The 63,411-nt window shown below is 51.1% G+C and overlaps 2 protein-coding genes across 4 annotated transcripts; both read left to right on the top strand.

Moving 5' to 3' along the window:
- The first annotated feature begins 19,102 nt into the window (after positions 1 to 19,102).
- ZDHHC18 (zinc finger DHHC-type palmitoyltransferase 18) lies at positions 19,103 to 51,566 on the top strand. Of its 3 annotated transcripts, XM_055261195.2 has the most exons (10): positions 19,107 to 19,545; positions 24,732 to 24,892; positions 42,608 to 42,757; positions 44,301 to 44,438; positions 44,558 to 44,606; positions 45,104 to 45,206; positions 46,720 to 46,832; positions 47,691 to 47,790; positions 50,150 to 50,227; positions 50,813 to 50,907. In XM_055261195.2, exons 1-9 carry the CDS (start codon positions 19,223 to 19,225, stop codon positions 50,189 to 50,191), a joined length of 1,179 nt encoding a protein of 392 aa, XP_055117170.1. In that variant the 5' UTR covers positions 19,107 to 19,222; the 3' UTR covers positions 50,192 to 50,227; positions 50,813 to 50,907. The 3 variants fall into 3 exon arrangements, with proteins under 3 accessions (XP_055117171.1, XP_055117170.1, XP_055117167.1); XM_055261192.2 differs by lacking the exon at positions 50,150 to 50,227 and having other exon boundaries at positions 50,813 to 51,566; XM_055261196.2 differs by lacking the exons at positions 50,150 to 50,227; positions 50,813 to 50,907 and having other exon boundaries at positions 19,103 to 19,545; positions 47,691 to 49,685.
- A 4,082-nt stretch (positions 51,567 to 55,648) lies between these two features.
- SFN (stratifin) lies at positions 55,649 to 58,450 on the top strand. The gene has a single exon (XM_055261214.2). It carries the CDS (start codon positions 57,202 to 57,204, stop codon positions 57,946 to 57,948), a length of 747 nt encoding a protein of 248 aa, XP_055117189.1. The 5' UTR covers positions 55,649 to 57,201; the 3' UTR covers positions 57,949 to 58,450.
- The last annotated feature ends 4,961 nt before the right edge of the window (positions 58,451 to 63,411 follow it).

Raw genomic sequence — 63,411 nt, 5'->3', positions numbered from 1 at the left:
TATGTGCACTAAAATGTATCTAACAACATCACCATCTTAACTTTTTAAGTGTTAGTTCTGTAGCATTAAGTACATTCACATTGTTGTGCAACCAACACCACTACCTATCTCCATAACTTTTTTTTTTTTGAGATGGAGTCCTGCTCTGTCACCCAGGCTGCAGTGGAGTGACACGATCTTGGCTCACTGCAACCTCTGCTTCCCGGGTTCAAGCGATTCTCCTGCCTCTGCCTCCTGAGTAGCTGGGACTACAGGTGCCCGCCACCACACTCAGCTAATTTTTTGTATTTTTAGTAAAGACAGGGTTTTGCCATGTTGGCCAGGCTGGTCTTGAACTCCTGACCTCAAGTGATCCACCCACCTTGGCTTCACAAAGTGCTGGGATTACAGACGTCAGCCACCACGCCCGGCCCAGAACTTTTTTATCTTCCCAAACTGAAACTGTACCCATTAAACAATAACTTCACATTCCCCCTGCTCTCCAACCCCTGGCAACCACCATTCTATTTTCTGTCTCTATAAACTTGACTACTCTTGGTACCTCATATAAGTGGCATCATAAAATATTTGTCCTTTTGTGTCTGGCTTATTTCAGTTAGCATAAGGTCTTCAGGGTTCATCCATATTGTAGCTTGCATCAGAATTTCTTTTTTTTTTTTTTTTTTTGAGATGGAGTCTCGCTCTGTCACCCAGGCTGGAGTGCAGTGGTGCGATCTCGGCTCACTGCAAGCTCCACCTCCCGGGTTCACGCCATTCTTCTGCCTCAGCCTCCTGAGTAGCTGGGACTACAGGCGCCCGCCACCACGCCTGGCTAATTTTTTTTTTTTTTGTATTTTTAGTAGAGACAGGGTTTCACTGTGTTCGCCAGGATGGTCTCGATCTCCTGACCTCGTGATCCGCCCGCCTCGGCCTCCCAAAGTGCTGGGATTGTAGGCGTGAGCCACCGCGCCCGGCCACCAGAATTTCTTTCTAAGGCTGCATATATTCCGTTGTAGTACATCTTGTTTATCCATTCATCTGTCAATGGTCATTTGGGTAGCTTCTGCCTTGTGGCTATAATGAATAGTGCTGTTATGAACATTTTATATAACAGATATAAAAATATCTGTTCAGATCTCTGCTTTCAGTTCTTTTGTGTATACAGCCAGAAGTAGAATTGCTGGATTATATGGTAGTTCCATGTTTGCTTTTTTGAAGAATGGCCATACTGTTTTCTACAGCAGTTGCGCATTTTACATTCCCACCAGCAAGGCAAAAGGGTTCCAATTTCTGTATATCCTCGCCAACATTTGTTATTTTCTGTTTTTTAATTCTAGCCACCTTGGTGAGTGTAAAGTGGTATTTTGATTTAAATTTTCCTGATGATTAGTGGTATTGAGTATCATTTCATGTGCTTATTGGCTACTTGTATGTCTTTGGAGAAATATCTATTCCTAACCTTACCTGTTTTGGAGTTTTTTTTTTTTTTATTGTTGTTGAGTTGTTGGAGTTCTTTATATATTTTAGGTATTAATCCCTTATCTGATACATGATTTGCAAAATTTTCTCCTATTCTGTGAGTTGCCTTTTCAAAATCATTGCCAAATCTGATGTCATGAAGTTTTCTCCTTATGTTTTGTTCTAAGAGTTTTATAGTTTTTGCTCTTTTTTTTTTTTTGAGACAGGGTCTCATGCTGTCACCCAGGTTGGAGTGCAGTGGTGTGATCACAGCTCACTGCAGCCTCAACCTCCCAGGCTCAAGCAATCCTTCTACTTCAGCCCCCTAAGTAGCTGGAACTACAGGCACATGCCACCACTGCACCTGGCCATGCAGGCCACACTCTTTTTTTTTTTTTTTTTTGAGACGGAGTCTTTCTCTGTCCCCCAGGCTGGAGTGCGGTGGCGCAATCTCGGCTCACTGCAACCTCCACCTCCTGGGTTCACGCCATTCTCCTGCCTCAGCCTCCCGAGTAGCTGGGACCACAGGCGCCCGCCAGCACGCCCGGCTAATTTTTTTGTATTTTTTTAGTAGAGACGGGGTTTTCACCGTGTTAGCCAGGATGGTCTCGATCTCCTGACCTCGTGATCCACCCGCCTCGGCCTCCCAAAGTGCTGGGATTACAGGCTTGAGCCACCGCGCCCGGCCTGCAGGCCACACTCTTAACCTGATATTTACCTTAGAAAGATTGCATCCTTAGGCCAGGCACAGTGGCTCATGCCTGTAATCCCAGCATTTTGGGAGGTCAATGCAGGCTGATCACTTGAGTCCAGGAATTTGAGACCAGCCTAGGCCACATGGCAAAACCCCATTTCTACTAAAAACACAAAAATTAGCTGGGTGTGATGGCACATGCCTGTAATCCCAGTTATTTGGGAGGCTGAGGCATGAAAATCACTTGAACCCAGGAGGCAGAGGTTGCAGTGAACTGAGATCACGCCACTGCACTCCAGCCTGGGCAACAGAGCCAGACAATGTTTAAAAAAAAAGATTGCATCTTTAAATTCATGTTGTTCAAGACCTTTTCTATTTATTTATTTTTATTTTTATTTTTTTTTGAGCCAGGGTCTCACTCTGTTGCCCAGACTGGAGTGCAGTGGTACAGTCACGACTCACTGCAGCCTCCACCTCCCTGGGCTCAGCTGATCTTCTTGCCTCAGCCTCCCAAGTAGCTGGGAGTGTAGGTACGCTCCAACATGCCTGGCTAATTTTTATTTTTTATTTTTTGTAGAGACAGGGCTTTGCTATGTTGCCCAGGCCGGTCTCGAACTCCTGGGCTCAAGTGATCTTCTGCCTCGGCTTCCTAAAGTGCTGGGATTACAGGCATGAGCCACCGCGCCCTGCCCTAAAACCATTTCTTTTTTTTTTTTTTTTTTTTTTTTTGAGACGGAGTCGCCCTCTGTCGCTGAGGCTGGAGTGCAATGGCACGATCCCAGTTCACTGCAAGCTCTGCCTCCCGGGTTCATGCCATTCTCCTGCCTCAGCTTCCCCAGTAGCTGTGACTAGGCGCCCGCCAGCACTCCTGGTCAATTTTTTTTTTTTTTTTTTTGTATTTTTAGTAGAGACGGAGTCTCACCGTGGTAGCCAGGATGGTCTCCATCTCCTGACCTCGTGATCTGCCCTCCTCAGCCTCCCAAAGTGCTGGGATTAGAGGCGTGAGCCACCGTGCCCAGCCAACCATTTCTATCTTACTTTGTACTATTGGTTGTCCAGAAGCAGTCAGCTTTTTCAACCCTGAAAGACCCATGATCTTTGTTCTTTCTCTATTTTCTTCTATTTCTGTTGAAATCCAGCATATTCTCACCTAAACTCACCTCTTTCTTAGAATACTTTACAAAGACAACAGTGCTAGTTATTATGTTATTGTCTCTCAGCTCCAAACCCACCCACCTATTCGCTACAATGAGATACTGGAGCGGGGGCTCTGAAAATCACGTTTTTGCTTCGGCAGGCTCTGTGTTTGGCTTTCCCAATAAGGGCCACCAGAGGGAGATAGTGAGGCCAGAGGAAGAAGAAGGGACACTTTTTTTTTTTTTTGAGATGGAGTTTCCCTCCTGTCGCCCAGGCTGGAATGCAGTGGCACGATCTCGGCTCACTGCAACCCTCTGCCTCCCGGATTCAAGTGATTCTCCTGCCTCAGCCTCCCGAGTAGATGGGACTACAGGCGCCCGCCACCACGCCAGCTAATTTTTGTATTTTTGGTAGAGACAGGGTTTCGCCATGTTGGCCGGGCTGGTCTCGAACTTCTGATCTCATGTGGTCCACCTGCCTCGGCCTCCCAAAGTGCTGGGATTACAGGCGTGAGCCACTGCACCCAGCTGGGACTCTTCTTTTTGCTTCCTATTCCTGTAAGGGTCACTCTGGCAACACTCCTTCACCCAGGCAGCAGCAGGTCCTTCCTGTAGCAGCTGCTGAATCCACTTCGTAGTTTTTCCCAACAATTGCCAAACCAGTTCCATTGTGTTCCACTCAGAGACACCAGCACCAGCTGGGTAGTATCCTGTCTTCAGAGGTCGGAGTTCTTCAAGCTCAAAGACTAGATGGAGCATCAGACAGAGGTCCAAGTTTCAGCTCTGCAGAGGCCCTCCTCTAAGGTTTTAACTTTGAGTAATTCCAAACTCTTGCCTTTGTACTCTTAGCCCGAGGAGTTATAGATGCTTCTTGCTGTCTATTGCTGCCTCCATGATATCTTAGTTTTCTTTTTACCCTTACAGTTATCTAGTTAACAGTTTATTCCTAGTTAACTATTCTAACCATTCTTTATATTAAATTCTCTCTGTCAGTGACTGATGCGGTTTCTCTCTCATTGCCTGGACCCTGACTGATACAGAAATTGGTACTAGGAGTGGCCCCAGGAAAAAGACCCCAAAAGGCGGGATTAGGAAATCAGCTTGGCTGTGTCATTGGGTTTGAATGTGCTGATCTCCTTGCCAATGAGAATGTGATCCATAGCATGCTGTGGCATCGTAATTAATGAAATCATTGCCTGTGGTTATTTGTGATGAAGTGCCAACCAAAGCAAGTGTCTTGGGGGCCCAAGTGGTGGTTGCACTAACTGTTATGGCAGTGATAATGACTATAGGGACTATGATATGGGACCGATTCTTCCAGTTGCATCATAGGCCTTGCAGGAAAAAAAAAAAAATTACCAGCTCAGGTCTTTAAACTCTCAGCTGAACTCATGGTCAGAGAACTGTAGGGCTTCTCTGATAGCCATAAAATAATCTCTTATTTCCTGTAGCCACCAGACTGATTTGCTACAAATAAAACATGAAAATTGTGCATATTGCAGAATTCCATCCGCTGAATTCAGTTTAACTAGGTCTTTCCTGTGATTCAGAAGGAGTAGGACCCTGAAACTTGGAATGAGGACATCTGATTTGACTCAGACAAATGTGAAAATCTTAGATTTATCTTTCTCTTTGAGCTTCTCTTGCTGGTAGAAGCATCTTGTTGACTTGTGTCTCAGGAAACCAGGCTTCCCTTGCTTGAAAATCTTGTAATAACTTCTGGGGCAGGATATATACCTCGCAAAGATATGCCATTCTCCCCAAGATCCACCCAAGCTACCCCTTGTTGCCACCAGACCCACAACTAGGATGCAATCTCAGCATTCTCCAAGGAGGCAAGTACAAAATCTGACTCAGAAGGAAATAACTTACACATCACAATCATTTCAAGATTTTGCTGACATATAGACAGAAATCTGGGGAATACACATGGGAGTGCATTCTTAGCATGTTAGACCTATGAGGATGAAATATAACACAGGACTGAGCCAAATGTATTGACATGTATGCACTTGTTAGAGATTCTGAATTTAAAGTGTTACCTCACATAGCTACAAGTGGCTCTAATGGCTTACTTGGTTGGTTGACTGAAAATCTGACTTAATGTTACTTCTGTTATTTTATTTTATTTATTTATTTATTTTTGAGATAGGGTCTTGCTCTGATGCCCAGGCTGGTACAACTTCAGCTCACTGCAGCCTCAACTTCCCAGGCTCAAGCAAGCCTCCTGCCTCAGCCTTCTGAGTAGTTGGGACTACAGGTGTGTGCCACCACGCCCAGCTAATTTTTTTTTTTTTTGGATGGAGTTTCGCTCTTGTCGCCCAGGCTGGACTGCAGTGGTGCAATCTCAGCTCACTGCAACCTCCGCCTCCCAGGTTTAAGCAATTCTCCTGCCTCAGCCTCCCAAGTAGCTAGGCATGCACCATCACACCTGGCTAATTTTTGTATTATTAGTAGAAGCGGGGTTTCACCATGTTGGTCAGGCTGGTCTCGAACTCCTGACCTCAGGTGATCCACCCGCCTCGGCCTCTCAAAGTGCTGGATTATAGGCGTGAGCCACCGCGCCCGGCCACGCCCAGCTAATTTTTGTATTTTCTGTAGAGACGGGATTTTGCCATGTTGCCTGGGCTGGTCTCGAACTCCTGGGCTCAGGCGATCCACCTGCCTCAGCCTCTCAAAGTTCTGGGATTACAGGTGTGAGCCACTGTGTCCAGCTGGTACCTATGTTTAATGAGGCTAAGATGGGAAGAATTCACTGGAGAGGACAAAATTCAAAGGACCAGAGAGAAAAGAATGTTGTAATAAATTTATCATATGTAAACTTTGTGTCCTCTCTGTCTCCCAAGAGGGCCCAGAGGACACTCTGTTCACCACAGCGTTGAGAAATGTATTGGTAAGGGGAGCATCTGCATTCTCAGAAAGCTCTGTGGGGACTCCCCTCTGTGATTCAAGAATGATAGTTGGAAATTCTGCCATTGAGATGGGCTCCCTAGTTTCAGTGGAGATGAGAGGATCTCAGAGTATCAGAGGCCAAGTAGTAGTGCTTAACTGACAAATACAAGGTAGATGCATTTGCCATCAAGAGCAGTAGAGTCTTTTTGAGAATCTAGTGGCCAGAAATACGATTTGAATCACCAACAATGGGGAGGCATGGCCTCTTATCCAGTTTTTAGACCTAAGTCAGTTAACAGACCTAGGGCCCCTTGATTGAAAGGGAGGCCAAGTCCCGTTAAGAAAGGACCCAGCAACACTGCCGAAATATATATGGTAAATTTTCCCTCAAATTTTCTTCATAACATCTATAAACCTTTACTAGAGCAACTGTGCAGTGGGGAAAAGGAAATATCCAGACCTTTAGGGGATTACTAAATATTGGCTCTGAACTGATGCTAATTCCTAGGGACCCAAAATGCCACTGTGGCCTACCAGTTAAAGTAGGGGCTCTTGGTGGCCTCTTTGGACATACCTTGGAGTTATCTCCCAAGTTCCTGAATTTATAATTGGAATTGACATATTTAACAACTAACATGGGTTCAGTTGGCTCTCTGACCCACAGAGAAAGGGCCCTTATGGTGGGAAAGGCCAAGTAGATGCCTCTGGGCCTTCCCCCTCTCTATGAAGACAGCAAACTAGAAGTAAACTGCATACCTGGCTGTTGTGAATTGAACTGTGACCGCCCCCACACCCCCCAAAAATCCATATGTTAAAGCCCTAAACCTCCAATGTGACTGTATCTAGAGATAGGGCCTACCCTAATCTGATAGGGCTTGGGTCTTTATAAAGAGAGAAAGAGGCCGGGTGTGGTGCCTCACCCCTGTAATCACAGCCCTTTGGGAGGCCGAGGTGGGTGGATCACTTGAGGTCAGGAGTTCAAGACCAGCCTGACCAACATGGTGAAATCCCGTCTCTACTAAAAAAATATAAAATTAAGGCCAGGCGCGGTGGCTCACGCCTGTAATCCCAGCACTTTGGGAGGCCGAGGTGGACAGATCACAAGGTCAGGAGATCAAGACCATCCTGGCTAACAGGGTGAAACCCCGCCTCTATTAAAAATACAAAAAAATAGCCAGGCGTGGTGGCACGCACCTGTAGTCCCAACTACTCGGGAGGCTAAGGCAGGAGAATCGCTTGAACCCAGGAGGCAGAGGTTGCAGTGAACCAAGATCGCGCCACTGCACTCCAGCCTGGGCGACAGAGCAAGTCTCCGTCTCAAAAAAAAATAAAAATTATATATATATAAATAGCCGGGCATGGTGGCACATGTGTGTAATCCCAGCTACTTGGGAGGCTGAGGCAGGAGAATCACTTGAACCCAGGAGGCAAAGGTTGCGGTGAGCTGAGATTGCACCATTGCATTCCAGCTTGGGCAACAAGAGCGAAACTCTGTCTCAAAAAAAAAAAAAAAAAAAAAAGAAAAACAAGAAGAGGAGGAAACACTTGCAGTATTTGTGCACAGAAAAAAGGCCATGTGAAAAAAGAGTAAGAAGGCTGTCATCTGCAAGCCATAGAGAGGACTCACCATAATCCAACCCTGCTGGCACCTTGATCTTGGAATTCCAGCCTCTAGAACTGTGACAAAATAAATTTCTGTTCTTCACACCACCCAGCCTGTGGCATTCTGTTCTGGCAGTCCTAGCTGACTAATACGTTGGAGGAGTTGCAGATATTAGTGTCACCATCAAAGACTTGAAAGATGCTAAGGTGATGCATTCTGTCATTTTCCTGTTTAACACACATGTTTGGCCAGTAAATAAGGCAACTGGATCTTGGAGAATGAAAGTAGTCCCAGGTACTGAGGAGGCTGAGGCAGGAGGATTGCTTGAGTTCAGGGGTTCTGAGCTATACTGCACTATTCTGATTGGGTGTCTGCACTAAGTTTGGCATCAATATGGTGATCTCCTGGGAGCGAGGGGCCGCCAGTTTGCCTAAGGAGGGGTGAGCCAGCCCAAGTCAGAAATGGAGCAGGTCAAAACTCCTGTGATGATCAATACTGAGATAGCACCTGTGAATAGCCACTGCATTTGAGCCTGGGCAACATAGTAAGACCCTGGTGCTTGTCATAAAAAAAAAAAGTGGCCAGGCACAGTGACTCACACCTGTAATCCAGCACTTTGGGAGGCTGAGGCAGGAGGATCACTTTAGCCTAGGAGTTCAAGACCACCCTGGGCAACACAGGGAGATCCTGTCTCTACAAAAAATTTAAAAAGTAGTCAGGTATGGTGATACACACCTGTAGTCCCAGCTACTTGGGAGGCTAAGGTAGGAAGATTGTTTGAGCCCAGGAGGTCGAGGCTACATTGATCCATGTTCACACCACTGCACTCCAGCCTGGGCAACAGAGTAAGACCCTGTCTCCAAAAAAAAAGTATAATAAATGTTATCAAATAATAACTCCAATTACAGCTGCTGTTCCAGTTGTAGCAGTGCACCTGGCATTTGGTGTTCAGCTGTTGACCTGGCACATGATTTTTTTTCCTCCATATAGTTTGTAAGAAAAACCAGGAGCCACCGGGCATGGTGGCTCATGCCTGTAATCCCAACACTTTGGAGGCCAAGGCGGGTGGATCACCTGAGGTCAGGAGTTCGAGACCAGCCTGACCAACGTGGAGAAACCCCGTCTCTACTAAAAATACAAAATTAGCCAGGAGAGGTGGCTCAGGCCTATAATCCCAGCTTCTTAGGAGGCTGAGACAGGAGAATCATTTGAACCTGGGAGGCAGAGGTTGCGGTGAGCTGAGATTGCACCATTGCACTCCAGCCTGGGCGACAAGAGTGAAACTCCATCTCAAAAAAAAAAAAAAGAAAGAAGGCTGGGCGCGGTGGCTCACACCTGTAATCCCAGCACTTTGGGAGGCTGAGGCGGGCGAATCACAAGGTCAGGAGTTCGAGACCAGTCTGGCCAACATGGTGAAATGCCGTGTCTACTAAAAATACAAAAAAATTAGCTGGGCATGGTGGCAGGTGCCTGTAATCCTAGCTACTCGGGAGGCTGAGGCAGGAGAATCACTTGAACCCGGGAGGTGGAGGTTGCAGTGAGCCGAGATCATGCCACTGCACTCCAGCCTGGGTGACAGTGCGACGAGACTCCATCTCAAAAAAAGGAAGAAAGAGAGAGAGGGAGGGAGGGAAGGAAGGAAGGAAGGGAGGGAGGGAGGGAGGGAGGGAAGAAAGAGAAAAGGAGGGAGGGAGGGAGAGAGAGAGAGAGGAAAGAAAGGAAAGAAAGGAAGGAAGGGAAGGAGAGGGAAGTGGAGGGAAGGAGAGGGAAGGGAAGACCAGAGGCCATTTGCTTTTACATTTTAGAGCCCAAAGTACACTTGCACAGTCTTGCCTCAAGTTTGTGTCAACTTCTTGGTTCTCTGTCATGATGTAGTCCACAGAGACCTTGATTATCTTGACCTGGCACGTAACAAAGAAGTAGAAAGTACTTTTAGATGCCTTAGTAAAACGTGAAATAAAGGATGGGAGGGAAATACCACAAAAACTCATGGGCCTGGTACTTCAGAGAACTATCTGGTGGTCCAAAATTCTGTAAATCGGCTGGGCACGGTGGCTCAAACCTGTAATCCCAGCACTTTGGGAGCCCAAGGCAGGCGGATCACTTGAGGTCAGGAGTGAGAGACCAGCCTGGCCAACATGGTGAAACTCCGTCTCTACTAAAAATACAAAAATTAGCTGGGCGTGGTGGCGCACGCCTGTAGTCCTAGCTACTTGGAAGGCTGAGGCTCTTGCTTGAACCTGGGAGGCAGAGGTTGCAGTGAGCCGAGATCATGCCACTGCCCTCCAGCCTGGCAACAGAGCAAGACTCTGCCTCCAAAAAAAAAAAAAAAAGTAATAATTATAGGCCAGGCATGGTGGTTCACGCCTGTAATCCCAGCACTTTGGGAGGCCAAGGTGGGTGAGTTGCTTGAGCCCAGGAGTTCAAGACCAGCCTGGACAACATGGTGAAACCCCATCTCTACCAAAAAAAAATTTTTTTAATTATAAAATAAAGACAAATATATTTATAAATAATTTGTAGTTATACATATACATATATAAATATATAAATACATGTATATAATTTTCCCTTCTCCTTCCTTTTATTATTTTATACAAATTTTGTTTAACTTTACAATTCAGTTTTAAGTAATAGCATTTCCAGACAGGAATGCGACTGATTTTGAGGAGTTATTAACATATCCCAGAGATAGATAGAATGACTGTTGAGAGTCCGCATTTCTGGCCAGGCACAGTGGCTCATGCCTGTAGTCCTAGCACTTTGGGAGGCTGAGGTGGGCAGATTGCCTGAGCTCAAGAGTTCATGACCAGCCTGGGCAACATGGCAAAACCCCGTCTCTACTAAATATACAAAAAATTGGCTGGGCAAGGTGGCTCACGCCTGTAATCCTAGCACTTTGGAAGGCTGAGGTGGGCAGATCAGTTGAGATCAGGAGTTCTAGACCTGACCAACATGCTGAAACCCCGTCTCTACTAAAAATACAAAAATTAGCTGGGTGTGGTGGTGGACGCCTGTAATCCCAGCTGCTCGGGAGGCTAAGGGAAGAGAATTGCTTGAGCCCAGGAGGTGGAAGTTGCAGTGAGCCAAGATCGCGCCACTGCACTCCAGCCTGGGCAACAGAGCGAGACTCATCTCAAAAAAAAAAAAAAAAAAAAAGGCTGGATGGTGGCTCATGCCTGTAATCCCAGCACTTGGAGGCCGAGGCAGGCAGATCATGAGGTCAGGAGTTTGAGACCAGCGTGGCCAACATGGAGAAACCCCGTCTCTACTAATAATACAAAAATTAGCTGGGTGTGGTGGCACACGCCTGTAGTCCCAGCTACTCAGGAGGCTGAGGCAGAAGAATCGCTTGAACCCGGAAGGTGGAGGTTGCAGTGAGTCAAGATCGGGCCACTGCACTCCAGCCTGGGTGACAGTGCAAGACTGTCTAAAAAAAAAAAAAGTCAGCCAGGCATGATGGCATGTGCATGTAGTCCCAGCTTTTTGGGAGGCTGAGGCAGGAGAATCGCTTCAACCTGGGTTGCAGAGGTTGCAGTGAGCCGAGATCACGCCACTGCACTCCAGCCTGAGTGACAGAGCGAGACTCTCTCCAAAAAACAAAAAAAAAAGATTCCACGTTTCTTCATTTTGGTGGAGTAGGTGAGAATGTACTTATACAAAAGACAGTTGTATAGTTGCACTTTGTTAGGTGGAAGACTAGAGTTGCCTTGTTATACGGAGGTTCAAAAATGTAGAGGCAGGCGAGCGCCTCTGCCCGGCCGTCCCATCTGGGAGGTGAGGAGCGCCTCTGCCCGGCCACCCATCGTCTGGGAAGTGAGGAGCGCCTCTGCCCGGCCACCCACCGTCTGGGAAGTGAGGAGAGCCTCCGCCCGGCCGCCCCGTCCGGGAAGAAGTGAGGAGCACCTCTGCCCGGCCGCCCCGTCCGGGAAGAAGTGAGGAGCGCCTCTGCCCGGCCGCCCCGTCGGGAAGAAGTGAGGAGCGCCTATGCCCGGCCGCCCCGTCCGGGAAGAAGTGAGGAGCGCCTCTGCCCGGCCACCCCGTCTGGGAGGTGAGGAGCGCCTCTGCCCGGCTACCCATCGTCTGGGAGGTGAGGAGCGCCTCTGCCCGGCCACCCATCGTCTGGGAGGTGAGGAGCGCCTCTGCCCGGCCACCCATCGTCTGGAAAGTGAGGAGAGCCTCTGCCCGGCTGCCCCATCTGGGAAGTGAGGAGCGCCTCTGCCCGGCCACCCATCGTCTGGGAAGTGAGGAGCGCCTCTGCCCGGCCGCCCCGCCCCGTCTGGGAAGTGAGGAGCGCCTCTGCCCGGCCGCCCCGTCCGGGAAGAAGTGAGGAGCGCCTCTGCCCGGCCACTCATCGTCTGGGAAGTGAGGAGCGCCTCTGCCCGGCCACCTATCGTCTGGGAAGAAGTGAGGAGCGTCTCTGCTTGGCCGCCCCGTCTGGGAAGTGAGGAGCTCCTCTGCCTGGCCGCCCTGTGTCTGGGTAGAAGTGAGGAGCTCCTCTGCCTGGCCGCTCCGTCTGGGAGGTCTACCACGGAGGCCAGAAGCAATGTGGGGGCTGGACGTGGTGGCTCACTCTGGGGGGCGAGGCGGGTTGATCACTTCGGGCTAGGAGTTCAAGACCAGTCTGGCCAACTTGGCGAAACATGAAGAATACAACAGACCAACCAACCAACTCAGTGACAACAAAACAGGTCTACCCTGGAGTCATACTCTAATTTTTTCTATTTTCCTCCCTTTCTGATCCTTTATCCCACTTTCTTTTTCTTCCTCTTCCTTCTCCCTCTTCTTTGTCAAATAGAGGATTGAGTTATTATCACTGATCCATATAAAGTCCCTCTCTCATTTATTTTAACTCCCACCCCCCATTTCTATTCCCCAACTTCCCATGTGCAACCTTCCTAATATGTTTGATACGCATCTTTTTGTTTGTATGTATTTTTAGAAAATGTTTATTGTTTTTGTATGCAAAAAAAATTAATAAAAAAAAAAGAAAAAAAAAAAATGTAGAGGCAGGCTAAGAGCGGTGGCTCACTCCTGTAGTCCCAGTACTTTGGGAGACCAAGATGGGTGGATCATGAAGTTAGGAGTTCGAGACCAGCCTGGCCAACATGGTGAAACCCCATCTCTACTAAAAATACAAAAATTAGCCGGGCTTGGTGGTGTGCACCAGCTGCTTGGGAGGCTGAGGCAGGAGAATCGATTGAGCCCAGGAGGCAGAGGTTGCAGTGAGCCAAGATCACGCCATTGCACTCCAGCCTGGGAGATACGTCAAGACTCAGTCTCAAAAAAAAAAAAAAAAAATGTAGAGGCAAGTGCATGTGGATACTGAGTAGCCAAAGAGGTGGACTGTGCCCAGTATTATTACCTGAGCTCCAAACCAGCCTGTCTATACTCAGCTTTGAGTTACTGAGGCTGGGGCTCTGCAAGACACGCTTCTGCTTTACCAGCTAGATCTATGTTTGGCTCTGCTAATAGGGGGCACTAGAGGGAGACCGCAGAGCTGGAAGGGAAGAAGAGATTGGCTCCTTCTATTACTTTCAGTTCCTATGAGTGAACCTAACAGTGCTCCTTCACCCCTGACAGAAGTAGTACTTTTCTGCAGTAGAGCCGATTTTAGTTTGCAGGTATTTCTGATTACAGAACCAAGTTTATCATGCCTCACCTCAAAGACACCAGCATTGCTGTATGCGGTGGTGTGCACCTATAGAACCAGCCACTCAGGAAGCTGAGGGGGAAGGATAGCTTGAGCCCAGGAGTTCAAAGCTGGTAGTGTGCTAAGGTCATGCCTATAAATAGCCACTGCCCTCTGGGTTGGGCAACATAGCAAGACCCCACCTCTTTAAAAAATAAACAAAAACCATAATCTGGTTGGCACTCTTCCTCTTCCTTGGTTTCTGCTCTAAGCTTCTAATTTGTAATAATTCCAACCTATTTTCTTTGTTCCCTCAGCCAAGGAGTTCATAGCTGCTTCCTGTTGTTAGTGCCTGTGTGATATTGTAACCTTTCAGTTACGCTGGGCTCAAGTGATCTTCCCACATCAGCCTCCTGAACAGCTGCGACTACAGATGCACACCACCATGCCTGGATAATTTTTTTTTTTTTTTTTTTTGAGATGGAGTCTTGCTCTGTTGCCGAGGCTGGAGTGCAGTGGTGCCATCTTGGCTCACTGCAAGCTCCACCTCCCGGGTTCACGCCATTCTCCTGCCTCAGCCTCCCGAGTAGCTGGGACTACAGGTGCCTGCCACCACGCCCGACTATTTTTTTGTATTTTTAGTAGAGACGGGGTTTCACTATGTTAGCCAGGATGGTCTTGATCTCCTGACCTCGTGATCTGCCTGTCTCGGCCTCCCAAAGCGCTGGGATTACAGGTGTGAGCCACCGCACCCAGCCCAGGTCTGGATAATTTTTAAATTTTTTTGTAGAGACATAGTATCCCTATGTTGCCCAGGCTAGTCTTGAACCCCTGGATTGAAGCAATACTCCCACCTTGGCCTTCCAAAGTGGTAGGGTGGGATTACAGGCTTGAGCCACCGCGCCCAGCCCTAGCTTTTTATATAAATTGACAATTATTTATTTATAATTTTATTTTGCTCAAAGAACTCAGTTCAAGTATTTCTTCTCTTTTCTTTTTTTTCTTTTTTTTGAGACAAGTTCTCACTCTGTCGCCAAGGCTAGAGTGCAGTGGTGTGATCATGGCTCGCTGCAACATCTAACCCCCTGGGCTCAAGCCATCCCTCTGCCTCAGCCTCCTGAGTAACTGAGACCACAGGTACATACCACAATGTTCAGCTAATTTTTTTTTTTTGTATTTTTTTTAATAGAGATAGGATTTCACCATGTTGTCCAGGCTGCAAATAATTCTTTTTTTTTTTTTTTTGAGACAGAGTCTTACTCTGTTGCCCAGGCTGGAGTGCAGTGGCGCGATCTCTGCTCACCACAACCTCTGCCTCCAGGGTTCAAGCAATTCTCCTTCCTCAGCCTCCCGAGTAGCTGGGACTACAGGCGTGTGCCACCATGCCCGGCTAATTTTTGTATTTTTAGTAGAGACAGGGTTTGACTACATTGGCCAGGCTGGTCTCGAACTCCTGACCTTGTGATCCTCCCGCCTTGGCCTCCTAAAAATGTTGGGATTACAGGCATGAGCCACTGTGCCTGGCCAATTCTTTTTTTTTTGAGACTGAGTCTCGCTCTGTCGTCCAGGCTGGAGTGCAGTGGCGCAATCTCGGCTCACTGCAAGCTCCGCCTCCCGGGTTCACGCCATTCTCCTGCCTCAGCCTCTCCGAGTAGCTGGGACTGCAGGCGCCCGCCACCACGCCCGGCTAATTTTTTGTATTTTTAGTAGAGACGGGGTTTCACCGTGGTCTCGATCTCCTGACCTCGTGATCCGCCCGCCTTGGCCTCCCAAAGTGCTGGGATTACAAGCGTGAGCCACCGCGCCCGGCCCTTCCACATTATTGAAGATGACAATTTCACCAAATATTTTGCTACAGCATAATAGACATCTCCAGCCATCCAGCCTGGTTTACCTAATCCAGTATATGGCACTGAATTAAAGATCAGGCAGTAATCCACTGCCTGGCCATTAATTCAGTGCCATATATTTTTGTATTTATTATATCATCCCACTCCTGATACAACTTTCTGTATTAATAAGGATCAGTTAATTGCTGTAGTAAACAACCTCTCAAACTCATTGGCTTATACAACAAAACTGTATTTCTTGCTCACTTCAGTGTTTAATATGTTAGTCATAGTAGTGGAAAGTTCTGCTCTGCACAATTATGCAGGGACCCAAGTTCCTTCCATCTTGTGGTTCCTCCCTCTTCTAGGTTCTCAGAATCTCCTCTGCTCTGCTAGCAGACAGGAAGGAGAGCAAGGATCAGCACCTGGGAGTTTCGTGGGCCATCCTGGGAGTAGTACCTGTCACTTCCACTAGCTAGAATTCATTCGCATGGCCACATCTGTCTGTTAAAGAAGCCGGGAACTATAGGTATTGGTGAGAATGAGAAGTTTATACTACATTAAATGGCTCATTGGTGACATTTAAGATAAGTTTTAGGGGAATGATGTAGACAGGGGCCAAATTGTAAAAAGTTAGGAAATCATAGGGGATAAGGGGTTTTGCCATGATGCCCAGGCTGATCTCGAACTCCTGAGCTGAAGCCATCTGCCTGTCTCAGCTTCCCAAAGTGCTGGGATGGCAGGCATGTGCCACCATGCCCGGCCTGGTAGCAACTCTTTAATATGATCCTAATGATAATGAGAAAGATAAACCTGAACTAAGGTGAGAAGGTAGCCAACCATGGGAAGCTCCATTGGGTTTTTTAGGGTTTTCTTTTCTTCTTTTCTTGAGACAAAGTCTTGCTCTGTCTCCCAGTCTGGAGTGCAATGGCGTGATCTTGGCACTGCAACCTCCGCCTCCCATGTTCAAGCAATTCTCCTGCCTCAGCCTCCCGAGTAGCTGGGATTATAGGTGCATGCCACCACGCCCAGCTAATTTTTTGTATTTTTTTAGTAGAGATGAGGTTTCACCATGTTGGCCAGGCTGGTCTCGAACTTCTGACCTTGCGATCCACCTGCCTTGGCTTCCCACAGTGCTGGGATGTGAGCCACCACGCCCGGCCTTTTTTTTTTTTCTATCACCAGGCTGGAGTGCAGTGGCGTAATCACAGCTCACTGCAGCCTTGACTTCCTGGACTCGGGCAAACCTCCCACCTCAGCCTTCCAAGTAGCTGGAACTACAGGTGCCTGCCACCATGTCCAGCTAACTTTTAATTATTTTTGTAGAGATGGCATCTCGCAATGTTGCTGAGGCTGGTCTTGAACTTCTGAGTTCAAGCAATCTTCCCACCTTGGCCTCCCAAAATGCTGACATTATAGATGTGAGCACTGCACCCAGCCTTGCTTTTTAATTGATACAGAATTGAGCATGTGTTTGCAGTATCAATGAACAGGAAGAGAGAGAGGACATGAGTTTGGAGTTCTATTGGGCTTAAATAAATAAATAAAATGGAGTTCCATCAGCCTTACTTAAAAAAAAAAAAAAAAAAAGATGCCAGGCGCGGTAGCTCACACCTGTAATCCCAACCCTTTAGGAGGCCGAAGCAGGCAGATCAACTGAGGTCAGGAGTTCGAGACCAACCTGGCCAACATGGTGAAACCCTGTCTCTACTAAAAATACAAAAATTAGCCGGGCGTGGTGGCACATGCCTGTAATCCCAGCTACTTGGGAGGCTGAGGCAGGAGAATCACTTGAACCCAGAAGGCAGAGGTTGCAGTGAGCCGAGATCATGCCATTGCACTCCAGCCTGGGTGACAAGAGCGAAACTCCATCTCAAAAAAATTAAAAATAAAATAAAAAAAGGATATGAGTGGAGGGTTGGCCATGGACAGAAGGAGGCCCACATCTTCTAAGATAAGAAGAAAGGATCAATGCAAATAAAGAGAAATTATGAGATAGAGAGGAGGTAAACTGAAAATCAAGTAGGATTGCCTTGGTTTCTATAAAGTGACGAGAAAAAACAAAAGGTTTCAAGTTGCAAGAGGACCCAGTTAAGGTGGGACAACAGGAATCTGTACTGGAACCAGTATGTCTAGTTTTGTGACTTTGTTCCACAGCCAAGGAGAAAAAAGGGAGGAAGCTCACCATGTGGTTTGCTCAAGGTGGGGCTCATCATATTGAGAGCCTGTGGCACCAAAGGCATGGCTGAGCAGCCTTTGGCACATATATCAATTATTGATCCTTAAGGTCACTGTTGTTGGCTTCCTACTCCTCCCCATTGTATATTTTTACTTCCTTTTTTACTTTCTCCTAGTCTCCAGTTCTCTTTTTCCTTACACTTTTCCTTAGGTTTTACAGTAACCACAGTGTGACAGACATACCCTAAGCTGACCCCCAATGATTCCTGCCTCCTGGTATTTACGCCTTGTGTGATTCCCTTTTCTTGAGTGCAGATGGCTCCTGTGCCTTGCTTTTAACCACAGGAGATGGCAATGATGATGGGATGTCACTCTGTCACATATATAGTAAGTTATATAAAACTCTATCTTCATAGTCTGGAGCTAGAGACCCTCATTGTCAGTTTCAAGAAACCAAGTGGCTATGCAGGAGAAACCTGCATGGCAAGGAAATGTGATAATCTCTAGGAACTGCAGGTGGCTTTTGGATCCTGAGAGAGGCCTCCAGCGGACACCCAGCAAAAATCTCAGGCCCTCCTCAGTTATACAGTCGCAAGGAAATTAATTCTGCCAATAACCCAAATGGGCTTGCAAGTGGATTCTTCCCCGGCTGAGTCTCCAGATGAGAATGCAGCCTGATTGCAGCCTTGTGAGACTAAGCAGAGAACCCAGCTAAGCTGTTCTCGGGCTCCTGACCTGGAACCTGTTAGATAATGTTTGTTTTTGTTTTTTTGAGACAGAGTCTCGCTCTGTCACCAGGCTGGAGTGCAATGGCACAATCTCGGCTAACTGCAACCTCCACCTCCCGGGTTCAAGCAATTCTCCTGCCTCAGCCTCCCGAGTAGCTGGGACTATAGACGCCATGCCACCATGCCCAGCTAATTTTTTATTTTTAGTAGAGATGGGGTTTTACCATGTTGGCCAGGATGGTCTCTCTTGACCTTGTGATCCACCCACCTCGGCCTCCCAAAGTGCTGGGATTACAGGCGTGAGACACCACGCCCAGCCGATAATGTTTGCTTTAAGCCTTAAATTTGTGGTAACTTGTTACACGGCAGTAGAAAATGAACACACCCAGAATTCCTGAAAAAACACTGGGGCCCTCAGGCATGACCCCTCTACATTATGTGCTACCTAGGAAAATCTGGGCCTGGGCCCAGGACACAGAACTTGGTGAAAGAGGCCAGAGGGTGTGCCACACACCTCCAGTGGGCACTCTGGACTTCAAGGTAGAAGAGGTCCTGGCTTTCAAAGCAAATCGTGTGCCCCACCTCCCCGCGCCTGCCTGCCTCTGCAAATGCCTGTCAGTTCGGCCCTCAGAGATGGACGAAGCCTGGGGAATTACAGACTGCCAGAAGTAGATCACCAAGTCCACCACCTGAATCTCGGCGTTTGGCACCGTGCCTGGTACACAGTGGACGCCCAACAAACAGCTTGCTTGCAGAACAGAAAGAGCCCTCGAGTGCGCGTCTGCTGGCCCCCTCTTTGTGCAGAAGGGAAAAGGGAGACCGGGAGCGCCAGGGACCTGCGGGGCCCCGCTGCGGGTCAGGGCTGGGCCTCCGGCCAAGCGTCATCCCGGTCCCAGGCGGAGGGGGCGCTGCGGCGGGAGGCCGTGGCGGGCGGCGGCGGCGGGCCGGGGGCGGAGCGGCGGCAGGGCCGCCCCAGTGAGTGAGCGAGAGAGCGCCGCGCGCGCGCCGCCGCTGCCACCTCCGCTGCTCGGCCCGGTCCCGGAGCGGCCCGGCCGGCCCGCGGGGCGCGGAGCCGAGGCCCGCGGCCGGCTGCATGAAGGACTGCGAGTACCAGCAGATCAGCCCCGGGGCCGCCCCGCTGCCCGCCTCCCCGGGGGCGCGCCGTCCCGGCCCCGCCGCGCCCCCGACCCCGAGCCCCGGGCCCGCGCCGCCCGCCGCCCCCGCCCCGCCGCGCTGGAGCAGCAGCGGCAGCGGGAGCGGGAGCCTCGGCCGCCGCCCACGGCGCAAGTGGGAGGTGTTCCCGGGTCGCAATCGTTTCTACTGCGGCGGCCGCCTCATGCTGGCCGGCCACGGCGGCGTCTTCGCGCTCACGCTGCTGCTCATCCTCACCACCACCGGCCTCTTCTTCGTCTTCGAGTGAGTTCCGCTGCCGCGGCGACCCCTCCCAGCCCCCTGCCGCGTACCCCACCTTCCCAATCCCTGCTGGGCACTCCGTGCCTTCCCCTGCGCCTCCCTGGTCCTCATCCTCCCAGCCCCTTTGGGATCCTCCTCGGGCCTGTTGTCTGCCCCCCCCCCCCGGTCCCTGTGCACCCCCATCCCCGCCAGATGCCCCATCCTCCTTGGTCCATTTGGGTACCCCATCCGCGCTGGTGCCCTCCACCCTCCCAGCCGCTCCATTCTCCCTGGCCCCACCCTGGCACCTGTCTGCCTGCCACTGCCAGGAACACCACCCTCCATGACCCTCCAGGGCCCCCATCCTCGCTGCCCTTTCAGAACCTGCCCCAGGGCTCCTTGGACAGACCCCTCCTGCTCACCCATCCCTGGACCATCTCTTGCCAACCCCCCAAGTTCTTTCTGACCCTTGTATCCCTTCCTGACCACTTCTTGATCTTGTGTGTCCTTTGGCTGTGCACACCCACCATAAACATCCTAGTCATCCTCTCTGCCCTCTCCGGGTCCCTCCAGGGTCCCTTCCTTTTCTCTAGTCTCAGACACCAACCCCGCTTTTGCTTCCCCTCAGCCACGCACAACCCAGGCCCCAAGGCATCTTTTCTCAAAATCTTTGGGCCTGTCGGGCCGGGCCGCCTTTCCTTCTCCAGCAGCTTCCTTAGGTTCTTCAGAGCTTCCTATCCTTCCCTCAGTTCCCGCCCACCTCCACCCAGCCGGCTCCCAGGCCCCTGGCCCCGCTCCTGACCACCTGGCTTTCTTTCCCTGCTCAACATTCTGGGACATCCCTCTGGCCTGTTCCACATCAGCAACAGCTGCAGTGCCTTGTTGTTTTTCAGGAAAGAGTTCGGAGTGCTTTCGTGTGGCAGGTCATATTTGCCCCCATAGGTTTTTGACCTCTTCATGTCCCCCAGTGACCCAGGATTGGCCCACACATAATCTCCATTTTATGGATGGAGGGTCATATATTTGTATTAGAAGTTTTCCACCCACCTCTGAGCCACCTGCGCTGTGATTCCTTGCACACACACTCACACACCCACCCACCCACCCTTGCTTCATAAGCCCTGCTGTCCCCTCCCAACTCCCCATCCTTTGTGGTTGTCCCTCTTAATTATACAGTGTAGTTAACTGTAACAGACCTGGTTCAAATCCCAGCTCCACCACCCACTAATTGCGTGACCTCAGGGCAGTCACTTTACCCCCTCAGTGCCCCAGTTTTCTCATCACTAAAATGGGATTTATAATAGTACCCACCCCATAAAGTTGTCCTGAGGGTGGCATGAGGTCACACATGCAAGCTTTTAGCCCAGTAACAAGCACACATTGTTGGCTGCTGTTAGTACTTGTGTTGTCTTTATCAAAAAACACTTCCCAAGGGCATGTGGCCACGGTAAGGCTATCATAGAGACACCCGCCCCCAGGTACCCTTTCTAGCTGCCAGATCATGTATCTGCAACCTTGGGTTTCCCCTTGAAGCAAAGTGAAGACTTCCTATAAATTAGCTTCTCCTTTCACCCTTTAACCACACACTCTGCCTTTTTTTTCTGAGTAGGGTGGATAAAAAGTTCAGGGATGATTTACAAGCAGAAGCTCTGGGGGGCCCAGAGCTCAGCTCTGGGCTGAGTTTCAGATCCACTTCCCTGGGCTGGCCTTTTCCAGTATCCCCTGGGCTGCCCTCTCAGTCCCCACACCCAGGGCTGCAGCCAAGGCAGGAGGAAGCAGTACTTGCCGTGGTTGACCCACATGACCCTGCAGTGTGATATCTGGCCTAACTTCTGAACTAGAAGCAGGATCTTCTCTGGGTTGACCGGGTATCTTCACTGGTGACTGTTTTGTCCCCAGCGAGGGAGGAAGCAAGGACTTCTGTGTTTGGGGAGAGCTTGTGAACCATGTTGCGGTTTGTCCCTGCTTGTCCTCATTGGGCTGGTAGATTGGCAGAAGAGTTTGGGTTTGGGCGGAGAGCTCACCTGGGTCTGGACTGGATGCTCCCCATTGCTCTGGGAAAAGGTAAGGTGCTCTCTAAGCCTTTCCTGCTATGAATGGCTTTGCTTCTTTGTTTGGCTTGGTGGATGGTTGCACAGGCCTCCAGCAGGGCTTCCAACTTCTGCCTTACTTCTCGCCCCCACACAACAGCCAGAGTGCCCTTTTGATTCTAAGTCAGGCCTGAATCCTCCCTGGCCTCTGCCCCCTGCTCTCTTCTGTCCCTGTCTTCCCTCCAGGCATGTCATCCTCCGTGCACACTCCTACCTCTGGGCCAGTGCTTGGATCCCCTTCCTGCAGGTGGTCTCATGGCTCACTCTCTCACATTAGGCCTCCCCTGTCCATCCGCACAGCGTAGCAAACCACTCCCCTCCAGCACCTCTCCTCTCCCCTCATTTATCGCTCTCTGAAGCACTTGCCACCACCTGACATATTATGGTATACTTGTTAGTTCCTTGTCCTTGCCCATGAGAGCAGGACATTCTCCTCTGTTGCACCCTTAGTGCCTAGAACTCGCACCTGGTATGCAGTAGGTGCTCAATACTTATTGAATGAATGAATTGACAGTGTATTTGCTGGGAGGCTGGAAACCCTAGTTCTGTCATTGGCTGGCTAGATGACCTTGAACCTAGCTGTGGGCCTGGGAGAGCTGTTGGCCTCTGGCAAATCAGGAGGCTAGGACTTGGTGGTTGCTGCAGACTCTACAAGTCTTAGATTTCAAGTCTTCTCTGTCCCCCCACACAAGTCTGGTTGCATATGAACCGGATTCATTGCCATGTGGGTGACACTGAGGGCCCACTGGTTCTGTTTGAGGGTCAGACCCAGAAACCATTGAGATGTATGGAGCAGAGTATGGCCCACTGGGAGCCCTTGGCCTTGGCAGTCTGCTCCTCAGGGGAAGGGCTTCTCTGAAGGCCAGAGCATCTGATGATGGAGACTTCAGAAGCAGCATGCAGGTGCCCACAGGTGTGTGCCTACTATGCCACTCCTGGAAGCTTGGCTGATCTCAGGCCTCCCAGGGCCCCGTCATCTCCTTACCCAATCAGGTGCTACTCTGGCTATGGGGTGATGGTTAAAAGTGTGAACCTCAAAGTCAGACCTGGCTTGGGTCCCACTTTAGCACTCCTGAGCCACGTGACCTTGGGCAGGTTACTTAAGCTCTCTGAGCTCTAGTTTCTTCATCTGTAAAGTGAGGAGCATAACTTCCCAGGGTCGCAGTGAGGATTTGATGAGAAAGTACACAGGAACTGCTTAGCCGGGTACCTGGCCCATAGTAACTATGTGTACTTTGGATGTTACTAATAGTAGTTTATTAATTAGGGCAGTGTCTGGCACATAGTAAGCCTTCAAAAGATGGTAGCTATTTTTCTGTCCCCTGGCAGCAGTTATTTGCTGGGTACGTCCTTGGTGCCAGGTGCTGTGCAGCGTGCTGGAAATATAAAGCTGAACAGGAGAACACAGTCTATACCCACAGAGGAGCTTATTTTTTTGTGTGTTTGTTTGTTGTTGTTGTTGTTTTTGGGACAGAGTTTTGCTCTTGTTGCCTAGGCTGGAGTGCAATGGCACAATCTCGGCTCACTGCAACCTCTGCCTTCCCGGGTTCAAGTGATTCTCCTGTCTCAGCCTCTGGAGTAGCTGGGATTACAGACGCATGCTACCACACCCAGCTAGTTTTTGTGTTTTTATTAGAGATGGGGTTTCATCATATTGGTCAGGCTGGTCTCGAACTCCTGACCTCAGGTATCCGTCCACCTCAGCCTTCCAAAGTGCTGGGATTACAGGCATGAGCCACTGCGCCTGGCCAAGCTTATGTTTTAGTGAGAAAATAGCCATCACATAGACAAGTAGCTGAAATCTATACTAAATGTTATGCAGGAAAGAAAGAGTGTGGAAGTTCGCTGTGTACAGAGTTGTCAAGGTAGGTCCTTCTGAGGAGGGAAGAAGAATCTGAGAAAAGGAACAGCAAGTGCAAAGGCCCTGAGGTAGGAGAGAGCCAGGCTTGTTCTAGGAACTGTCATGAGGCCATTCTGATGGGAGAAGCAGGAGCAAGAGGAGAGTTTTGTAGAATGAGGCTGAAGTCCTCAGTAAGGCCCAGATCGTGCCTGGCCTAGAAGGCCATGGTAGGGAGTTTGGATTGTATTCAAACGATAATGGAAAGCAATTGGGAGGTTTTAAGCAGGGAAATGACATGATCTGATTGACATTTCCAAAAGTGGCTCTGGTTTCTGGGTGGACAGTGAGGTGACAACAGAGAAGATTGGCCATAGAGAGAGAGAACCCTGATAGCTTCACTATCATGAAGCCATTCTCCCACCAGTGTCCAGAACTTCTAGAATGTTCTAGCCCTAAGATGGAGGAAGGAGCTTGAAGAGGGCTGTGGTAGGCAGCCTGCCTGGGGGACAGAGGCACGACCATTCAGCAGGCACAGGCTATTCTCTGAGGCAGCCAGGGTCAGGAGGCCTAAAAGCACTGCCTTGGGGATACCTGCTTCCCTTGGGTCACAGTAACAGTGGCTGGACCATGCAGTTCCCCCAGCCCTCTACTCATTCTTCAGTTTGGAGTTTAGGATTATCTCCTTCAGGTTGCCTTTTCTGAGTGTGCTACTGCGTTCCCCTCCCCGACTAAAGCACACATCGCCCTGTGTGGCAATTCCCTGTTTACATGTCTGTTTTCCCCACTAGACCATAAGCCACAAGGGGGAGGGACTCTTGTCTTATTCATCATCATTATTCCTGCTGCTTACTGAAGGTGTTGCCTGCCACAGAGAAGACCTCAGTAAATATTTGTGGACTGAGTGAGTGAATGAATGAGTGAATGAACACTGCAGGATGGTTTGTCTCAGGTGACAGTCCACTTCACTAGTGTCTGCCTGAAGCTCTGTGTGTAGAGGGATTCTCTGGATGCAGAGGTTAGGAGTGCTGGGATCTATTGGACACATCTGCCATGTGCTCTGGAGGAAAGTATATCACAAGGATCAATTAGTGATGTCTGTTCCCAGTACTTATTGGGGAGTGGCTGCACTCACCAAGGAGCTATGCCTCTGCCTCAGAGCGAGGCTGTATTCAAGATTTTGGTGATGTTTGCTGGAATGACAGCGCCTGCCAGGTGCTGTAACCCTGTGCCTCAGGGAGCCCTTGGGATGTCTGCTGATCTCTCTCCATCTCTCGTTCTAGCTGTCCCTACCTGGCTCGCAAGCTGACCCTTGCCATCCCCATCATCGCTGCCATCCTCTTCTTCTTCGTCATGAGCTGCCTGCTGCAGACAAGCTTCACCGACCCTGGGATCCTGCCCCGGGCCACTGTCTGTGAAGCAGCCGCCCTGGAGAAACAGATCGGTGAGGTTTCTACTCCCAGCCGAAGCTGGGTCTCCATAGCTCCACATTCCCTGACTTGGGAGGAGGCCTGGTTTTTTCTTCCAGAACTATACTAGGAACTGGGGATGCAGTCGTGAGCAAGGCAGGCTGGAGCTGACACTGGCACAGAGGGAGACAGATGATCAACAAGTGAGCAAATTAGTAAGCAAGAAATGCCAGCCAGCAAAGGCCCTGATGGCAGCCAGCGTGGAGCTGAGTAGTTCCTGGGGGCCAGGCACTGTTTTAAGCTCTTTATATGCATGATCTTATTTAATCCCCCAGTAATCCTATGAGGTAGGTACTGTTGTTATTCTCCTTTTACTGATTAATTAAATCAAGGCAAAAGAGGGTCCAAGATCACAAAGTAGAAGAGCTGGGATGAGACCTCAGGCTAGAGCCCCTGCTTGTAAACATTCGTATACACTTATTCATTCACTCCTCAAAAATTTATTGACCCCCTACTATGTGCCAGGCACTTTTCTAGATGTGATACAGCAGTGAACAAAACTGGCAATAATCCCTGTCCTCATGGAGCTTGACAGTTGAGGAGGAGGAAAGAGACGATAAATAACAAATAATTAAATATCTAGGATATCAGACAGAGAAGAAAGGAGGGAGGGAGGATGAAGGCTACAGGGAGGGTGTGTGATTTTACATAGGGTGGCCAGGGAACATCTTGTGAAGGAGGTGACATCTGAGTAAAGAAGCACCGGCCTGAACAGACGAGGGCTTGACCGTGGGGTTATCTAGGGAAGAGCCCAGCAGGTGTTGGGGAGTGGGCTAGTTTAGGTTAGGTGGTCAGGGGAGACCTCTAGCAGGAGGCGGCACTGGAGATGAGTGTGGTAGAAATACGGGGATCTGGGAACAGTAAAGCCAAAGCCCAGAGTGGCAAACAGCCTGGGCGTGTGTGAGGAACGGCAGTGGCTGGAAAGACCCTGTGCTCCCAGGCAGCCCAGGTGGCCCTTGATTCCTTTCAGACTGCTGTGTGGGTTCCGGGGTGGCGGGGTACTGGGCCAGGTCCCTAATCTCAGCGTGCTGCACCCCAGCTCCTTCCTGCTGAGAAGTGACGTGGCTACTTGCACACCTCGGGGGTTTCCGGTCCGTGGTTAGCTCCTTCCCCTAACAGCATGGTGTTCACACAGGCTTTTAAACACCCAGCTGGCCCTGAAGACATCTAGTGGCCTGTAAATGTCAGAGCCCTGTTGCATCCATCGATAGAAATCATTTCACTAATACTCTGTGCAGCAGGGAGGGAGGGAGGGAGGGAGGGAGGGAGGGAGGGAGGGCGAGCAGCTGGAGAGGATGTTCTCTGGGCTCTGTCTGCTCTTTGTCTCATTCCTCTGCCCAGGCCCATTCTCAGCCACGCCTGCGGGCGCCACCTCCTCTCACCTACATCCAGCTTCCTTCCCCCTCAAACTCCGGGTCCCTGGCCACTCCTTCAGGATCCCGTGGTCTGACCTGGGCTGGCCCACCTGGCAGCTGGGGAGGCCCAGCTGTGCCCTGTTCTTCCTCCCCTTCAGGTCAGGGCTAATCGTGAGGCAGGATTATTGTCCAGCTCAGCCGGACCCAGAGGTCTGGCTGCCTGGAATCCTCGGCCTCCTGTGAGCTGCGTGGATCACAGTGACAGCAGTAATCCCCCTCTTAGAGAGAGCTTGGCCGTGTGCTGAGTGCTTTCCATCTATTATCCCCACAAGTCTTCACAACAGCCCAGTGAGGGCGACCCTGTTAACCAGTTGTACTGATGGAGAAACTGAGGCAGATGATCACAGGGCCAGGATAAAGGAGCAGAGACGGAGTGTGTGCCTTTCACTCCCAAACCCCTTGCTTTCTCTTCTGAGATGGCAGCAGGGACACATCTCCTTCATCCTCTGTCTCCACTTGTTTCGTGTGCTCTGGGAAGCCTTCTTGACCCCAGTTGGGCCAGGCCTTCCGTGGCACATTCCCAGAGCACCTTCTCCTTCCTTCTCTGAACCTGTGCTGCAACGGTGGTCATTACAAAATTATCCTTTCCACTGGCCTGTGAGGGCATGGAATTCCAGCATCTTGTTCACCTTGTCGCCATGTAGAAGGCTCAATGACATTGGCTAAATGAGTAAATGAATGACTGAAGAATAGGTGAGCTTCTGTGAAGGCCCTCCTTGCTCTGTCAGGGTGACAGGTGAGGAAACAGGACATCTCCCAGTTGGGCATCGTGGGTTTGTTCATTTGTGTGTTAATTCTGTACACTGACCCCTGACAGCAGAGTGAAGGCAGGTGGGGGCCAACAATGAATCTGATAGGAGCTTCCTCTCATGGGTTCTAGACGAGTTGGCCACAGGTGGGAGCCCTGACCAGCCACTGCCAGTGAGATCAGGCTTTAGAAGAGGGTCAGAGGAGTCAGGAGCATCTTCTGCCTGGGGGACTGGAGAAGCTTCCTGGAGAAGTGATGCTCGAGCTAAGCCTTTAAGTTTGGGTGGAATTCAAGCACAGGAGCTGTGTGGAGGCAGCCCTTCAGGCAGACGAAGTTGAGGGAAGAGAGGGTGGCAGAGGGAAGGAGGAGGGATGGGAACGGGCCACTGAGCAGGCCATGTTGGCTGGAATATGAGGAGCACTTCAGATAGTTAGGGATATTAGGGATATTCCGGTTGGAAGGATGGGGTGAATCAATCTTGAAGGGCACTGAATGTCCCTAAGACTTTTCTTTGGGAACAGGTGCAAAGTGCAAAAGTGGCATTTTGGAGGCCTTTGAATTCTCAAACTTGAAGCCAAATATTCGGGTGTGACCAGGAGACTTCTAACTAACTAAAGTAAAACATATTTCCCAGGGCTGGCACAGTGGCTCACGCCAGCACTTTGGGAGGCCGAGGCGGGCGGATCATGAGGTCAGGAGATTGAGACCATCCTGGCCAACATGGTGAAACCCTGTCTCTAGTAAAAATACAAAAATTAGCTGGGCGTGGTGGCGCGTGCCTGTAATCCCAGCTACTCAGGAGGCTGAGGCAGGAGAATCGCTTGAACCAGGGAGTCAGAGGTTGCAGTGAGCCAAGATTGTGCCACTGCACTTCAGCCTGGCGACAGAGCAAGACTCTGTCTCAAAAAACAAAAAAAAAACACAGAAAACATATTTCCCTGAAAATGATCAGGACTAAGATCACTGAACCTTTTCCAGAAGGTTGGGAGCTGTCTTTGAGGCAGGTGGTGCTGTTCATGTGAGCATGAACTGATTACCTGGTCCTAGGCTCATGTAGACAGTCTAGGCTTTTCCCTTTGGCACCCCAGCCTAGCAACTCCAGCCCAACAGGTCTGGCCCAGGGCTCCTGCCCTGTGGGGACAGTCTGAGGTAGAGTGACCAGCTCCTCCCAGTTTACCCAGGACCACCTGGAAAGTCTCCTGTCTTAGGAAACCACTCAATCCCAGGAAAATCAGGGCACTCGGTCACCCTCATCTGAGATCCTGTCTTGCCGGCTGGTGGGCTGTGCAGCTGGCCCACCCTGCAGGCTCTAGGCAGTTGGGAAGAAGAATATTGCTCCCAGAAGCTCCTGGTCTGATGGGAGGCGATAGAGACATCCGAATCCAAGTGACAGATGCTCACTTAGACCCAGTTGCAGTTCACATGATGGACGCAGAGGCTGCTTCTCTCTCCACTGCCATACACCAGCTCCCAGACCCCATCTTCTTTGTCTCCAGGACGTCTCTGCCTACTTCCCCTGGACAGACCTGCCTCGTGTTCCACCTGAACTGGCTCAGGGCTCTGCAGAACAGGCCCCGACTGGGCCTTTCCCTTCAATTGTAGTTATCTCTCCAAGATCCCAAATTTGTTCTCCCTACCCCTGCCCTGTCCCCCCACAAACCCCACAGAATTTGGGTGACTCTCTGGTGCCCTCAGCACTGCTTCCTGCATATCGGTGATACAAGTCCAACCTTTGTGATTTTTCCTTCTGCATCTTGCCTTGTACCTTCATTTCTTTTTTTTTTGTTTTTTTGAGACGGAGTCTTGCTCCGTTGCCCAGGCTTGAGTGCAGTGGCACAATCTCGGCTCACTGCAATGTCCGCCTCCCGAGTTCATGCCATTCTCCTGCCTCAGCCTCCCGAGTAGCTGGGACTACAGGCGCCCGCCACCATACCCAGCTAGTTTTTTGTATTTTTAGTAGAGACAGGGTTTCACCGTGTTAGCCAGGATGGTCTCGATCTCCTGACCTCGTGATCCGCCCGTCTCAGCCTCCCAAAGTGCTGGGATTACAGGCATGAGCCAACGCATCTGGCTGTACCTTCATTTCTTTAGTATTTTCCTCTAAATGGCTCATCTTTAAATATATATGTATAAGATATATATTTCATATACATTAAATATATATTAAATGCGGCTGGGCGCGGTGGCTCATGCCTGTAATCCCAGCACTTTGGGAGGCTGAGGCAGGTGCAGGTGGATCACAAGGTCAGGAGATTGAGACCATCCTGGCTAACAAGGTGAAGCCCCGTCTCTACTAAAAAAAATACAAAAAAAATTAGCCGGGTGTGGTGGTGGCCGCCTATAGTCCCAGCTACTCGGGAGGCTGAGGCAGGAGAATGGCATGAACCCAGGAGGCGGAGCTTGCAGTGAGCCGAGATGGTGCCACTGCACTCCAGCCTGGGCAACAGAGTGAGACACTGTCTCAAAAAAAAAAAAAAAAAATATATATATATATATATATATACACACATTTATATATTTAATACATATGTATAATGTATATTTAACATATTTAATATGTATAATATATTCAACATATATTTAATATGTATAATATACATTTTACATCTATATTTAATATGCATATGTATTTAACATATATTTAATATGTATAATATAGTTAACATATTTAATACTTTATATATATATATATATATATATATTTTTTTTTTTTTTTTTTTTTTGAGACAGAGTCTCGCTCTGTCACCCAGGCTGGAGTGCAATGGCATGATCTCAGTTTACTGCAGCCTCCACCTCCTGGGTTCAAGCGACTCTCCTGCCTCAGCCTCCCAAGTAGCTGCGATTACAGGCATGCACCACCATGCCTGGCTAATTTTTGTATCTTTAGTAGAGATGGGGTTTCTCCATGTTGGCCAGGCTGGTCTTGAACTTCTGACCTCAGGTGATCCACCTGCCTCAGCCTCCCAAAGTGCTGGGATTACAGGCATGATCCACCGTGCCTGGCCCCTCTTCTATCTTCTTGAAAACTCACTCATGAGATTAAGGCAAGCTGCAGCCTAGCCCCGCCACCGCTCCTCTCCTACCGGTCCCTGGCGCCCCCAGTCACACTGTGCACTAGATGTCTCAGTGCGTTTGCTTGTGCTTGTGCTGTCCCCGCCTGCTGTGGTGAGTCAGAGTGCTCATTCTTTCTGATTCAGCTTTGCTGCGAATTCTTTTGTTGCTTGCTTTTTTTTTTTTTTTTTTTTTAAGACAGGGTTTTGCTCTTGTTGCCCAGGCTGGAGTGCAGTGGTGAGATCTCGGCTCACCACAACCTCTGCCTCTCGGGTTCAAGCGATTCTCCTGCCTCAGCCTCCTGAGTAGCTGGGATTATGGGCATGCACCACCATAATTTTGTATTTTTAGTAGAGACGGGGTTTCTCCATGTTAGTCCAGCTGGTCTCGAACTCCCGACCTCGGGTGATCCGCCCGCCTCGGCCTCTCAAAGTGCTGGAATTACAGGTGTGAGCCACTGTGCCCGGCCCCTTCCTTTCTTTTTCAATTTTTTTTTGTAGAAACAGGGTCTTGCTGTGTTGCCCAAGCTGGTCTCAAACTCCTGGACTCAAGCAGTCCTCCAGCCTAACCCTCCCAAAGTGTTGGGATTACACTCATGAGCCACTGCACTCGGCCTGTTGCCTTTTTGAATGCTGCTTCCTGCTTCCACTCCACATATTTCCCTCTGTGTTCTTGAGGCATTGAGTATAGACACCAGTAATGTCATTAATTGAATAGCTATTTAGGTCAGATCTTGATATTATGTTATTTCTTTTTTTTTGTTTTTGAGATGGAGTCTTGCTCTGTCACCCAGGCTGGAGTGCAGTGGCGCGATCTCGGCTCACTGCAAGCTCCGCCTCCCGGGCTCACGCCATTCTCCTGCCTCAGCCTCTCCGAGTAGCTGGGACTACAGGTGCCCGCCACCACGCCCGGCTAATTTTTTTGTATTTTTAGTAGAGATGGGGTTTCACCGTGGTCTCGATCTCCTGACCTCGTGATCCGCCCACCTCGGCCTCCCAAAGTGCTGGGATTACAAGCGTGAGCCACCGCGCCCGGCCGATATTATGTTATTTCTGATTTGTGTAAAATTTTACAAGGTTGATGTCATCATTACCCACCCATTCTACAGGTGAGGAAACAGGCTCAGAGATTGACCAGCTTCTTAAGGTCACAGGCTGACAATTGGCCATGCCAGCATTCAAAATAAGATCAGGCAGGCCCAGAGTCACCACACAGAGGCACTGCCTTGTAGGAGGACTCTATCCACTTCTGTCTGACTCTGCCCTCAGGCAGGCTCTTCCTGTATCCACAGGCCTAGCACTAAGCCTGGTATGTGGTAAAGGCTCCATGAACCCCAGAGATGGACAGAAGTGGTCTGGGAGGATTATAGTGACCCAGCACTCGAGGCCTGGGAGCTGTGGCTGACCTTGAGCTGGCCTTAGAGGCGGGGAGACTGCAGTTCTGCAGCTGTCTCCTCTGCAGGTGACAACAGTAGAAGGGCAGAGGGCAGTCAGGGCCTTCTCAGCAGCCCGCAGCCAGCCCTGGGGAACTTCCACAGCCCCAGCCTTTCAGGCTCTGACTGCAAAAGGCCTGCCTGCTCGTCTGCAAGAGCTGTCTTAGGGTGGGGAAATTCCTTTGCCCTCACAGCCATTCAGTGACGAGTAGCCTTGCTTTTCCTCTCATTTTCACATCCTCAGAGCTTTGGTTTCTGCCTGGAAGGCAGCAGGAGGGCCTTGCTAGCATAAGGGCACCTTTTTACTTGGGGAAGAGCCTGGCATAGCAGAAACAGCCCTGGAGTAGATCTTAGATTCCCTGAGGGCAGGGATAACATCACTTATCATCACTCCCTTCTTTCTTCTTTTCTACAACAAATATTTTTTGAACATCCACAGTATGTCAGGCAGGCACAGGGTGAACAAAACCAATATCTTTGACTCATTTCTATGAATTTGCCCCTTACCATCCCTGCCACCCCCAGGCCTTGTACAGTAACTTGCACATAGTAGGTGCCCATGTGTGAAAGAGTGAACAAATGAGTGCCCTGGAAGACAAGGGTCCTGGTTTCAGCCCCACTTTCTATTATTGGAGTGAACTCGCTTTCCCATCTGTAGCTCACAGGCACAGATCCCCTAGCCTAGCCCAGAGCAGTCTCTGTGATTGAGTGAGACTAGGAATGTCAGCACACTTTGTAAGTCACTTTTCTCTATTGAAACTGAAGAGACTTGAGTCTCTTGGTCAGGAATGGAGAGTGGACTTGCTCCAGGTGCTAACAAGCTGCCGTCGGTAGTGGCTGCGGGGAGGAGCAGGTTGAGGAGGATTCTGAAGCTGAGTCTGGGGCGGTGATTGGTCAGCACTGTCTGGTCTGAGAATCAGCAATGGGAGAGCTGCTTGTCTTCCCCCATGCAGGGTGCAGCCCCTGCAGAGCCTCCTTTGTCCCAACTCTGGCGACTTTGATTTAGCACCAGGTGGACCCTTGCTCCAGCATGACACAGTGCTCTGCCTCCCCTGGCTCCTGGCAGCCTCAGGAAGCCGGGGTACAGAGCTTCATTTGCTCTTCTGCAGAGTGCTGGAGAGAAAGAAGCCTGGCTGCTGGAGGCCAGAACATGCTTAGCAGCTCCCTCCCTGTCCTGGGGAGAGGCTTGGGTTCCCCTCTCCCCTGAGGAGGACCTGTGGGATTCCACTGAGGATTCCAGTAACTTCTCTCAGTGCTGGAGAGGGTCTGTGGCTGTCCTTCACTCACAGATGTGCTGTGTTCTGAAGTTTTCTTCATAACTCCGTTGTTTGTTTGGAATGCAGTGTTTTGTGGAAACAAAAGTCATAATAATGGCTGATATTTGTTAAGTCCTTGTCAACTGTTAGCCACTTTGCTAAAGCCACTTGGTGAATTCTCACCTAGTCCTTCCAGCAGCCCCCTGAGATGGACTCAGTGATGTTCCATTTTATTTTATTTTTTTGAGACAGTCTTGCTCTGTCACCCAGGCTGGAGTGCAATGGCGCGATTTCGGATCACTTCAACCTCCACCTCCTGGGTTCAAGCGATTCTTCCTGCCTCAGCCTCCCGAGTAGCTGGGATTACAGGCACGCGCCACCATGCCCGGCTAATTTTTTGTATTTTTAGTAGAGACTGGGTTTCACCGTGTTGGCCAGGCTGGTCTCAAACTCCTGACCTCAGGTGATCTGCCCGCCTCGGCATCCCAAAGTGCAGGGATTACAGGCGTGAGCCACCACGTCCAGCCTATTTATTTTAACTTTAAAAATTTTTTTAGAGAGACAGCCTCGCTGTGTCACCCAGGCTGAAATGCAGTGGCACGGTCATACCTCACTGCAACCTTGATCTCCTAAACTTTCCCTTCAACTGTAGTAGTTATCTCTCTTGTTAGGTTGTTTCATCACCACCTTGACTTCCTGCCTCAGTCTTCCGTGTAGCTAGAATTACAGGTTCATGCCACATACAGCTAATTTTTTTTCGGGGGGACAGAGTTTGGCTCTTGGCACCCAGGCTGGAATGCAGTGGTGTGATCTCAGCTCACTGCAACCTCCACCTCCCGGGTTCAAGTGATTCTCTTGCCTCAGCCTCCCGAGTAGCTGGGATTACAGGTGCATACCACCACACCTGGCTAATTTTTGTATTTTTAGTAGAAATGGGGTTTCACCATGTTGGCCAGGCTGGTCTTGAACTCCTGACCTCAGACAGGTGATCCACCCGCCTTGACCTCCCAAAGCGTTGGGATTACAAGCGTAAGCCACCACGCTCAGCCCACATCCAGCTAATTTTTTAAAATTACTATTTTTATAGAGATGGGGTCTCACACTATGTTGCCCAGGCTGATCTCAAACTCCTGGCCTCAAGCAATCCTCCTGCTTCAGCCTCCCAATGTGCTGGGATTACAGGCATGAGCCACTATGCTTGGCCTTCCATTTTATTTATTTAGCAGATGATGGCACAGAGAAGTTGAGTGACTTGACCCACCTCACTCAGCTACTAAGTGATTGGACTGAGATTTATACCTACATGTCTTTCTGGCTCCAAAGCCTATGTCCAAGGCAGGAAGGAAGCAGTGAGTGGGGAGCCAAAAGCTGGGACTCTGGGGCCTGTGGGACAGGATTAGGGGTTTGGTTTGGAGTAGTATCACCAGCTTTGGAAAGAGCTGCTGCTAGGGGTTCTGCATCCTGGAGCGTCATGGCATGAACAGTTGGTCAGGAGCAATGTCAGTGGCTCCTGGGAGGCTAGCACTGTGCTCAGGGCTGTGGAAGCATCTCACTCAGCCCTCACCACAGTCCTATGAAGGTATGACTTGACCCATCTCCATTTTACAGATAAACGAACTGAGGTGGCCAGGCACGGTGGCTCACGCCAGTAATCCCAGCACTTTGGGAGGCCGAGGTGGGTGGATCATGAGGTCAGGAGTTTAAGACCAACCTGGCCAACATGGTGAAACCCTGTCTCTACTAATAATACAAAAAATTAGCCAGGCATGGTTGCGGGCACCTGTAATCCCAGCTACTCAGGAGGCTGAGGCAGAGAATTGCTTGGACCTGAAAGGTAGAGGTTGCAGTGAGCCAAGATCGCACCACTGCACTCCAGCCTGGGTGACAGAGTGAGACTCCATCTCAAAAAAAAAAAAAAAAAGAGAGAGAGAGAGACAGGGTCCCCCTTTATTGCCCAGGCAGGTCTCAAACTCCTGGCTTCAAGCAATCTTCCTGCCTCAGCCTCTCAAAGTGCTGGGATTACAGGCATGAGCCACTATGCTTGGCCCTGTGAGCTAATAATAATAGCTCACACTTGCTAACCATTTGCTTTGTGCCATTTCACATATATTGATTCATTTAACTCTCACAACAACCCTATGAAGGTGAGTTACTATTGTTTCTATTTCAGTGGTTAGAGAAACTGAGGCACAAAGAGCTTATATGATTTTTTAACAAATTATATCATCGGGAGAAACCCAGCTGGGCAGAAGTGGAGTGGAACTAGATTCATTAGCTATTCTACCTGTTATTCCTGTTTTACACATGAGAAAACTGAGGCTCAGAGAAGTTCATTTGACTTCAGCCTTACACACAACCAGTCAATGACAAAACCAGGGTTCAGAGTGTGGCCATTGGCCTCTAAATCCCCCACCCTTTTTCATGCTGCCCATTTTAGGGAAGAAATGCTCAGATGCTTAGTTCCATTTTAAACATGCTGTAGTCAAGGTGATGATGAAACAACCTAACAAAGTAAACCTTTGCTAGTTGAAATGTGAGACTGCAGCATGTTTGCTTCACTGATATATGCCAAGTGCCTAGAATCGTGCCTGGCACATTGGTAGGCACTCAGTAAATAATCATTGGAGGTGAGTGGCCAAACTGGAGACATTATCTAGCAAACAATGCAATGGAAGCAATGACAGGGTGCATGGTGGAGGGCTGGGGGTATAGGCTGCCCCAGGAGACTCAGACTTCTTTCTGGAAGGAGCCACTGTTCAGGTCCTCTGTACCCTGGGGTACCCAGAGGCTCAATGGGTGAAGTTTTGGGCTTTGCATATGACACACCTGGGTTAGTCCTGCTCTGCCAATATACCAGGGCAGGACCTAAATAATTTACTTAAATCTGTTTTTCTTTCTTTCTTTTTTTTTTTTCTTTTGTTGAGACGGAGTTTCGCTCTTGTCACCCAGGCTAGAGTGCAATGGTGACTCTTCGGCTCACTGCAACCTCCACCTCCTCAGTTCAAGCAATTCTTCTGCCTCAGCCTCCCGAGTAGCTGGAATTGTAGGCACGCGCCACCACACCCGGCTAATTTTTGTGTTTTTAGTAGAGACAGGGTTTCACCAGGTTGACCAGGCTGGTCTTGAACTCCTGACCTCAGGTGATCCGTCCGTCTCAGCTTCCCAAAGTGCTGGGATTACAGGCATGAGCCACGGTGCCCGGCCTCCTTTTTTCTCTATTTCTTATTTTTTATGGAAGTATAATGGGCTTATCAAAAGTATACAAGTTGTGGCCGTGTACGGTGCCTCATGCCTGTAATCCCAGCACTTTGGGAGGCCGAGGTGGGTGGATGACTTCAGATCAGGAGTTCGAGACCAGCCTGGCCAACATGGTGAAACCCCATCTCTACCAAAAATACAAAAATTAGCTGAGTGTAGTGGCACACGCCTGTAATCCCAGCTACTCAGGAGGCTGAGGCAGGAGAATTGCTTGAACCCAGGAGGTGGAGGTTGCAGTGAGCCAAGATCACGCCACTGCACTCCAGCCTGGGCAACAGAGCAAGATTCCGTCTCAAAAAAAAAAAAGTATAGAGGTTGTAAGTGTTCTGTCTGATGAATGTTCACAAACTGAACGCACACATGTAATCAGCACTGAGATGAAGAAACAGTATATGACTGGCATCTTGGGAGCCCCCTCATGCCCCCTTCCAATCACTGTCACTCTCCAAGGGTTACCACATCCTAATTTCTAACAATATGGATTACTTTTGCCTATTTTTGAACATTTTGTATTGTATGTCTGGTTTCCTCACTTTACACAATTTGTTTTGTTTTGTTTTTTTGAAATGGAGTCTCGCTCTGTCACCCAGACAGGAGTGCAATGGCGTGATTTCAACTCACTGCAACCTCCACCTCCTGGGTTCAAGCAATTCTCCTGCCTCAGCCTCCCGAGTAGCTGGGATTACAGGTGCGCACCACCATGCCCAGCTCATTTTTCTATTTTTAGTAGAGACGGGATTTCACCATGTTGGCCAGGCTGGTCTCGAACTCCTGACGTCAAGTGATATGCCCGCCTTGGCCTCCCAAAGTGCTGGGATTATAGGTGTGAGCCACTGCACTCGGCCAGACAATGTTTATGAGATTCATTAATATTATTGTGTGTAGTTGACATGGTTCGATTCTCATTGCTATATAGAATTCCATTGTGTGAATATACTACTTTTTAAAAACATCCCTTCCACTACTGGGGCGTTTGGGTAGTTCCAGAGTTTGTCTATTATGAGAATTATTGCTGTGAACATCCTTGTGCAAGTCTTTCAGAGCACATTATCTCATGCACGTTCTGTTGGGTAGATGCCTGGGAGCAGGTTTTCTGGGCGTGCATATATGTTCAGCTTGGGTAGCTATTGCCAAACAGTTGTCCAGAGCGGTCATGGGAGATTTTCTAGTTGCTCTACTTTTTTGCCAGCACTTGGTATGTTTTATTTTTCTTTTCATGTTAGCCATTCTAGTGCATGTGTCATAGTAGCATATTGTGGTCTTAATTTGCATTTCCTCGCTGACTAATGAATATAAGCACTTTTTCGTGTGTTTATTGGCTGTTTGGACAGCCTCTTTTATGAGATGCCTACTTAAGTCTTTTGTCCGTATTTGTATTCAGTTGTCTGACTTTCTTACTGACTTACAGGATTTCTTTACGTGGTTTTTTTTTTTGTTTTTTTTGTTTTTTTTGAAATGGAGTAGTCTTGCTCTGTCACCCAGGCTAGAATGCAGTGGCGTGATCTCGGCTCACTGCAGTCTCCGCCTCCTGGGTTCAAGTGATTCTCCTGCCTCACCCTCCCAAGTAGCTGGGGTTACAGGCATGCGCCACCATGCCCAGCTAATTTTTGTATTTTTAGTATAGATGAGGTTTCACCAGGTTGGCCAGGCTGGTCTCGAACTCTTGACCTCAGGTCATCCGCCTGCCTCAGCCTCCCAAAGTGCTGGAATTACAGGCTTAAGCCACAGCGCCCAGCCCTTTACATATTTTTTTTTTTTTTTTTTTTTTTTTTTTTTTTTTTGAGACGGAGTCTTGCTCTGTCACCCAGGCTGGAGTGCAGTGCCGCAATCTCGGCTCACTGCAAGCTCCGCCTCCCGGGTTCACGTCATTCTCCTGCCTCAGCCTCTCCGAGTAGCTGGGACTACAGGCGCCCGCCACCACGCCCAGCTAATTTTTTTGTATTTTTAGTAGAGACGGGGTTTCACCGTGGTCTCGATCTCCTGACCTCGTGATCCACCCGCCTCAGCCTCCCAAAGTGCTGGGATTACAGGCGTGAGCCACCGCGCCCGGCTTTTTTTTTTTTTTTTTTTTTGTTTTTTTTTTTGTTTTGTTTTTTTTTTTTGAGACGGAGTCTCGCTCTGTCACCCAGGCTGGAGTGCAGTGGCGCAATCTCGGCTCACTGCAAGCTCCGCCTCCTGGGTTCACGCCATTCTCCTGCCTCAGCCTCTCCGAGTAGCTGGGACTACAGGCGCCCGCCACCATGCCCGGCTAATTTTTTGTATTTTTAGTAGAGATGGGGTTTCACCGTGGTCTCGATCTCCTGACCTCGTGATCCACCCGCCTCGGCCTCCCAAAGTGCTGGGATTACAAGCGTGAGCCACCGCGCCCGGCTACATATTCTTGATACAAGTCCTTTGTCTTTGTTTACAAGATGTAAACATCTTATAATTATCTACTCCTGCTCTAAAGGTTACTTCTTCATTCTTTTTTTTTTTTTTTTTTTTTTTTTTTTTGATACAGTCTTTCTGTGTCACCCAGGCTGGAGTACAGTGGCATGATCTCAGCTCACTGTAACCTCCACCTCCCTGGTTCAAGTGATTCTCATGCCTTAGCCTCTTGAGTAGCTGGGATTACAGGCGCCCACCACCACGCCCAGCTAATTTTTGTATTTTTAGTAGAGATGGGATTTCACCATGTTGGCCAGGCCAGTATCGAACTCCTGACCTCAGGTGATCTGCCTGCCTCAGCCTCCAAAATTGCTGGGATTACAGGCTTGAGCCACCGTGCTCGGCCTCATTCTTTTTTTTTTAATCATCCAGCCCCAAAAAAACTCTTCGTTCTTTTAATGATTACCTTTAAATGAAAAAAATTTTAATTTTGATATAATACAGTTTATCAAATTGCTCTTTTATGATTAGCCCCTTTGTGTCTTTTGTTTGTTTGAGACAGGGTCTTGTTCTGTTGCAAAGGCTGCAGTGCAGTGGCACAGTCATAGCTCACTGCAGCCTCAAACTCCTGAGCTCCAGCAATCCTCCTGCCTCAGCCTCCTGAGAAGCTGGGACCACAGGCATGAGCAACCATGCCCAGCCACCTCCATATGAGTTTTGGAATGAGTTTGTCAATTTTCACAAGAACAACCTACTGAGATTTTTGACTAGGATTATGTTGAATCTGTGGATTAGGGAGAATAAATCCTTTCACAATATTCAGTCTTCCAATCCATGAATATGCTATATCTCTGCCTTTTTTTCCTCTTACATTTCTTTTTTTTTTTTTTTTTGAGACGGAGTCTCGCTCTGTCGCCCAGGCTAGAGTGCAGTGGCGCGATCTCGGCTCACTGCAAGCTCCACCTCCCGGGTTCACGCCATTCTCCTGCCTCAGCCTGCGGAGTAGCTGGGACTACAGGCGCCCGCCACCGCGACCGGCTAATTTTTTGTATTTTTAGTAGAGACGGGGTTTCACCATGGTCTCGATCCCCTGACCTCGTGATCCGCCCGCCTCGGCCTCCCAAAGTGCTGGGATTACAGGCGTGAGCCACCGCGCCCGGCGTCTTACATTTCTTTTACATATATATATATATATAAATATATATATATATATATATATATATAAATATATATATATATATATTTTTTTTTTTTTTTTGAGACAGAGTCTCGCTCTGTCGCCCAGGCTGCGGTGCGGTGGCCCAATCTCAGCTCACTGTAAGCTCCGCCTCCCGGGTTCACACCATTCTGCTTCAGCCTCCCGAGTAGCTGGGACTACAGGCTCCCGCCACCACGCCCGGATGACTTTTTTGTATTTTTAGTAGAGATGGTGTTTCACTGTGTTAGCCAGGATGGTCTCGATCTCCTGACCTTGTGATCTGCCCGCCTCGGCCTCCCAAAGTGCCGGGATTACAGGCATGAGCCACCACGCCCAGCCTTTAATTTCTTATTATGAAAATTTCAGGCCGGGCGCGGTGGCTCAAGCCTGTAATCCTAGCACTTTGGGAGGCCGAGGCGGGCAGATCACAAGGTCAGGAGATCGAGACCATCCTGGCTAACACAGTGAAACACCATCTCTACTAAAAATACAAAAAAGTCAGCCGGGCGTGGTGGCGGGAGCCTGTAGTCCCAGCTACTCGGGAGGCTGAGGCAGAATGGTGTGAACCCGGGAGACGGAGCTTACAGTGAGCTGAGATTGGGCCACCGCACCGCAGCCTGGGCGACAGAGCGAGACTCTGTCTCAAAAAAAAAAAAAAAAAAGAAAGAAAATTTCAAACATACAGAAAAGGAGGAAGGATTATAGTACAACTAATTCCTGTACATTCACCATCTAGATTGAATAGTTGTTGATAGTGTGTCTTATTTGCATATATATGTTTGTTCTTCTCAAATGATTTCATAGTAAATTATAGACATCGTAGATACTTTACCCATAAATATTTCAACATATATCTTAAAAATCTAAGGATAGGCCGGGCGCGGTGGCTCACGCTTGTAATCCCAGCATTTTGGGAGGCAGAGGCGGGCGGATCACGAGGTCAGGAGATCAAGACCATGGTGAAACCCCGTCTCTACTAAAAATACAAAAAATTAGCCGGGCGTGGTGGCGGGCGCCTGTAGTCCCAGCTACTCGGAGAGGCTGAGGCAGGAGAATGGCGTGAACCCGGGAGGCGGAGCTTGCAGTGAGCCGAGATCACGCCACTGCACCCCAGCCTGGGCAACAGAGCAAGACTCTGTCTCAAAAAAAAAAAAAAAAAAAAAATCTAAGGATAGTCTCCTACATAATCACAATTCCATTATCATACCTAAGAAAATTAATTGTTCCCTAATTATTTTTTTTTTTGAGACGGAGTCTCCCATTGTCGCCCAGGCTGGAGTGCAGTGGCATGATCTCGGCTCACCGCAAGCTCCGCCTCCCAGGTTCAAGTGATTCTCCTGCCTCAGCCTCCCGAGTAGCTGGGACTACAGGCACACGCCACCACACCTGGCTAATTTTTTGTATTTTTAGTAGAGATGGGGTTTCACCATGTTAGCCAGGATGGTCTCGATCTCCTGACCTCATGATCCGCCCGCCTCGGCCTCCCAAAGTGCTGGAGTTACAGATGTGAGCCACCACCCCTGGCCAATTGTTCCCTAATTTTTGTTTGTTTTTAGAGACAGGGTCTTACTCTGTCACCCTGGCTAGAGTGCAATGGAGTGATCCTGGCTCAAGCCCACTGCAGCCTGGAACTCCTGGGCTCAAATGATCCTCCCACCTCAGCCTCCTTAGTAGCTGGGACTATAGGCACACGCCGTCATACCCAGCCAATTTTTGTTATTTTTTATAGAGATAGGGTCTTCCTATTTGCCCAGGCTAGTCTTGAACTCCTGGGCTCAAGCAGTCCTCCCGTCTTGGCCTCCCAAGGTGCTGAGACTACAGGCATGAGCCACTGCATTCGGCCTGTTTCCTAGTTTTTAATCTGTAGTCAGATTTCCACAGTTGCCCTCCAAAGGTCTTTTGTTGCTGTGTTTTGTTTTCTTTTTCAAAATAAAATCCATGATGTATTGCATTTGTTTATGTCTCTTAAATCTCTTTTAATTTAGAATCATCTCTTCTCTGCCTTTCTTTCTCTCTTTTTTTTTTTTTTTTTTTAAGACAGTTTCTGGCTTTGTTGCCCAGGCTGGAGTGCAGTGGCGTGATCTTGACTCACTGCAGCCTTGACCCCCTGGGCTCAAGTGATCCTCATGCCTCAGCCTCCCAAAGTGCTGGGATTTCAGGCGTGAGCTACTGCACCCGACCTCCTCTCTCTTTTTATAAATGACACTGACTTTTGTTAAGCGATTAGGCCAGCAGTCTTGTAGATGTCTCATGTTCTAGATCTGACTTTTTCCTCATTGTGTTACTCACTTTGTTCCTCCATCTCCTGAACGTCCTGTAAACTGGGACATAGGTCTAGGCTTGATGAGATGCTGATAAACCTCACTGGCCAGGCGCGGTGCCTCACTCCTATAATCCTGGCTGTTTGGGAAGCCGAGGTGGGCAGATCACCTGAGGTCAGGAGTTCGAGACCAGCCTGGCCAACGTGGTGAAACTCTGTCTCCACTAAAAATACAAAAATTAGCTGGGCGTGGTGGCACACTCCTATAATCCCAGCTACTCGGGAGGCTGAGGCATGACAATCACTTGAACCTGCGAGGTGGAGGTTGCAGTGAGCTGAGATCACGCCACTGTACTCCAACCTGGGCGACAGAGTGAGACTCTGTCTCAAAAAAAAAGCCTCACTAAGCTTTCTGGGAGTCTCCTTCTCTGACAGCCCTTCTTAGAGTGGGTAAGGCCAGCAGGTGTATGAACAAGTATGTAGTTTTAGCACAGTGCCTGGTACAGAGGCAGTCTCAGTACATGGTGGTAGTTCCTAATATTTGTCCCTGCCTTAGGCCAGACATTTTACTCCAATGTTTGTTCCTGGGAACCTGTCACCCTGAGGCTTCTCCTGGACTGGCCAGGCAGCAGTAGCTTTCCCCCTGCTGGGGATCCGGGCCCTGGGCTGCCTTGGACATTCCCCATCTTTCTCTCCTTCCCTCAGACAACACAGGCAGTTCTACATACCGGCCGCCCCCTCGGACCCGGGAGGTGCTGATCAACGGGCAGATGGTGAAGCTGAAGTACTGCTTCACCTGCAAGATGTTCCGGCCACCCCGAACCTCACACTGCAGTGTGTGTGACAACTGTGTGGGTGAGTAGGAGGCAGCAGGGAGGGATGCAGGGATTCCTGAGAGAGACTGAGTCCTGGGGATGGGGGGCGTCACGCATGGGGATGGCGTGGGCAGGGTCTGAAATGCCCAGGGCTGGGCAGGGGGTCTGCTTCACCCAGATTTGCCCTGACTCAGTAGGGCCCAGGGGAGGGGCCCTCAGCGTAACCAGGAGTGTTTTGGCTTCATCTCAGGATTGGTGGATTCCTTCCCCCAGCTCTGAGGTGTGGGGCAGACAGACAGGCTTTGAACCCTTCTCCCAAACTTCAGCCCGGTCCTCAAGAGGTCCAGCCTCCCAGGAAACAGACTGGAACAATAACATTCCAGATGTGTTTGGGCCAGAAAGAATGATTTACTGTTCAGTGGCCCAGGGCCGGCTGTACTGAAAAACTTTGATCTGATTCCCAGGGTTGAGAGGGATAAGCATCTAGGAACAGAGGCGTTTAAGCTGATGAGGTGCAGAGGATGTCACTACTGGAAATGGCTCTTGACCCTACAGCTGCCTGCAGTGGTTGTTTTGTCCCCTCTCCCTGCTCTCCAGAGGCTGTGTAGTTCTGATGGGCACCAAGGGTGGTCCCCTGGGAGGGTGTTGTAAGGGAAACGCTGCATGAGAGGGCCCTGGTGAGCTGAGCCACAGTGACTGTGCACAGTTCCCAGGGCAGTGAGCTCATCATGCCAGCTCAGTACTCCCTGAGCAAGAGAACAGCAGGGAACACCCCATGACGGCATGCAGCGAAGGGGGTGACTCAGTGGGCACCATTCATCCCCAAGGAGCTGCCCCGCCCACCCCCTGCAAAGGGCGCTGACCTTGGCATGAGGCCTGCAACGGGCTTGTGACCCACATTCCCACAAGGACTTTCTTTACCAGTCTGGGTGTGCCTCCACCCCCGGGGACAGTGTGCAGATGAGCTCAGCCCTTTGACCTGGCCTGTGATGCTGGCTGTGAACCACATTGCAGCTCAGCCCCTCCCTGGGCCACTAGTCCTAGAGCAGGAGACGGGTTGTTGACTGTTAGCATGTGGTTGGGATGGTAGACCAGGTGACGAGCACTTTGTGAGTCTTTGTGCCGGCACTGCTCCGGATCCTGGGGAGTCAGCATGGTGTGAGACCAGCACAGCCCCCCTCGTCCATGGAGCTTACAGTCAAGTAGGGCTGATTGGCCAATCCAGTAATTATAAATAAGCATAAAAACACACATGGGCAAAGTGAGACAAAAGAGAAGTGATGGGGCAGATAACAGGGGCCCCCTCACCTAGTCTGAGATTGGAAGAGACTTTCTTAAGGAGGTGGCTTTGCAGCTGAGACATGAAGGAGAAGTTCCAGTTAACCAAGTAGACAAGAGAGAGTGTATCAGGCAGTGGGAACTGGTACACAAAGGACCAGAGGCAGGTGTGTCCGAGGCCTGGGAGCCAGTGGTGCTGCGAGAGTGAACGGGGTAGGAAAGCCCCAGCCATGGGTGAGGCCGCCAAATGCCTGTGCTGGCTGCAGGCCCGCCCCACTAACCCATCGCCCCTCACCCTTGTCCAGAACGATTTGACCATCACTGCCCCTGGGTGGGCAACTGTGTGGGGAGACGGAACTATCGCTTCTTCTACGCGTTTATTCTCTCCCTCTCATTCCTGACGGCCTTCATCTTCGCCTGCGTGGTCACCCACCTGACGTTGCGTGAGTTGTGGGTGAGGGCAGTGGGGAGTGGAAGGGGTCAGCCAGCAAGCTCAAGGGTCAGCAAGCTTCAGCAGTCACTGTCCCTCTGAGCTTGTCCTCTCCTGTTTCTTTCTCCCCAGGCGCTCAGGGAAGCAACTTCCTCTCCACTCTGAAGGAGACACCAGCAAGATATCCTTTGTCAGCTAGAGGACTCTCCAGTGGGAACTGAGGTCCCTTCACTGGGTGGGTCCCATGCCTCATCCTCTAATCAGAGAGGAACAGCGTACAGCTCACATGTGTCCTCTAGAATCCAACATGCCAGCAAGTCTGTTCACACCCAGGCAAGAGCTGATACTAAATGGGGCATTGTGGGGCCGGGGGTTCCCCGTCTTCAGGGGCCTGGAAAAGAGTATGTCCCTTAAGATGCCAAGCTCCCTGGGCCGTGTCATGCCCAAGGCTCTCTGCCATCCGTCACCCTGACCTTGTCTGGCTCTCGAGTGGGGTCCTCACCCTTCCGAGGGGCCCAGGAGGTGATCCTGCTAAGAAGTGGGGACTGGGCCACAGGAAGGTTCCAAAACTTCTCAGCTCTCTGGGGAAACAGCTCCATGGAAGGATAGGTGAGACGGGCCAGGTGTGGCTGGGAGGCTCCCCACCCTCTACCCATTTAGGTCCTTAACTGCCCTCACCGTGCTGGAGTTGGTGATCTGCTTCTTCTCCATCTGGTCCATTCTGGGCCTCTCAGGGTTTCACACGTACCTCGTCGCCTCCAACCTGACTACTAATGAAGACGTGAGTAAACCTGGAGCCACCCCTCATTCTAGGGCAGCGCCCTCAGGAGGAGGCAGGGCTGAGGGAGCCTGGGGCAGCCAAGCACAGTCCTGACTCACAGACTGCTGGGAAAACGCCTTTCAAGCAGCCAGATGCCTCCCAGTCATCTCAGCTTGGCCCTGGTGGGTCCGATGCAGGCTTCTGAGACCTCCACATGCTTCATTCTCTCAGTGCAGGCTCCCAAGGTCCCAGGTTGCTTTTCTCCACAGCCCTGCAGGAGGCAGTACTCACACCACAGCACGCATGATGTTTGGCTGGCACATGACTGCTTACAGAATTCTTTCAGTTCCCGTCATCTCTTTGGGTCCTTTTGCCAAGCCTGAGGCAGAAAGGACAGGGATGTTTCTTCCCCCATTCGATGACTGAGACATGTCCCATGTCTGAGAGGTCACACAGCTGGGAGGGGACAGAGCCAAGATTGGTGCCCAGTCACAAGTATGCGCTCCCTTTTCCACACTGCCCCTGTCAGCAGCAAAGCCGTGACTGTTCTCAAGGTGTCACTGGCCTGTCCTGGCTGCCCCTCTCAATATGCACGCCTGGGGGAGACAGGGCACAGGCCAGTGGGCTCCATTGACCTTCCCTACCTGCCACCCTACAGACTGCCACCAACAAGCATGTTTAATGTGCCCAGTCCTAGGCCTGACCTGACTTCCCCTCCCCATCCTCCAAACACTAAAATGAGAGCATCTGTTTCAGGGCCCACCATCTGATACTTACCAGCAACCCATCCTCCAGCAGGAAATACATTCCCAGACCTCCTCCTCTCATTCAGGGAAACAAAACTTAACACACATGACAGGGCGTTGTGTGCTTGGTGATCGGTGAGAACAGAAATGCCATCAACCAGCATCTCCCGCGGTAGCTTCTTGGGTGCCAGTTTCACAGCACATTACCAGAGGTTAAAGAGAAAGGAGTGTGTGGCCAAATAAGTGTAGAAAACTCTAGGTTAAAGTCAAGGTGTTCTTTATTGCTAAACTCTCCAGTGCCTTCCATAGCTGGCTTCACAGAGCTAGAGAATCTGGCAAGAATTAATCTAATGCTCTAGCAATGCCATCTGAGAATTAGTATTATTTTCCCTATTTTCCAAATGAGGACTCAGGCTCAGCGAAGTGGTGATCTGTCCAGGTAATGTAGCCAGTGAGTAGCAGGGCCGGGGCTCACAGGCAGGTCAGCCCTCACCCTGTGCCCCTGCACTACCCTCCTTCAGAAGTGGCTGGCTGGAGGACGGAGTCGTCCGAAACGTTTCCTCTGGATGCTTCTCTTGGGCTCTGCTCTGTCATCTCCTCTTTGGGGCCTCCTGATCTCTGCCAGGGGTCCCCCACATCCTCATTGAATGGCCCACATTAAAGACATGTTGCCATCTGTAACCAGAATTGGTTTCGGAATTGGCCAGTTGTCCCCAGCCTCTAGACCTCCCTCCTAGAAAAGTGAAGCAAAAGGAGGTACTTGACCCAGGCCTCCTTCCTGCTTGCAGATCAAAGGCTCGTGGTCCAGCAAGAGGGGCGGTGAGGCCTCTGTCAACCCCTACAGCCATAAAAGTATTATCACCAACTGCTGCGCTGTGCTCTGTGGCCCCCTACCTCCCAGGTAAGTGAGCGGGGTGCAGAAGAGGGGTAATGGCCATGCCTGGCCAGTGATCAAAGTGTTCCTGGATATCAGCCGACCTCCCCCTACACCCTCGATGCCCTCCATCCACCACCCCCCTGGAGGGCATTTGTCATGTGTAGGAATTCCATGGAGAATTGTTACTTAATCACATGCTCATTGTAGAAAAAAAAAATTAAGTACAAAACGTAAAACAGAAGAGCACTGGATATGACTGTAATTCTGCTCCCTGGGGATAACCACCATGACTGTTTCGGCCATGCTTGAATGACACTGCCCTTCCGGTTGCCCACTGCCGGGACTGGGTGGCGACTCCATCCTCTGCTGGCAGTAGGAACCCTGGGGACTCAGCCCTGCTGGGACGCTCCCTGTTCATCCTGACACCAGGGGGCACCAGAGCTCCAGAACGGGGATTAAATTGCTGTGGGCACTGCCAAGACAAGTCATTCCCACACAGTGATGTCCCCTACCCCACCCAGTATTCCTGTCACCCAGCCTGCCTAGAGGGGAAAGGAACACAGGAATCTCATAGTCACCAAATACCTATTCATCCTTGCTTTCCTCCCTCACCTGCAGCCTGGCTTCTTGGCAGCCAGACAGGTGGGCCAGCTGGAATTAATAGTGAATAAATTCTGTGGCCAAAAGCCAGGTGGCCAGAGGGCAGAGAGAGGCCTGCCAGAGGTAAGGGTCTTGGGCCCCCAGATGGGGAGCAGCTCTCCTTTCCTCAGCCTTTCTCGGCCTGGGCCTTTCCTTGGCTGAGACAGACTCTGCCATCCAACCCCTGGCCTGGAGCCTCAGTGTTGGGCAGAGCCCTCATGTGTCCGCCTTGTGTTTTGGAAGCCTGATTGACCGGAGGGGATTTGTGCAGTCCGACACCGTGTTGCCCTCACCCATCAAAAGCGATGAGCCAGCCTGCAGAGCCAAGCCTGACGCCAGCATGGTAGGAGGCCACCCCTGACCACAGCTCAGTACTTGCCACCTGCTGGCCTGTCTGCCCCTCCGCACTCACCTGCCGGGACCCTCCCCATTCCATCCAAGGGAGGCAGAACTGCCAAAGACTCAAGTCTTTTCATATTTATTTCCCACCCTGCGTGGCTTTCTCTGAACTGTTCCGTGGCTGTGCCCTGTGCTCCCAAAACCCAGGTTCCCACAGCCTTGGGCCCTAGGTACCCCCAGCTGATCAGTGCCAGGAGAAACCAGAACCTCTGGAGGCTACCCAGGGGACCACACCAAGTCCTCGCCTGTGCCGGGCGAGCCCTGTGTGAGTGAGGCTGTGAACTGAGCGTGAGGCCTCCCAGGTGGGGGAACTGCTTGGGCCTTGCTGAGCCAGGGTCCTCAGGGTGAAGCAGGACTGAGGAGTGGCCAGCTCTGGGCAGTGGGCTGTGGAGAGGAAGCCTCCAGGGGCTGCTTTGGTCTGTGAGCTCCTTCATTCTCGGTGATAATTGCTCTTTCTTCTGTGGGATTTTTGGTGGGGTTTTCCCCCCTTTTTTATGGAGTTGGCTAACAGGATTGAGTTAGGGCTCCAGTAGAGAAGGCAGGGTTGGTGATGGGTGGGGGCAGCCTGTATCAGACGAAGGTAAATCAGGCAGCCAGGCACCCACAGCCTCAGCTCCTGTGCAGTTCCTGGGCAGCACAGTGGAAGGAGGAGCCTGGTCCTTCTCCTGCCCACGGAGAGCTCTTTAAGGGATCCCAGCCTGCCCCTTCACCTCTCTCCCAAGCCAGGTCCGGGCATGGGTGGGTTATGCCTGTGCTGGCAATACTTGAAACGGGTTTATTAATGCTGGGTATTTTGCACAATTTTATAGACCTCTTTTCTACATAGTCTTTTTTAAATGGAAGGAGAAAAAGTCAGCCACATTACTGTCTGTGTAGTGCCAGGTGAAGGGTTATCAGAAGGCTGGTTGGTTTTAATAAGTTTATTCCAAGAGACCTTCTGGCTGGAATGAGTGAAAGTGTGTGTGCCTGTGCGTGTGTGTTCATGTGTGCCCTGTATGAATGTGGCTGGCTCCCATATCCCCTGGGCTGCCCCCTGCCCCATCCCCTTTGAGTGTCAGAAGCCCTCTGAGCCAAGGGGACAGGGGGCACGTGCATTGGTCACGAGAAAACCCTGGGCTCCCACTGGGGCTCAGCCCAGCCTCCTGTCTTTCCTTCTTCTATGGACTTCAGACAGCCAGTGTCCAGGGACTCTGCCACTCCACCCCCAGCCCCACCCCCCAGCCCCCAGGTGAGGCTTTCAGCTGGGACCTGCCCAGACAGGCTGAGCCTGGGCGTGGTGGGTGGGGTGATGGCTCTGGGGAGCGGCTGCCATCCTACAAGCCACACCCCCTCCTCTGAGCTCTGAATATGGGACCCAGTGCCAGGAGCTGGAAGACAAGGTGTTTCTGCCAAACGGGGACCTCCATCCAGAGAAAAGGAAGGACGGTGCAGGGTGGGCCAAGAGGCAAGTGAAGGTTGGCCTGAGTCTGGGCCGGAAACTCAGAGGATGTTTCTCCTCTGCTGGGAGCTGTAGTTTCTTATCAAAATAGATATTGTCCCACCATCCCCCTCCTTGGCCCTTCAAGTGGGCTGAAGCCCTTGGAAAGTGACACAGGAAGTCCCCAGATCTTGCCCTTCTCACTCCAGAGGCTAGTGGTCACAGACAGCTGGGAATGGCAGCCACAGAGGGTCCCCTCTGGGAGAAACAGCTTCATCCCAGCCTCAGGGCCCTGGGCCATCACTGCAGTGGCCCTGGGAGGTGAGGAAGAAGCTGGCTAGAGGAGGGGGCTCCCACCTACCTTTTATTTAAGCCAGTATTCTTTGTTCCTGCTTGTAATAAAACTTTAGTTTATAAGAGTTGATTTGCTTTGGTTTGGTTTTTGTTTGCTTTTCCTTTGCTGAGGCCCCAGCTGGCAGCCCTCTGTTCTTTCAGACAAATTTGGTTCTTTCCTGGGGAGACTGTGAGAAGGCAGATAGCCCAGTGATCTGGCTACATTTTCCCTCACCTGGCTGGAGCTCTGTCCGCTGGAGGCACAGCAGAGAGGGCTGCGGCTGAGCCCCCATGGGCACGTGAAAAGAGGCCATCCTGTCCCCACTTTGTCCCCTCCACCTTCCCCTGCCTCAGGGGCTTGGAGACCCCCAAATTCTTCTTCCCTACTGCCTTTCCACTCCGATCCCCAGTGAGTGCTCAGCTAAGAAAACGTTTGAGACGGTAGATTCCAGTTTGAGAGCTGGAGCTTCCCTGGCCACCACCTCCAACCTGGGCAGCAGGGCCCAGCCAGGCAACTCATAACACTGGCCCACCTCTCTGGTATCTCCCTCAGGAGGACACCTGTCAGGATTTTGCCATCTCCTGCACAGCCTGAGGGGAGCTAACAGGCCTCTTTGCAGAGGGTTAGCTGGTAAGACCGTTTCTCCCATGTCGGCCAGCACTGCCCACTCCCCTCACACACCATCTCATCCTCATTGCATGCCTCGCCAACCCCATGGAGCTCGTCCATCTGTCTGGTGTGTGGTGCGGTGCGTGTGCTAGTGGTGGTAGCGTCTCCAGGGATTCCCCCCTAAGCAGAAGGATCGGGATATAGGGCAAGGCTAAGAGCCCAGCCCCATTGTGGACTGAGGAAGTAGCTTCGTGCAGAGCAGCTCTCCAGCTGGAAGAGGAGGTGGAGGGTGAGGCTGGGGAGAGGATGGCGAACCTGCCCTGAGGTGTTTGGGTCTGTGCAGGTGGGGTCCTGGTATGCAGGGGCCACCGGTCACTAACACTCTTGTGTCCTGGCTTTCTGTCCCCGCTGAGCTTTCTTTCACCCACCCGTTTTCTCTCCTGCTTCGTTGCCTGCTGCCTGAGCCTTGGCCCTTCTCTCGGGGAGAGGCAGGTGCTGTGGCAGCACCTCTCCCCACCACTGGGGCCCCTGCAGGCCGCCTCCCTCCTCCCAGTCTGGCTAACCCTCTCTCTTCTCCTTCTTTGCTGTCCTGCCGGGGATCTCCAGTGTGTGCGGGGGCTTAAGGACCTCCTGAGGACCGCTGCTCTCTGCCTCTCCAGGAATGGCCTGGGGGGAGCCAGGTACCCGGCACCTCCACCTGCCTAACCTGTGGCCCATCTGCCACCATCTGTGCCTACAGGGTCTGCCCCCAAGCCTGCCCGGCCTGTGTGCTCTCTAGGGCCCCCATAGGGGGCAGGGGCTGGCCTCTTTGCCCCATTCCCGCTCCATACTGGCCAGAGTGTAGTAAGCCATAACGCAGCCATCAGCACAATAATATGACTCTATGCTGATACGCTCCCTCTCTCCTCCACTGACTTCCCCTTCCCCGGATTTGTGAGGTGTCAAGACTCTAGGAATCTGGCCTTACGCCTGCCCCTCCACCCCCTCAGATCAGGCATAGCCATAGTCAAGCCCAGCAGGTTTCCTCAGGAGCTGTCTGGGGTGTTGATGGTGGATGACGCTGCTGAACAAGTTTGGTGACTGTTCTAAGCACAACTGGCTTGATACTGTTCCCACGGCCTGTCCACCTCCCACCCCCAACCCTCCACCAGGGTAGGTAGGATGTAGGGAGGGTGCGTGCCTCCTTTGCTCTAGGCACTGAGGGACCAAGCTAGCCGTGCACAGCCCCATACACTTCAGGGGACTAAAGGAAAGAGCTGGGCCAAGAAAAATCAGCTGAGCCCATGGCTGGGGGCTGCTTGTCTGCTATCCTGTACCTTTTTTTTAAACCGAAATAAAGATTCCCCTCTTCTTGCCATACCGTTGGCTGTCTGGTGCCGCCTTTACTTTGGGGCCCAGGGATGGGACCTGCAGTGGGCATGTGGAACATATGGCTCCCCCTTGCTCCCAGCTTTCTTCCAGCTGGCCAGTGCTGCTCTGGAGATTTAAAAGCATAACGAAGCCAGGAGGGACACAGGAAAAGTGGCATCCTTTTCACTCTGCCCCTCCAGAACCCCTGGTCTCAATTCCAGACATCACCCAGCCTCAGCTGACCTCTGGATTCTGAAAGGTCCCAGCACAGGCTGAGACAGAGGGTTTAACTCCAGTCTGGGACTGCCATACCCATGAACAGAGCCCAGCCTAGGGTAACGATCTTATGGAAACTTCTCTCTTCCCAGCTGCTGCCCCACATCAAGATACACACATGGGCATACACTGTACTATGGGCTAAAAAAAATAGTTACCGCTACCATTCAGCAAGGGCTTGCCGAGTCCCAGGCCCATTTTCTCATCTTAACCTATGAGGAGGATGATGTCAGCCTTTTTACAGATGAGGGAACTGAGACTCAGGGAAGAAACAGGAGCTGCCCAAGGTCACCCAGCTGGCAAAGCAGCAAATCCCAGATCAGAACCTCATCTCTGCCCCGAGCTCTGAGCCATCTGCACTACCCAAGGAATGAATACAGCGGGGGGAGGATGAGATCTTGGAGAAACCCTAAAATTAGAGAATATCATAGCCAGTAGAGGGCTTAGAGTTGATCTGGGCCAGCCTCCTTTTTTTTACTGATGGGGAAATTGAAGCCCAGAGGCAGGAAGCGACCTGCCCAAGGCCTTATAACAGAGCTGGGATGCAGTCCCACACTCTGACCTCATTCCATTCTCTCTCCATAAATTCCGCACTGTCTCTAGACTGAACTGGTTTAGATGTGGGATACTCTAAACAGCAGTGCCTTCAAGAGAAAAAGAATCAGAACCACGAATCATTTAAAAGTAATGTAGGCTACTCTGGGCACACTGCCTATGAGGTTGCCCTGCTCCACAAGGAGCAGTAAAAATAATAAAAATAATTTAATATCCCTTCCCAAAGGTAACCAGTAAAGTAAGCTCTTGGCTAGGTAACTGGACTCTTGTTCACAACTAGCCAGTGGGAAAAGGTGCTAGAGCTTCCTCTGGCTACCTGTTTAATATGATCGTTCCAAGACAGAAACATTTCTTAGGAAGTTCTTTCTAGAACCTACCTGGTGTCCCTCCCACTGCTATCAGAGCCCTGTCCTCTGTCCTCGGTGGAGGTAGAGAGCAAATGGTTGCTGCCTTCTTCATCACAACCCTTCAAAGCCTGTTATTACCAGCTAAGAAGGATTGGTTGACTATGCGGCCAGAGCCCCTGAGCCTGCTGGCAGAATGGATGCTGTACAGGAGGGTGGGGAGGTAGCAGGCAGAATGAGGAAAGCCCCTTTGGGCTGCAACCCCAGCTCCTGTCCTGCTGACTCAGACAGCTGACTGTGGAGCTCCGTGCCCTGCCAGGGCCTGCCGCCTCCTGCCCGTCTGAGCTCCTGAACTTGGGAAATGGAGGCCTGGAGGCAAAGGGAGGTACCTGAGACAGGAGCTGAGTCAGGATCAACAGGCCAGAGCGGGCAGGAGGTATCAGGCAGCCTGGCTCCCAGATGCACCCCTGAGCTCCAGCAGGGGAGGAGTAGGAATGAAGGGGCTTCCTTGCCCTTGCTCATGGCTATGGGGAGGGCGTGAACCACCGCCAAGTCCTCTGGCTTAAGTGGCAGGAAGCAAATGGTCCCTCCCTGGACTCAAGCTCCAAAGTTCCTGGGCCTGCCGGGCCCTGCCTTCCAGGTTCCCAGTGTCCTGGGATCTCCAGCTTTCCCCCAGGACTTGGGGAAGCCCCGGCTGGATGACTAGTACAAATGAAGGCCCCTGAGGTTCCAGGACCTGCTGAGGTCACAGGAATGTTCTAGATCAAGCTTGTCCAACCCACAGCCCACAGGCTGCATGTGGCCCAGAACGGCTTTGAATGCAGCCCAACACAAATTAGTAAACTTTCTTAAAACATTATGAGATTTTTTTGCAACATTTTTTTTTTTTTTTAGCTCATCAGCTATCAGTAGTGTTGGTATATTTTATGTGTGGCCCAAGACAATTCTTCTTCCAATGTGGCCCAGGGAAGCCAAAAGATTGGACGTGCCTGTCCCGGATGGAGAGGAAGGAGGCAGTGCTGAGCACATCTGACTATTCATCCATCTGGAGAGAGAAGGCTATGGGCAAACTGCCTCCTCTCCCCTGTAGACACCCAGCTGGGAAGGTCTGGCCTTTGGCTAAGTCCTGGCTTGGGGCCCTTCCTCATTTCACAGAACCTAGCTCTATGTTAGTGCTTTGTGAGTATATGTTGATCATAATAAAGTTGATGGGATTTTTTCACATGATAATAATAGTTGCCATCTGGCTGGGCATGGTGGCTTATGCTTATGCCTGTAATTCCAGCACTTTGGAAGGCCGAGGCAGGTGGATCACTTGAGGTCAGCTGTTCGAGACCAGCCTGGCCAACATGGTGAAACCACATCTCTACTTAAAAAAAAAAATACAAAAATTAGCTGGGTGTGGTGGTGCACCTCTGTAATCCCAGCTACTCAGGAGGCTGAGGCAGGAGAATCACTTGAACCCAGGAGGTGGAGGTTGCAGTGAGCTGAGCCGAGATTGTGCCACTACACTCCAGCCTGGGTGACAAGAGCAAAACTCCATCTCAAAAAAAAGAAAAAAAATAATAGTTGCCATCCATTCTACTGTGCTTTCCATTAACTCATGTAATCCTCACAAGTCCCATTTTATAGTTACAGGAACTGAGGCTCACAGAGCTTAAATCACTTGGCCAAGGCCACAAACAGCTATACGAATTACATTTAGGCAGTCTGATTCCAAAGATACTAGTCTATTCTGTATCTCATAGACAAACAATACATATTCACTTTTTTGTTGTTTTGTTTTGAGACAGAGTCTTGCTCTGTCACCCAGGCTGGAGTGCAGTGGCGCCATCTCAGATCACTGCAACCTCCGCCTCCCAGGTTCAAGTGATTCTCCTGCCTCAGCCTCCCGAGTAGCTGGGACTACAGGCGTGTGCCACCATGCCCGGCTAATTTTTTGTATTTTTAGTAGAGACGGGGTTTTACTGTGTTAGCCATAATGGTCTCGATCTCCTGACCTGGTGATCCACCCACCTCAGCCTCCCAAAGTGCTGAGATTACAGGCGTGAGCCACCGCACCCGACCCATCCTCACTATTTATAAATTGGAGAGAATAAGAAAATCAAAAGGGCCAGGTGTAGTGACTCACACCTGTAATCCCAGCACTTTGGGAAGCCAAGGCAGGAGGATTGCTTGAACCCAGGAGTTCGAGACCAGCCTGGGCAACATGGTGAGACCCTGTCTCTACAAAAAAATACAAAAATTAGCTGGGCGTTGTGGTGAGCACCTGCTTCTTAGGAAGCTGAGGCAGGAGGATCACCTGAGGCCAAGGAGGTTGAGACTGCAGTGAGCTGTGATCATACCACTGTACTTCAGCCTGGACATCAGAGTGAGACCCTATCTCAAAAAAAAGAAAATAGAAAAGAAAGAAAATCAAACGGAAGCAAAATCACTCAGTCTCACTACCTCAAGATACCCTCTATAAGTTGGTATTTTAGTGTGGTTCCTATTGTTTTCTGCGTCAGTTCTCCGATTTGAGCAAAATCTTTGGGATGTCAAACGTAAAATCCCCTTTACTTCCTTGGAAACCCTGTAGCATTAGCCCAGACATGTCCCTACTCCTCCTTGTGGCAAAGAGAAGGATCTCGTCTTTGGTCCCCAGAGTTCTGGCCTAAGCCTCCCTCCAGGAGGGCAGATGAGTGTTCAGACACTCAGGGTACCTGGGGGAGACACAGGCCTGTGAAATTATCCTGGCTCAACTAGTAGGCCGGCAGAACCCCAGTGAAGGGAGCCCTACCTCTGAGCCCCATCTAAGCTTTGGCTAGGGGTGGGGCAGATAAGCAGGAATCCATCCCTATAGGCTCAATGCCAACACCCTTAGGTGAAACTCTTGATGAAACTTGAGGCCAGGGCTCCGGCAAGCAGGGAAAGAACGTTGGCAACAGAGGTCTCCATGTCTGAGGACTCTGCCAGGGGTCAGAGGTGGGACAATGGTCAAAAGGAAGGAACAGGCCAGGCACAGTGGCTCATGCCCATAATCCCAGCACTTTGGGAGGCTGAGGCAGGAGGATTGCTTGAGCCCAGGAGTTCAAGACCTGTCTGGGCAATGTAGTGAGATCTGGTCTCTATTTAAAAAAAAAAAAAAAAAAAAAAAGGAAGGAACAGGGAAACTTCTGAGAGACAGGCTGGGGGAGGCATCACATAGCTGGAATTGCTGCCCCATAAAACAGAATGGTATGTGTCACTGCCACCTCCCTTTCTCAGTCCTCTCTCTCCCCAGGTTGCTAGCGTCCCCCCTGGGGGATCAAACTGGACTGCTTCCCAGCCTCAGACAGAGAGCAGTCTGAGTCAGGCAGGAAAGTGGGACAGCCGGGGAGCTGGACCCCACCCTCTGTGAGCCCCGCTGGTACCTGATGGCATGTGGCTTGGAGAGGGCAGGTGACCTGGCGTGGAGGGCCAGAGGGTGAATCCTCAAACAAGTGGCAACAGGCCACCAACTTGAAAGGGAAAATTGTGTAGTGATGGGAAATGTGTCCAACAAACCTACTGGGTGACTAATTACAAAGGCTGGGCTGGAGCTTCAGAGGCTGCTTGTTAAACACTTCATTAAGCGGCACTCTGAAAGCTGCCACCTGCGCATTCTGGGAGCTCAGAGGGGACCCTGAGGGGGAATGAGGCCTGGAGGATGGAACCATCTTCAGGCAGACTGAGAAGGAGCCTGGATCTCACTTCCAAACACAGTCTGGAGCTCATAGGTCAGAGGCCTCAATGGGAGAAAAGCTAAAGGAAGCAGGGGGCAGAAAGGAGTTTCAGGGAATTGGTGGCTATGTGACTTTGAGCAAATCTCACCCCTCTCTGAGACTTAGTGTTCCCATCTCTATGGTCCTGTGTGTGTCACAGAGACATGATGGGGATTAAATTCGATTGTGAATATGAAAGTGCTTGGGAAACTCTATGGCCCTACCTAAACATGAGTTATCCTCACCTGAACCAAGGGGGGAAGTTACCTGGCAGGATTAGGAACCCCATCCTCCTGAACCTTTTTGGGCTCTGTCGAGGCTGAAGCAGCCAGGGGCTAAAGCTGTCCGTAGCCCCTGGAAGGGCACTGTGAAGGAGGATCTGATTTGAGAAGCCATTTCCTGATGTGGGCAGCCATGTGATGCCAGCCCCGAACGAGAGGGGGCAGCCTGGAGCCTGGAAAGGTGCCAGCGCAGGTGGGGCCCACGCCCAGATTTCTCCTGCTGACTGTTCTGATGATTCACCCCCACATCCCAGCCTTTTTACCTTTACTGCAGAGCCGGAAAGGGTGTGGGGAGGAGAGGAGAGGGAGGCAGGTCTTGGGCCCTGGTCCCGCCCCCTGCTCCTCCCCACCCTTCTCTGGGCCTGGCCACCCAGCCAAAAGGCAGGCCAAGAGCAGGACAGACACAGAGTCCGGCATTGGTCCCAGGCAGCAGTTAGCCCGCCGCCCGCCTGTGTGTCCCCAGAGCCATGGAGAGAGCCAGTCTGATCCAGAAGGCCAAGCTGGCAGAGCAGGCCGAACGCTATGAGGACATGGCAGCCTTCATGAAGGGCGCGGTGGAGAAGGGCGAGGAGCTCTCCTGCGAAGAGCGAAACCTGCTCTCAGTAGCCTATAAGAACGTGGTGGGCGGCCAGAGGGCTGCCTGGAGGGTCCTGTCCAGTATTGAGCAGAAAAGCAACGAGGAGGGCTCGGAGGAGAAGGGCCCCGAGGTGCGTGAGTACCGGGAGAAGGTGGAGACTGAGCTCCAGGGCGTGTGCGACACCGTGCTGGGCCTGCTGGACAGCCACCTCATCAAGGAGGCCGGGGACGCCGAGAGCCGGGTCTTCTACCTGAAGATGAAGGGTGACTACTACCGCTACCTGGCCGAGGTGGCCACCGGTGACGACAAGAAGCGCATCATTGACTCAGCCCGGTCAGCCTACCAGGAGGCCATGGACATCAGCAAGAAGGAGATGCCGCCCACCAACCCCATCCGCCTGGGCCTGGCCCTGAACTTTTCCGTCTTCCACTACGAGATCGCCAACAGCCCCGAGGAGGCCATCTCGCTGGCCAAGACCACTTTTGACGAGGCCATGGCTGATCTGCACACCCTCAGCGAGGACTCCTACAAAGACAGCACCCTCATCATGCAGCTGCTGCGAGACAACCTGACACTGTGGACGGCCGACAACGCCGGGGAAGAGGGGGGCGAGGCTCCCCAGGAGCCCCAGAGCTGAGTGTTGCCCGCCACCGCCCCGCCCTGCCCTGCCCCCTCCAGTCCCCCACCCTGCCGAGAGGACTAGTATGGGGTGGGAGGCCCCACCCTTCTCCCCCAGGCGCTGTTCTTGCTCCAAAGGGCTCCGTGGAGAGGGACTGGCAGAGCTGAGGCCACCTGGGGCTGGGGATCCCACTCTTCTTGCAGCTGTTGAGCGCACCTAACCACTGGTCATGCCCCCACTCCTGCTCTCCGCATCCGCTTCCTCCCGACCCCGGGACCAGGCTACTTCTCCCCTCCTCTTGCCTCCCTCCTGCCCCTGCTGCCTCTGATCGTAGGAATTGAGGAGTGTCCCGCCTTGTGGCTAAGAAGTGGACAGTGGCAGGGGCTGGAGATGGGCGTGTGTGTGTGTGTGTGTGTGTGTGTGTGTGTGCGCGCGCGCCAGTGCAAGACCGAGATTCAGGGAAAGCATGTCTGCTGTGTGTGACCATGTTTCCTCTCAATAAAGTTCCCCTGTGACACTCCTCCTGTCTCTCTTCCAGTTCTTGGCGATGGGCTGGGAGTGGGACTGGAATCTGACTTAAGAGACACTGACTTTGGACCTCTGAATTATGGCCCTGAACTCCCTAGGTGGCTCAGTGGCCCGCACGCAAGACTTTGAGTCCAGGTGAGGCCGGGGTCCGGCTCTTTCCATCAGGGCGGCCCCAGTCAAACTGGACGGGACCGGGAGGGTCGGGTGAACCCACAGGAGGCGCCGAGGCTCCTCTGCCGGGCTAAGGGGAGGCGAGTGGGAGCCGCGGCGCGGGAGGCTGACGAGCTCTGGTGGAGCAGGGCAGGAAATAGTGAAGTCTCCGGCGTGAGATCTAAGGACAGCGCCGCAGTAGTGAGCGACACTTGAGCACCCGATTTGCAGGCGGGTCACAGTTTCATCAAGGGCTCAGATCTCAGCGGAGGGGAGTACGATCTGAGGCAGGGGTATAGCGCCGCCATAAAAGCCTAGATCTTAGGAGGGGTTCACGTCCCACAGAGTTCGGAGATGGAGACAAAAGGAAACGGGCTGAAGGGGAGGAAGGACGAGCTGAGTGGGAACGGCCGCTGGGAGCTGTGCCTGCCGAGCCCGCCGCCTGCGCTCTCTGCAGCCAGCAACACGCCGGAACCTGCGGCCGCCTTGCTCAGTCCCGCCTTCACAGCCCAGGGCTGGAGGCGGGGCCCGAGGCCGATACCGCCCAATCACAGGAGGGAGCTGCCCCAGGGTACCGCCCCGGGGGCCTGACTGGCCAATGGGAAAGTGAGCGGCGGAACGCGCGCGGCGAGTTTCCCGCCGCCCGCCAGGCCTGGCGGACACCACGACTCGCTGACTGACTGAGAGGCGCCCCCGCCGCCCGCTGAGCGCCGAGGGGCGGGGCTTTTCCGGTTTCACTCAGGCAAGTTGCCACCCGTCCGGCCCGAGAGCTGGGAACCCTCTAGAGCAGCGGGACAAGGCAGGATCGCAAAATGCAGTGCCTGCCCGTTGAGTCATCAGCTCACCCGGCTGGGCCTCGGCCTGGGCCGGGCCGGCCGCGGGGTTGGCTGGAAAAAGGCCGCCAAGATGCCCCCACCACACTCCAGAATCCAAGCAGCCCTGGACCTGTCGCCGAGAGGCTTGGATTGTGTCCCTGGCTGGCAGGCTGTGCGACCTTGGAAAAGCCGTTATACCTCCCTGGGCCTCAGTTTCCCTCTTGTATCATAAGGGGCTTGGACTAAAGGCTAACACAAGAGTGAAAATGGCGGTTTTGGCCGGGCGCGGTGGCTCATGCCTGTAATCCTAGCACTTTGGGAGGCCGAGGCGGGCGGATCACGAGGTGAGGAGATCGAGACCATCCTGGCTAACACGGTGAAACCCCGTCTCTACTAAAAATACAAAAAATCTTGTCACTTGGTGGCGGGTGCCTGTAGTCGCAGCTACTCGGGAGGCTGAGGTAGAAGAATGGCGTGAGCCCAGGAGGCGGAGCTTGCAGTGAGCCGAGATTGCGCCACTGCACTCCAGCCTGGGCGACAGAGCGAGACTCCGTCCCCCAACCCAAAAAAAAGAAAGAAAGAAAATGTGCGGTTTTGGACTCAGACGGCCTGGGTTTGACTCCCAGCCTGCCTTGGCCAAGGCTCTTAATCTTGCTTACCTTTGTGTCCTCATTTATAAACAGGGGAACTGAAAAACAGTACCTAACTTTTATAGTTGCTGTAAAGTAACCCATAGGACAGACTCAACAAATGTTAGCTTTTTTTTTTTAAAGACAGAGTCTCGCTCTGTCGCCCAGGCTGGAGTTCAGTGGCACGATCTTGGCTCACTGCAACCTCCACCTCCCGGGTTCAAGCAATTCTCCTGCCTCAGCCTCCCAAGTAGCTGCGATTACAGGTGCATGCCACCAGCCTGGCTAGTTTTTTTATATTTTTAGTAGAGACAGGGTTTCACCATATTAGCCAGGCCGGTCTCAATCTCCTAACCTCAGGTTATCTGCCTGCCTCGGCCTCCCAAACTGCTGGGATTACAGGAGTGAGCCATGGCGCCAAGGCTTTTTTTTTTTTTTTTTAATTATACTTTAGGTTTTAGGGTACATGTGCACAATGTGCAGGTTTGTTACATATGTATCCATGTGCCATGTCGTTTTGCTGCACCCATTAACTCGTCATTTAGCATTAGGTATATCTCCTAATGCTGTCCCTCCCCCCTCCCCCCACCCCACAACAGTCCCCGGAGTGTGATGTTCCCCTTCCTGTGTCCATGAGTTCTCATTGTTCAATTCTCACCTATGAGTGAGAACATGCGGTGTTTGGTTTTTTGTCCTTGCGATAGTTTACTGAGAATGATGTTTTTCAGTTTCATCCATGTCCCTACAAAGGACATGAACTCATCATTTTTTATGGCTGCATAGTATTCCATGGTGTATATGTGCCACATTTTCTTAATCCAGTCTATCGTTGTTGGACATTTGGGTTCGTTCCAAGTCTTTGCTATTGTGAATAGTGCCGCAATAAACATACGTGTGCATGTGTCTTTATAGCAGCATGATTTATAGTCCTTTGGGTATATACCCAGTAATGGGATGGCCAAGCCTTTTTTTTTTTTTTTTTTGAGACAGGGTCTGGCTCTGTCACCCAGGTGCGACAGTGGCGTGATCTCAGCTCACAGCAAACTCAAGCTTCTGGTCTCAAGCGATCCTCCCACTTCAGCCTCCTAGTAGATGGGACTACAGAGGCCTGCCACCACACCCAGCTAATTTTTTATTTTGTTTATTTATTTTTAGATGGAGTCTCGCTCAGTTGCCCAGGCTGGAGTGCAGTGGTGCAATCTCGGCTCACTGCAAGCTCTGCCTCCTGGGTTCAAGCGATTCTCCTGCCTCAGCCTCCTTAGTAGCTGGGATTACAGGCATGCACCAGCATGCCCAGCTAATTTTTTGTATTTTTAGTAGAGACGGGGTTTCACCATGTTGGTCAGGCTGGTCTCGAATTCCTGACCTCGTGATCCACCCACTTTGGCCTCCCAAAGTGCTGGGATTACAGGCGTGAGCCACCACGCCCGGCCTATTTTTTATTTTTTATTTTTGAGACAGGGTCTGGCTCTGTCACCCCAGGCGTGACAGTGGCTTTTGGTCTCAAGCAATCCTCCCACCTCAGCCTCCTGGTAGCTGGGACTACAGGTGCCTGCCACCACACCCAGCTAATTTTTTATTTTATTTTATTTTATTTATTTTTTTTTTTTTTTTGAGACGGAGTCTTGGTCTGTCGCCCAGGCTGGAGTGCAGTGGAGCAATCTCGGCTCACTGCAAGCTCCGCCTCCCGGGTTCACGCCATTCTCCTGCCTCAGCCTCTCCGAGTAGCTGGGACTACAGGCGCCCGCCACCACGGCCGGCTAATTTTTTGTATTTTTAGTAGAGACGGGGTTTCACCGTGGTCTCGATCTCCTGACCTCGTGATCCGCCCGCCTCGGCCTCCCAAAGTGCTGGGATTACAAGCGTGAGCCACTGCGCCCGGCGTATTTTTTATTTTATTTTTAGTAGAGACAAGGTTTCACCATGTTGGCCAGGCTGGTCTCAAACTCCTGGGCTCAAGCGATCCTCTTGCCTCGGCTTCCCAAAGTGCTAGGGTTACAGACTTGTGCCACCTCACCCAGCCTCAAATGTCAGCTATTAACGAATCTTCCAGCTTCAATAAGTCTAGGATTTGGCCAGCATTTTTTTTTTTTTTTTTTTTTTTTTTTTGAGACGGAGTCTCGCTCTGTCGCCCAGGCTGGAGTGCAGTGGCGCGATCTCGGCTCACTGCAAGCTCCGCCTCCTGGGTTCACGCCATTCTCCTGCCTCAGCCTCTCCGAGTAGCTGGGACTACAGGCGCCTGTCACCACGCCCGGCTAATTTTTTGTATTTTTAGTAGAGACGGGGTTTCACCGTGGTCTCGATCTCTTGACCTCGTGATTCGCCCGCCTCGGCCTCCCAAAGTGCTGGGATTACAAGCGTGAGCCACCGCGCCCGGCTTGGCCAGCATTTTTATGCCTAAAGCAGAATCATGAGGCAGACCCAGTCCTGAGGGGCAGCCTTATTGCCAAAGCTGACCTGCACGCCTGCTGAGCCCCCTGAGAATGCTGCCCTCACATCAGGTGGTCACTCTTCCACCTGGCAAGATGGAGAGAGCTGAGCCCAGGGTCCAAGTTTGGCTACACCCACAGGACTCAAAACTGAAGGGTTTTGTCAGAACTCCTGCTTCTACAGGGGAAGCCGGCAGGAGCACTCTGATGCCTTCCGGGTCCCCTGTTTTCTCCCTTCCTTTCCTAGAGGTGGGTCAGATTTCAAGCCTCCAAACCAGGGACTCTAGGCAGGGCAAGTAACTCCACTCAGCTCTAGAGGTGACCTGATTTCTCTCACCAGACAGGTCTGGTGACTCTCTCTTAATGTGCTGCATCCTGGGAAAGGAACTTCTTTCTTTTCTCTCAGCCTCTCACTTTTGTCTGTTAGCTCTGGACCACTCGTGATTGCCCCATATGGGGAGAAGTGAGCTGCCCTAAGGTAGTGTGTCAGTGTTGAAGGATTTTAAACCAGATGCTGTGCATTGGAATATCTCTAAATCAGATGCTTACTAGGGCTAAATGTGAGCTGGCTTAGGCACCAGCTTCTTTTATTTCCTTTTCTCTCTCTCTCTTCTTTTCTTTTCTCTGTCTCTCTTTTTTTTTTTTTTTTTTTTTTTTTTTGAGACAGGGTCTCACTTTGTCACCCAGGCTGGAGTGCAGTGCCATGATCTTGGCTCACCGCAGCCTTGACCTCCCAGGTTCAAGCTGACCTCCCAGGTTCAAGCTATCCTCCCAGCTCAGCCCCTCCAGTAGCTGAGACTACAGGTGTGCAACACCACGCCCAGCTAAATTTTGTAGAGACAGAATTTCACTATGTTGCCCAGGTGGGTCTTGAACTCCTCAGCTCAAGCAATCCACCCACCTCAGCCTCCCAAACTGCTGGGATTACAG

Source organism: Symphalangus syndactylus, chromosome 22, assembly GCF_028878055.3.
Source record: "Symphalangus syndactylus isolate Jambi chromosome 22, NHGRI_mSymSyn1-v2.1_pri, whole genome shotgun sequence".
In the NCBI taxonomy this organism is placed as follows: domain Eukaryota; kingdom Metazoa; phylum Chordata; class Mammalia; order Primates; family Hylobatidae; genus Symphalangus; species Symphalangus syndactylus.
Note: the sequence above shows the minus strand (reverse complement) of the source record. Positions and strands in the feature narration are given on the sequence as shown.

Excerpts from the sequence above, each read along its gene's own strand:
- ZDHHC18 (XM_055261192.2), top strand. The coding sequence starts at position 19,223 with ATGAAGGACTGCGAGTACCAGCAGATCAGCCCCGGGGCCGCCCCGCTG. Across the intron at positions 19,546-24,731 it reads GGCCTCTTCTTCGTCTTCGA|CTGTCCCTACCTGGCTCGCA; the intron begins GTGAGTTCCGCT and ends CTCTCGTTCTAG. Across the intron at positions 47,791-50,812 it reads CCAAGCCTGACGCCAGCATG|TGTGTGCGGGGGCTTAAGGA; the intron begins GTAGGAGGCCAC and ends GGGGATCTCCAG.
- SFN (XM_055261214.2), top strand. The coding sequence starts at position 57,202 with ATGGAGAGAGCCAGTCTGATCCAGAAGGCCAAGCTGGCAGAGCAGGCC.